The 72,089-nt window shown below is 36.2% G+C and overlaps 1 protein-coding gene across 3 annotated transcripts; it reads left to right on the top strand.

Moving 5' to 3' along the window:
• Nucleotides 1-33,208: 33,208 nt before the first annotated feature.
• LOC141677472 (protein HIGH CHLOROPHYLL FLUORESCENCE PHENOTYPE 173, chloroplastic) lies at nucleotides 33,209-42,781 on the top strand. 3 transcript variants are annotated; one of them, XM_074483418.1, is made up of 17 exons: nucleotides 33,209-33,390; nucleotides 34,422-34,676; nucleotides 34,850-35,011; nucleotides 35,244-35,294; nucleotides 38,065-38,199; nucleotides 38,366-38,389; nucleotides 38,516-38,627; nucleotides 39,023-39,148; nucleotides 39,225-39,274; nucleotides 40,521-40,676; nucleotides 40,754-40,849; nucleotides 40,929-41,044; nucleotides 41,140-41,263; nucleotides 41,443-41,556; nucleotides 41,699-41,779; nucleotides 42,160-42,351; nucleotides 42,452-42,781. In XM_074483418.1, the coding sequence occupies exons 1-16, from the start codon at nucleotides 33,334-33,336 to the stop codon at nucleotides 42,304-42,306; spliced, it is 1,806 nt and encodes a 601-aa protein (XP_074339519.1). In that variant the 5' UTR covers nucleotides 33,209-33,333; the 3' UTR covers nucleotides 42,307-42,351; nucleotides 42,452-42,781. The 3 variants fall into 3 exon arrangements, with proteins under 3 accessions (XP_074339519.1, XP_074339517.1, XP_074339520.1); XM_074483416.1 differs by having other exon boundaries at nucleotides 33,210-33,390; nucleotides 42,160-42,309; nucleotides 42,473-42,781; XM_074483419.1 differs by having other exon boundaries at nucleotides 33,210-33,390; nucleotides 34,422-34,611; nucleotides 34,866-35,011; nucleotides 42,160-42,309; nucleotides 42,473-42,781.
• Nucleotides 42,782-72,089: the final 29,308 nt, after the last annotated feature.

A 72,089-nucleotide genomic window follows, 5' to 3' on the forward strand; every position in this document is an offset into this window, starting at 1 on the left:
AGAGGGAATAAGGCCTTTTAACCACCCTACGAGTGCATGCACCAACGTATGTTGACGAAATAACGTAAAGTATACTTTTTTACAATATAACGTGACGACATACGCTAACTTTTGTAACTACGTGAAAGACCACGAATAATGACGAACTAACACAACAAGTTAGGATGGATGTCTCACCTAAAAGATTATGCATCGGAATTCCACTAGATAAACATGTACAAATGACATATGCATGCAATATTTATAACAATATTCAGTCAACATCGGATGACCTAATCATATGAGAAGATTGGAAACTTGACGAAATAAAAGCCCATAATGTTAACGATTCAAAACACGCAAATGCCACAACTAGCGTTCAACATAACAAAACAAAAATTCCCCGTCTACAAGATGAAACAGGAATCCAACGTATCAACTTAAGAAACCAAAGTACGGAGCAAAAATTTATAAAATAAAATAAGAACAACAAATTACTCTTCGTCAGGACTATCGTCCTTAGGGGACTTCATTTCAGCGTCTTCATTTGGAGTTTCAAACTCGTCCAGAGGAAAAGCATCATCGGGAAAATCTTTATTGTAAATCTTGACAATCTCCAACACGTCCCAAGTCTTCCACTCCCCCCTATGAAACTCCAACATTGTGTCAACCCTGGTCCTCATAATTTGCTGGTTCACGACCTTCTCAGCATCAGAACACATATCATGTTCAAGGGACTGGACCTTAGTCGCGAATTCATCGAACTCTTTCTGCAAACCATTCAAATTAGTCAACCTCTCCCTTACCAACCATTCAGCAGTTTCTAGCTTCTTACGACACCCCTTGTGTTCCGCCTCGAGCTCCTTGGCTGACTACATCTTGTGATTATAAATCTCACGAGCAACAAGAATGCTCTAAAGAGCCTACGATACATTCAACAAAGAAATTCAGATACAGAGAAGAAGTACTTAGAGATAACAAGAAGATGTGACAAGGATAGCTTACATGAAAAGAGTACCCAGCAGCGTTATCCAATATGTATTCCAATCCTTTTGCAGAGAGACCATCATACGATTGGGGGAGCACCATGTCACCTAACAGATGAGCAAAAGAGGCAGGATCGGAGCTAATAGCATAATGTTGGGTCAACAAGGGTGTGAGAACATCTGAGCTAATGGTCGTTGCAGAAGGGTTGACCCTGACCTTTTTAGCTATAAGGCTAACAGGAGGGGTTAGCAAAGGGCTAGACAACAAAGGGGCTTTAGAAGAACCAGTCTCAGTAGACTTCTCTTCACGACATCTCTTGTTAAATAAATCTTTTCCAGATATTAACAAAGGTTTGATAATGGGGGGCTTAAACTCTACAATCAGAAAGCAAGGCTCAATCCAAGATAAACAGTAAATCCAAATCCAAAAAGTTAGAAACAAATATGACATAAAAGAGAAGACACGACGCATACCTTTGGCGTACCTGCGTCCTGAACTCATCTCAACATTGTGGTCACTCTTGGGGCTTTCTAGGGTTTCAGAAGACAAACTTTGAATTGAGTGCGCTGGCTTAATGGCAGAGGACACAACCAACTTTCCTCTAGTCCTCTGAGCAACAGACTTGGATCCAACCTTCCTGGAAGCACCCGCCGCCTCGCTTTTTACCTGAGTCTTCTTCATGTTGGCAATAAAATCATCCACATTCACTCTACTAGCATTACGAATGGGGCGACCCAGACTAATTGGGCCAGAGTCTCTCAGAAACTGGCAAAACCCGAATTTTATCCGCAATAGCCTTTGTCGCCTCGTCACTTTCATCAAACTCGAAGTCACAATCTACATGCAAATGATACAAATGAAAAAAATGAACAAGTCGTGGTGCATACAATTATAAACAGGGGCTTCGAACAAAGTACAAGAATGACAAATACTACAGCAATATTGAAATTACTAGACTATAAGTACAAATAAATGGAGAATCAACATCAACATAAAGAATAAAAAATAAAAAAAGACAAGTACAGGAGAATTACCTGTGTTATTCCCACGTTCAAGCAGATAATCAGAATCTTCTCCTAATGACTTCTTCTCAGCAAATACATAATCCTTTTTTCCAATTTCGGTCATTGACCGTCTCGTTGTTCAATATCAAAGGGTCCTCAGTGTCCTTGTTGGTGAAACCAACCCTACAGTTGTGAAATTTCTTAAGACTATAAGAATGTTTCACCACTTCGACGCTAATGTTCAACTTGTGCTTATCTTCAATGGCGTCGAGAAAGGCTAACGTCCTCCATGCAAAGGGCATCAGCTGTCCATGAGACACATTGAGTGCCTTCAACACACCAGCAATGAACTTTGAGAAGGGAAAAGTCAAATTAACATCAAAGGGATAGAAATAAAAATAGACCCAGCCCTTTCTGTAAGAATCGGCCCGTACGGATGAATCTGGGATTATGAGATTGACGTCGGAGTGAAAGAGCAATTTCAATTCTTCAAATTCTCGGATTTGATAAGACTCGGTTGACTGTCATGAGAATCCAAAAAGTTAGTCATGACCCATTCAGGGCTCTCAAACGATGGGCGAGGAGATTCATGGTGACTCTCTAAACTACGAGCACTCTTTTTGGACATGGGGGTTTTGAGTTGGGTTTTTTCTACAAGATTTGGGGGAAAAGATGAATAGACGAAGAAGGGCCAAGCGTGTATATAGAGACGCGTAAATTAAAGAGATAAACATCGGTAAGAGTTTTATGGAGAAATGAAAGGACAGTGCATGCAAATCAATAGAAGTCTACACGAAGGTCTAGGAGATGAATGACTACACAACTACTTTAAAGGTTGGAAAGTAAAACACGGCATCAAGTGGATGGATTTTGTTAATTAAATAAATTAACAAAATCTGGGGCTATTGTTATATATGAAATTTCGCAACATGACAGGAAGGCTTCACGGGAAGACAAGACGGGACATCGGGACGGGAACCTGAAGAAGCTGTCGAGAACGACATCGGTAGAAGCAGCAGACGACTGAAGACAAGACACGGTCCAGTTAGTTCTGAATTATAAGGAGTGAGAATAGGTAAGTTTATCCTTATCAGCAGCAACCACAATTTGAACGAAAAGAGAAAAGGGAGGAGTAGTTGGAGAGAAAGAAGGAGGAAGAAAGATAAGAAGGGATCGTGGGCATCATTTGAGAAAAACACCCAAGAATCACACAGCAAATACACTCAAATGAATGGGAGTTCATGATATAAATTATGTTCGATCATTTTAAACAAAAACACTTGTATCAAAAAATATTATTCTAGTGAGATTTTTCTTTGGTTATGTACACATTCCCACCCGCGGTTTTTTCCCTTTTACGGGTTTTCCGCGTCACCAATTCCCTCTCTTATTTACGTTTATGCATCTGAGTAATTTAGAAAAGCTAGTATTAAGTCATATCACAAGGATAATCAAACTTAGCATTTAACCCAATTAATTCGGTAAAAACAAAAATAAAGTTGTTATTATAAAAATATAAATAAATAATCGAACATTTCCCAGCAAACTCAATCTCGTTTAAACAGGGACTTTAAGCTTTTGAAATTAAACGGGGACTTTAAGCTTTTCAGCTCACTTGACAAACTTACGCCACCTATTATTAGTTGCCTGCCGAAAGTGCATGTTTTCTTATTTTCATCTGCCTTGATTATGACATTTAACTTCTATCCATACCTAAAAACAATGGACATTAAATAATTTAAACTTATAAAATAAATAACTTATAAACTTCCATATGCATTTGATAATTTTGTCCGAATTCATTTATTGTAATAAAACTAGAAAGGTCAATTTGCTTGTGTTGTTGAATAATTTAAATTTATATGATAGGTACTTTCTACTTTCACACGTCTATGATAATTTTGTCCGTATTTAGTTGTCAAAATAAAATTATATATCAATTCATTTACGTCTTATACTTTCATGTCGTGTATCCAAATATTAAATACAAAAATGACATTATATTTTGATCGTGTATTTTATATTTATGTATTTTTCATGTAATGTATTCAAAATATAAATAGAAATATTAAATTTTCGTATCCTGTGAAAAATTATCGGATGTAAATAAAACATATATCTGAACAAACTGAATTTGGATTAAGGATTCATTTGTCCATATTTAACTTAATATATATTTTATCCTAAAAAATATTTTTAAAATATACTAATACGTTTGATTTAAGTCGGCTTGATTCACTAACGAAAGAAATGCAGCCAAAGCAATGATCACTCACTGACTCCTGCCGTCACTTATATTAAAAAGTGATTTTCAAATTAATAATTTTTTTCAAAGTGATTTTCAAATCAATAATTTTTTTGATTTGTATTTGATACAATTAAAAAGAATACTTACTAATCATAAATTTAAAAGAAGGCTTTTATAATTATTATTTATTGTCTAAAAATATATAAAATATATAGATATTATATTTGTATTACTTTAATATATTATATAGTCTCCACCATATACTACCCTTCCAACTGTTGTTTATTCTTTCTTTAAATACATTACATATTTATCCATGACGAACAAACTGTATCACCAAAATTCCGTTACTCTAATTATATATAATATATAATTTCTGAACTGCAAAAATAATCTTCAAATGTAATGGTCTTCAGTATTATAAAATTTTAAATCATATAACATATAACTCATACTCCCTCCGTCCCATTTTTCTTGTCTATCAATTTAAATTCACATTTTATTCGATCAAATTAGATAAAATAATAATTTCCGTAATATAAAAATGGGACAACAATTTTTACCTTTACTAATCTTTTACTTACCTTTTATTCACCATTTATCCAAATTTATCAAATTAAACAATTATTTTGGGACGAAGGAAAATGGTAATGGTGGACAACAAAACCGGGACGGAGGGAGTAATATATATATATATATATATATATATATATATAGTACTTTGCTCTGTGGAGAACTACCTTATATGGAGAACTGTGGAGAAACATTCATTTTATTATAGAATCTTATCACAAATTGAAAATTTTATTTCAAAAAATATTAAATTCGATGCCAATCTAGAATAATAATTATATTTGAATATAATAAAATAACTAACAATTAAAATTTGATAAAATTAATTATTCTAAATTTGATTCTATAGTGGAATAATTTTTAATAAGTGTGATTCTACTATAAAATCAATTTAAACTTTTTCATTAATTTCATTGATTTTTAAATAAAAAAAATTGTGTAACTTCGATTTTTAACTTGATAATTAAAATTTACAACTATATATGATGAAAAATAAAATATATTATATAATTTATATTTTTTAAATAATGGTTCTCCACGAGGGTTCTCCATGGAGTGCTATCCATATATATATATATATAGGGGCAAATGATCAAATTAAAATAGAAATTATAAATTAATCCAAAACATTAGATGAATCTAGTCTAATGATCTCGCTAAAAACACCACACTCAACTAATCTGCACCATCCAACACACAATCTCTACTTTTCCTCTCCATTTTTAATTTGATTTTTCCCATCATACGGTTAGTTTTTTTTTTAAATACGACTTCAATGTATTTTTCTCCATTTCTCAACGATCGATTTGCATATCATATGTGTTATATTTCAAAGTAATTTTAAAAAAAATTATTTGGTTTATAGTTTTCATTCTAAAATTAGTTTTTATTAGAGTAACCCACTATATATATATATATAGAGAGTAAAGTTCTATGGAGTCCACCTTTAATTGGAGTCCTCGGAGTCCATATATGTTCTGCAAGTAAAATATAGCTTAAAATATTGCAAAACATATTATTTTTCGACAAACATCACTATTCTATCAAAAATCTTGTAGATTGCATACATTTTACAAGCAAAACATTGCAAAAATATATATTCTACAAAACATGTTTAGTTTGCAGAACATAAATGTTCATGTTGCAGAACATATTGCAGAACATACATATTGTACCGTAAATATATGAGATTTGCATGATTTTGTTGAAGTTATGCTATTTGTGTAACATATTTTGCAAAATAACACGTTTTACAATATATTTTATTTGCAGAACGTAGATGGACTCTGAGGACTCCGATAAAAAGGTGGACTCCATAGAACTCATTAGTATTATATATATAATAAGTAAAGTACATTTTGTGTGGCTGAACTATCACAAAACTGCAAATTGTGTGGCTGAACTATCCCAGAACTGCAAATTATGTGGCTGGACTATGAAAATTACAGATTGTGTGGTCGAACTATCAATTTTTGTGCAATATGATGGCTTCCGTTAGTTTTTACAGTAACACCGTTAGTTTCACCCTCAATTTTCCGCCTCTCATCTTCAATATTATCTTCCAATCTTCTCAATTCCATCTTCCACTTTAATATATTACACTTGTCTACCATTCTTGTTCAACAAAAGGACCTCCTCATTTCAATCTAGAAAGTTGATATGTGGCCCACTTAGAGTAGCTTCTCCTGCAACAACAACAACAACATCATCAACATCATCATCAACTCCTATCCAACAACAAAAATATTCACAAGATCCTGATACTAAATTCTCATGGAAAGATTATTGGTACCCTATTTTTCTTATTCAAGATCTAAACCCTTTTAAAGCTACCCCTTTTCAGTTTCTCAATCGTCATCTTGTTATTTCGTTTCATATTAATTCTTCTCAATAGATGGTTTTCGATGACAAGTGCCCTCATCGCCTTGCCCCTTTATCTGTATATTCTTTTATTCATAATTTAATCTTGCATTATGGTATTTTTAAATCTGTATTATGTGTAAGTGTAAATAATATATTGGTTAAATTACATTTTAGTTACTCACCTTTGATGTATTTCACAGAAGGTGTTAACAGTGTTAAATGTTTTTAACGTCAGTCCCTTATTTGCATAATTTTTTTAGTTCGGACACACAATCAGCAATATTCGTAGTTCAACCATACAATTTGCATTTTTGCGATAACTCGGTCACACATATTATACTTTACCTATATATAATTAAATGCGTCGGTTCGGATAAACGAATCGGATCAACCTAAATTTATATCCGATTCATTTATTATTAGAATTGCCCTTTTAAAACCCCATTTCAGATATGATATTTTCAAGTTCAATCTGTATCCATTTAAATCAGTACAGATCGAATCAGGTCAAGTCTGATATCTGTGTCCAAGAACATGCCTACTACCCGTATTTTGTAGCTTCAAATTGACAATGCCCATGATTGCACGAAAAATATCGTTCATCATTTCCAGAAGATTACGTTTTGTAAGATAAATGAAAAATAATAAAACCACTTTCTAGAAATAATAATTTATACACTTCACCCTTCCGGTTAAAAAACCACACCTCTCACTCTCTCGGCCGAGAAATGTGTTTGTAATATTTACAATATGATTATGTTTAAAAAAATTAAGGAAGACCCGAATTATCTACAATTAGTTTTGTATTCTCTTATATTTTCAAATTTTTCCAAAGAAATCATTTTTCCGCAAACAGGTTTGCTAAATGCATGAACTGTAGTTTGTGTTTGTGGGTTATCAATGAAGTTATGGGATGGCCTAGAGCTATGGGTATATCATAGTAAATGACTGACTACATGCAGCAGATGGCTATAATTTACTTCTGATTTATATGAGCCCGTCCAACCGAGCCCATTGACAAAGATACCTCGTAAGTTCACTTGAAATAAAATTAAAACAAACAATCAAAATTCTAATACACTTGAAAGCAAATTCTAAAACTATTACCCTTCATAAAATGTTGTAATCTAACTAAAAATTAATTGATAATTGACATAAATAAATAAATAATATTTTAAAATTGGAAAGAGATCTTAAAACAAGTTTTAGTTATGTAAATATAATAAATTTTTTGGAATCACAATTTATAAATAACAAGTATATAAATAGACCAGAAAATATTTCGTATTGTGTACAAATATTTCATGTCAAAAATTTTAAATTCGAATCAGCCCAGATTTACATGCGGGGATCAATTTGGTGACACTGAACTGTTTAATACACGAAATTACAAGAATTATATACGATAAAAAATTCAAATATCAAATATTAGTGATATGGGCCTAAAATTAGCCTAGAAATATAATAAATGTTGAATTAATTAGACCAGATACGGTCCAATAACGAAGCTCATTTAATGAGGCCTAAAACCCTTATTATTTATTAATTTCGTAATTAATAAATAGGGGGGATTATCAGCTCATGAAATAAGTCATAACGATGATGTAATTCTATAAAAGTTAGCCTCAAAGGGCACCTATACCAACTAAGAATCTGATTCCTCTATTCTAAGACTTCAAAGTCTATCCAAAGTCTGAGAACTTGATCAACAAGTCTCCTATCCCTAGTCCAATTCAAGGACTCTCAACATCTATATAAAGGGATCTACCCCTCAGATCAGAACTACATTTTTTGGCTTGATTATCTAAATTACAGAGATATGTAGGCATCTCGTAAAGACAGAATTAAGCTACGAAACACGAGAGCGGCCATTAAAGGCCTTGAGCTCCCGAACCTTAGTAATAAATACAACAATCAATATACCTTAGCTTTTAATCCATAACATTTGGCGCCTTCTGTGGGAAGCACAACAACAACCATGGCGAGAACACGGAGAACAAGCAGCGCCCTTAAAGGAGGAACACCCGCGGGGACAACCCAAACGATTTCGTCAACCGTGGAGGTACCTCCGCATTCAACCTATGCCGCCACCCAAGGAGAAGCCCAGGCAGGGGCAACTGAACCTCAGCCACAAGGGACGATTCCCTCGGCTACTCAAGGGATGAATTCCCAACTTTAGCAGCTACATACACTTATGAATTCTCGACCCATTGGGTATGAGTATTCAACTATTGTGACTACTAACCCCCCTTATGGGATGCCCCTTTACCCCGAGGTTGGAGGAAGTGGACATGCTGGACGGAGTGAAGCACGGGGGCAAACACCCCCTACATACAAGGTTTGGCTCCTATCCCGGAGGATCAAGAATTTTATGGTCCTTATACTGAGAGAGACTCTCAATCTTCGGATGACGAAGTGGCCCCAAGAAGGAGACGTGATGGCAAAGAGCCGATGGCTGATGATAACCAACGTCCTAGGAGCACCTGAGGAGTGAATCCCCAAGAAGTGCAGGAGAGGATCAAGGCCCACGAGGCTGAGATTCAAAGTCTGAAGCGCGACTTGGAGGCGCACCAGGCTCCCAGACTCCCACTACCACCTAGGGGAGAAATCCTCCTCCAATCATAGACCTGGATGGTCCGTCACAAAGAAGGGCTGTAGTCCTAAGAGTTGATCCAAGCAATCTTCTTCCCCTTGGAGATCCTAATGATCCTACTCCTCCATTCATTGAAGAGATAATGAATGCCCATATCTCAAGAAAGTTCAAGATGCCAACTATCAAAGCTTATGATGGCACGGGAGATCCCGCTAATCATGTCAGGACATTCTCCAATTCACTGTTGTTGTAGCCCGTGAATGACGCTATTAAGTGTCGGGCTTTTCCTCAAACCCTGTCGGGTATGGCTCAAAGATGGTATAGTCGTTTGCCCCCGAACTCTATTAGGTCCTCAGAGAATTAAGTCAAGCTTTTATTAAGCAGTTCATCAGTGGGAGAGTGCATGAGAAAAGTTCAGCATCCCTCATGAGCATTGTGCAGGGAGCGAAGGAATCCTTTAGAGACTACCTGAATCGTTTCACAAAGGAAGCTTTAAAAGTCCCGGACCTTGATGACAAGGTAGCCATGATAGCACTGCAACAGGGAACTAGGGATGAGTTCTTCAAGATGTCCTTGGCCAAGCGCCCCCCTGAAAGCATGTTGTAGCTCCAAGATAGGGCCGGGAAGTACATCAAAGTGGAGGAGAGCATGAGGAAGACAGTAGTGAGTAACGAGCTCACTGGAGGCAAGAAGCGAAAAACTGATCTGGAATATATTGCTAAGGACAAGTATCGCAAAACTGAGAAAAACCCTGATTCAACCCCAAAGAAGGGAGGACCTGGACAAAAGTTCACTGAATACGCTAAGCTGAATGCTCCTAGAAGCCAGATCTTGATGGAAATCGAGAAAAATCAAGATATTCGTTGGCCTAAACCCTTGAAGGTTGATCCTGCCAAGCTAGATAAAAGCAAATATTGTAGATTTTACAAAGATGTTGGTCATAACATCGATGAGTGTAGGCAACTAAAGGATGAAATAGAATTTCTCATTCGGAAAGGAAGATTGAACAAGTACACTGGGGAAGGAAGAGATAGGAATAACAATGGGAGAAAGAACTTTGAAGATCGTAGGAGGGACCACGACGATCAGGGGCGGAATCCCCAGCATAGGGGATCGGTTATAAATGCAATCTTTGGAGGACCGCGACCCCGAGGGCCTGTGATAAACACAATTTTTGGAGGACCAACTGCTTCTGGATTATCCAAGAACTCCAAGAAAGCATATACCCGAGAAGTTATGCATATTGTTGGGGAAGCCCCGAAGAGGGCCAGGGCAGGAGTAACAATGGCTTTTGATGATTCTGACATGGAGGGTGTGAAATTTCCCCATGACGACCTGCTGGTCATAACACCGATAATAGGAAACAACCCGGTGAAGAGGGTCCTTATGGATAATGGTGCTTCAGTGGATATCTTGCTCCATGACACCTTTTTCAGGATGAGTTATAATGATTCTCAATTAACCCCGACCGATATGCCGATATATGGATTTGCGGGAGTGGAGTGCCCCGTGGAAGGGATAATCAAGTTGCCAACAACCATAGGACAGGAACCAAGACAAGCAACATAGATATTGGACTTTGTGGTGGTGAAGGCTAGTTCAACTTACAATGCTATCATGGGGAGAACAGGGATACATGCCTTCAAGGCAGTCCCTTCTTCCTACCATTCAGTTATGAAGTTTCCCACCCGGAATGGGATTGGAAAAGAGAGAGGAGATCAAAAAATGGCAAGGAGTTGTTACGTAGCCTCTCTAAGGGCAGATGAAGTTGGGGGGAAAGTTCTGCCTATTGAAGATCTGGATATCCGAGAGAATGATGAGAAAAGAGGGAAGCCAGCAGAAGATTTGGTTACGATTCCTTTGGCTTCCGAAGATCTTGAGAAAGTGACTTTCATTGGAGCAACACTAGAAGAGCCCCTTAGAGGGAAGTTGGTGAAATTTTTGCAAGAAAATAATGATGTGTTTGCATGGTCGGCAGCTGATATACCAGGTATAGACCCGGAACTGATCACTCACAAGCTGAATGTGGATCCAAGTTGGAAGACGGTGAAGCAAAAGAAAAGAAGCTTTGCCCCAGAAAGACAAGAAGCTATAAAACAAGAAGTAGAGAAGCTCTTAGAGGCCGGTTTCATTGAGGAGATAAAATTTCTTGAATGGTTAGCACACCCTGTGATGGTAAAGAAGGCCAATGGAAAATGGAGGATGTGTGTGGACTTCACTGATCTGAATGATGCATGCCCTAAGGACTATTTCTCATTACCAAGGATAGATACATTGATAGATGCTACCGCTGGACATGAGATGCTGAGCTTCATAGATGAATTCAGTGGATACAATCAGATCAAAATGCACAAGGACGACATCCCAAAGGTATCATTCATCACTGACTTTGGTGTTTATTGTTATCTTGTTATGGCATTTGGTCTCGAGAATGCAGGAGCCACCTATCAAATGTTAGTAAATAAAATTTTTAAGGATCTTATTGGCAAGACCATGGAAGTTTTTGTCGATGACATGTTAGTCAAGAGTCTAGTAAAGACTGACCATATAACCCATTTGAGGGAAGCTTTTGAAGTCATGAGATACCACAAGATGATGTTAAATCCTACAAAGTGTGCTTTCGGAGTAGGATCTAGAAAGTTGTTGGGATTAATGGTCTCTAAGAGAGGAATCGAGGCCAATCCCGATAAAATAAAGGCAATTCTGGACATGGAGCCACCAAAAACTATCAAAGATGTTCAAAAGCTCACTGGAAGGGTTGTTGCATTGGGACGATTCATTTCCAAGTCTGGGGACAAGTGCTTGCCGTTCTTCAAGTCCTTAAAGAAGGTTAAGGATTTTGTATGGAGTGAGGAAAGCCAGAAGGCATTTGAGGAATTAAAGAAATATATGGCTCAGACCCCGTTATTGACCAAGCCAGCTTTGAATGAAGTTTTATACTTGTACTTGGCCATTTCAGAGAATGTCTTGAGCGCTGTATTGGTTAAGGAGGAACTAAAAATCTAGAAACCCGTATACTATATCAGCAAAATTCTGCATGGAGCTGAGTTGAATTATTCAACTATTGAGAAGTTTGCCTTAGCCTTGGTAATGGCTTCGAGAAAGTTGCGTCCTTACTTTCAGGCTCATAAGATTGAAGTGCTAACAAATCAGCCCTTAAAAAATATTATGCATAGTCCCAAGGCTAGTGGGAGGCTGATTAAGTGGGCAGTAGAGCTGGGAGAATTTGACATCAAGTATAAGCCATGAACGATAATAAAAGCCCAGGCATTGGCGGACTTCGTGGTGAAATGTACCATACCCAACCAAGAAGTCGGGGGCAGGAAGAAACCATACCTCAAGACAATGAAGTTGATAAGGAGAAGGAATATTGGGTTCTCTATTTTGACGGAGCATCAAAAACAAATTCAAGTGTAGCAAGGTTAGTTTTACAAAGCCCCGATGGGTTCTTGATTGAATATGCTATGAAGTTAGACTTTCCAACCACAAATAATGTGGCAGAATATGAAGCTCTGATAGCTGGCCTTAGCCTAGCAGGGACACTGAGAGTCAAGAACTTAAAGGTCTATGGAGACTCAAATGTAATAACCCTAATTTTTGGAATTTTTGAAACCCTTATGAATAGTGTTTTGCTGATTATGCTGAATAAGAAAACTTTTCATGCCACACTATGTAGGGGTTCTTCTATTGTTATTCTGAGATCTTATTAGTACTTTATATGGGATATAAGTGTATGTAAAGATCGTCAGAATCCAAATTCGAACACTTTGATTTTTCCCGAAAATCCACCAGATACCGAAAGAATTGAGTATAAGGGAACAGGATAAAAAAGATTTAAATTCAAGGATTATAAGAGAGGATCATAAAAGGAATATAATGTATTGAGAAAGGTTAAGGGAACCCAAGTAATAAGATCCCGGGTATGATCCCTCAAACGATAAACGAGAACGAAAGTTAAGCGAACCGTATAACAGATCAGCAGTCATTAGCCAAGTGATTAGGACTTAATCAAAGGGTTAGTGGAGAGTGATGTCATCTCACCAACAAGAAGAGGACAAGTGTGAGAGGATGACATGGGAAGATGACCTAAGCATGACCAAAAGAGAAGTGTGTTGTTGGTTGATTGTGAACCACACAAAATTTAGCATGGTAATAATCTAATTAACAAACCAAGTGGATCAACCAAGCCAAAAACAAATCATAAACATCAAAAAACACAAAACACTTCCATTTTCAAGAAAAGCTCTCGGCTTTGTCCATTTCAAAAGAAGAAAAAAACTCAAATCCTAGTTCCAAGCTTTGTTAATTAGTGAGGTAATTATCTAAGGTTCCTTGTACATAGATATGGATATCCTATAAGTTTAAGATTCAAATTCCTTCACAATCTCTTCCAATAATTCAAGGAAGAAGATGGTGAATAGTAACTTTCAAAAAATAACTTTAGTTTTCTTGAATTTTTATGAAAGTTTAAGGTTATACAAGCAAGGATCAAGGTTCTTTAGGCATTCAAAGCTCTTGTGTTGTGTTAAGAAGCTTCAAGAAGGTATAAACTCCAAACCCTAGCTTTAGTTTTGAGTATTTAGGAATGGTTATGATTGATATAGTATATGTGAAGCATGATGCTTGTTTGTTTAAAGTTTGGTTGAGTTTGTAGAGATTTTGATGGTTGAATCTTGGTTATTAGTTAATGAACCTTAATATGGTTAGTAGCTTTTGTTGTGATTGAATGAGTTGGTTAAAACATGAAGTAATGGACTGATGTTGTGAGGTTTGGAGGGATTTTGGGTTGTAATGTTGATTGTGGGTTGATTATGGATTGATTTGGAGTTGTACAAATTTTGTAATCGCGTAAACATAGCCGTCATAATGTCCAATTATCCTAGACTGTTTTTGTTCATAACATCAGGACCCGAGAACTCACTGTTAGGTTTTGACCATTGCCATGATTAGATAGTTCATGTTACGAGCTTCGTTTTGATATGTGGTACGCTTGAATCCGATGTACGGTTTAGGAGAAACGACCGTTTTAAGTAACGGCGTTTCGCGAACGAACCATTACCCCTCGCCTTATTTTGAAACATTGGTTAAAGACCTTAAATGACTAATTGGAGTATGAAACATTTATGTAAAGTGTATTAGGCAGTTGGTAAGGCACTTGCGAAAGAATCGCCTTAAAAATCTTAATTGTTAATTTATTAAAAATGATGGAGCCGAGGGTACTCGAGCGACTTAAGAGAATGATTGAGCGCAAAGCGAGCGTTAGAGTCTAATTGGTTAAAGTATAGATTCATAAGAGACTTTGGTTTAATTCCAACTTATATGTGGTTTATAGGTTACCAGTCTCATCCAAGGACTTTTACCACCCCCAATCGCTCAGGCAAGTTTTCTACCCGTTATACTGTTGTTGTGATGTATACATATGTATATGCATTATTTTGTGATAGATGCATGGTGGTTAATTAGCAAATCTTGCGATATATTGGAGCATGTGATATAGTATATATGCATGTCTGTTTTGTAATCTTGATATATATTGTTGATTCAAATGCTTATAAGTTGCATAATACCTATGCTAGAGATAAGCAGTAGTTGCGTATACCCTTAGTATAGGGGACCCAAAGGTGAACATTTTTCTAAATCGGGAGTCGATGTTCCCGAGTATAATATATATATATATATATTGATATAGTTTTCAAAACTATTAATTGAATAAGGTTTATTCGATAACTTTATTTTATTTATTTAATGAATATTATTTTGAATATTCATTCGAGGATTTATGACTCCGTTATTTTATTTAATGAATATTATTTTTGAATATTCATTTGAGGACTTATGACTCCGCTTATTTACTAAATATTATTCTTTATTTTATTAAAGAATAATGTTTCGATAATCAAACTTATTTTCGATTATTCAAATAAAGATAGTACTTTCGTATAAGTATATCTTTGGTTATTTAATATTCATTTTAAGTATAAGTTTTAAAACTTCTACTTCGATTATATTTAAAAAGATCATCCTTACAGGAATATTATTTAATTAATAATATTCGGATATTTTCTAATATATCGGGACTGATTTATTTCATTAAATCAGCATTACTCCAAACATTCTTAAAAATGTTTTCGATTCTTCAAAATGATTTTTAAAAGTTAGGGCGGATCTCAAAACCCATTTTTATATTTAAGATCTTCCTTTCGAAGGGGATTTAAATACTCGTTCAAAACCTGAGGGATCCGGCTCTGTGGTGTGTTTTATATTCGCAACAAGGTTGCTGTGTTGACAACAGAGTTTTTGATTACTTACCCAACACTCGGGAAGTAAAATTCTTGGAACAAGTTAATCCATTAACAGGCATCGCCTGGGAAATATCGGTGAGTTTTCCTTTCCAACTAGATACGACTTCTTGGTGGAGCCGTATCAACAAGTTTCTACTTGGGGAAAGGGGGGACGAGCTTTACGTTTCAGAGTCATGGATTTCATCTGAACTAGGAGTGGCGTAAGTGGTCGAGTGGCGCTGGCCCAGCCTTATTATATTGGCCCAAACGGCCTGGAAGTTCCGCTAAGACGGTCCATTCCTTAGGAGTCCAGTGTTCGGTTGACAAGTAAATCCGACAGGTTCTCCTCTACATGTAGAAAATGGTGGGGTTGCACTACTACGACTGATCATCGTAAGTGGTCTTCCTGGCGCGGCAAACTCCCGTAATGAGTTCATCATCCAGTTGGATATTTCTGCAACACTACCCGGAGCATTTCGGTCAAAAGGCTACGAATGGGTGGTTGCCGAAGCATTGACAGGGTTAAGCAATTATAATGGTGTTTCCATCAAATGAAGTATCTCGTAACTTCATTTCATTCAATAATATTTCAAGGATTGAATCTATTCAAATCTTATCTTGTGGTCTCATCTATGTGATGAACTTTTGAAACGGATTATACCTTGAACGGTGGTAGTTCAAGTAGTATTCGGAGAAGATATAAGTATATTGGAGTATCTTGTAACTTCATCTTTTAAACTTATATCTAGTAAATGATTATCTTGTGCATGTCAAAGATTTTCAGAAAAACGTTGAGACAAGGTTAGATATATGAGATCACCTTGCAATGATATTTTTATACAGTTATAAACTGGAACTCTGTGTATATTATGCATGGAAGAGGACTTCCAGGATTTTGAAAAGTATATATACATATATACTGAATATTTTGCGACTTGGTCGCGATAAGATATCAAACTTGGTTCATTTTTTTACTTGACCAAGACTTTCATGAATACTATGAGAATGCTCATATTTTGTTAATTATTATACATACTATTTCGGTGGGCTTGTTGCTCACCCTTGCTTTCTTCTTTCATCACACAACGACAGATAGAAAAGATGAACATGACCAAGCTTCCAATTCGCAAGCGGTTAGGAAACGTTGCGCGGTTTTCTGGAAGCGTTGATGCCGCCGTATCTGAGGTAGGAACTACCAATAGGCTAGGCTTTCAACTAATGATGAACCAGACTTATGTATATTATAAATTATAATAATGGAAAAAAATATGTAAATTATTCAGAAGCACTTTTGAGGTGAAATGGTTTACAATTATGGAGTAAAATGAATTGTGTTATTTTTGGTATTCATCTCTGAGACTATAACTTGTGGTGTGTGTGTGTATATTGTGGGGTCACAGTACTCAGTAGTTGGTTGACTGTTAAGATTAAGTATTGATAAGGGAAATGGAACTCGTGACAACCCGAATCCCCGACCCCGGATTTGGGGGCGTTACAGAAATGGTATCAGAGCCAAGCGTTATAAACCTCAGAGATGATGTGACGTTAAGATAATAAGTTCACAAAGATAATAAGAACTCTTGCCAAGTTCATAGTCGGGCTACCTAACGTAGTACTGACAGTTAAAACCCTTACGGGAACCCTTATAAATATTATGATAGTAACATAGTTCGTTCTCGTATAGGGCAGCGGGGCACCGAACCCTGAGGTTCAGGAGTATCAGCACGAGGCTGTTTTATTACATATTGGAGATCAAATTGTGAATCCAATAGAGTACCCTAACGAGGGACCGCATGAGACTCATATTGAGAATGTTGCGGTTGAGGATGTTATCCCAGAAGGGATCGTTACTGAGGAGGATCTCGTGGAGGATCCTGACGAGAATGAAGAGAGGACCGCTGAGGAATTGATGACCGTAGTCAGGGCGACTACCAGAGCTAGAATGGCCACGAGGGTGGCACAAGAGGATGAAGAGTTACCAAGGGCACAAAGGATAATGAGGGCAGAAGGAGTGGGGCCTTCCATGACACCAATTATACCAGTATCAGACCCTCTTCTAGAGGATCCTGTAGACATCCATGAGGTTCCACCAATTCCTGTTCCCTCCCATGTACAGAGCCCAGCACCTACTGAGGAAATGCCACCTTTATCTCCTGCACCATTGTCACATGATACCGTGCTTGGTTATCCATTTGGATCTCCTGGGTCTGCACCACCTGCACCCCATGGACTGCTAGATGCTACCACTCAGGTTTCTCTTATCGCCAATTATCATATGACTTGGGGTGGCCTGTCTGAGGCCCGTAATATTAGGAGTGATCTGTTGGATCGACTTACTGCATCGAGGATTGAGGGCGGGGTACTTCCGACAGGACTAGCTTATAGCATGGAAAGGATTGAGGCTACCACCCGTGTTACAGCTAGAGGCCATCTTGAGGGTCAGATTGATCCAGCTCTACTTGCAACTATCTTAGACCTCATCACCGCTTTAATGGAGCAGGTTAGGGATGTCGTGCGTGCCCGCATTTCTTGATCCATAATAGTGTGCAGGGTCTGGGCAATCAGACAAGGGTTTCATGTAGCACCGCTTTTGGAGGATAAGCCTAAGTTATGAATGATTAGTTTTAATGACTAGATGATTATCTATGTAGTACTTTTGGGATAGAAGCGATCAGATCAAATGATGTAATTCTCTTTAATGTGTTCAGTTGTTGTACCCTCGAACAAATGGTTATGTATATATTCGTTAATTTCAGTTCAGATCAGTTTGGTTGTGATAAGTTCATATTATTAATTGCACTATTAACACTTAAGAGAGTGTCATGAAGTTTATAGAACTTGAGAATTCATAATTTGCAATCATGCAAGGACTGAACGAGGGAAAGACTTAAGCAAAGTAAGTAAGACAAATATCCAGAGATTCTCAAAATTTTTCCAAGAATCATGCCCCCACGAGGAATAAGATTAGGGGCAAACCTTGAATGTGATAATCAGGGAGGTCGTAATTAAGATATAAGGAACCCAGAATATAATGAAGGGGAAAATGAGGATTTTAAATTAAAAGATGACCCCAATTATGGGGAGTAGGAAGAAATATTTAGACTGAGAAAACAGAAGTCGAGCAAGATAGGAAGAACCGGGATGGTACTCCTATTGGGCAATCTATGGACCTGCCTAAAATAAAACTTATACTCTTACCCCTAACCACCACCTTGAGGAAACAATGTGGTGTGAAATTCTTTCAGGACCTTTAAGTCGCTAAGCTCTCAGAGTTCCAAGGAAATAGCTGACCCAGTCAAGGCAAGAGCCTGGCTAAAGGAAATGTAGGAATCATTTGAGATTTTAAATGATTGACGGATCACAAAAGACTGTTTTTGTCACTTACCCTCCTAAGAGAGAGACCACCCGCTGGTGAAAGCCCAAAGGAAGGCACAGAGCTAGAGGTTACAATAAACTGATTAAAGTTCAGTAAATTGTTTTCAAGAAAGTACTTCCCAAGGTTATGGAGATAGTGTAAAAGCTTTAGAGCCAGAACAAAAGCGGACGAGTATGATGAATTATGAATCTAAGTTGTAAAAGTTGTAAAGATTCGTTCGGAGGACAAGAATCCCAGAACGACGTGATGTTTGAAGTAAATAATTAGTGGGTTCATGAAATGATTGTAAGAGAAAGGAAAATAAAAAGAAACTGAAGTGGAAAGGAATATAAAGGCAATAGAGTTTGAGGAATGATAAGGGAGTTGGGTATGAGGAAACCCTAAAGAATCATAGTAATAGAAATAGAAAAGTATGTGATCGTCAGGATGAGGATGATTCACTATGAGTTAAAGTTGATGGTTGAAGGCATAAGAGATGTACATATTGTACCCCCTTTAACTTGGGAGAATTCGAGGAAACCTTGAGATAGTTCGAAGGATAAATAATGAGACGCGGATAGACTGAGGAGACCAGAAAGTAGGAAATTAGGAAAATTGGATGAAGGAAGTGACCTTCAAGAATGTGAAGTGTAAGACCGGTGACATGATACCCAGAAAGGGAGACGCCGGGTATGAAAGACATCCCAACATTGAGATGACAGTTGAGATAAACAACAAAAGAAAATGAGGATTTATTAAGAAGATGTTCACGTTGAACACGACCAATATCTTCCAGAACATCCTTGTTATCGTTACAAAATTAGGCATATACTATCGAGGTGAGAATAATTGAATAAGACACCCTTATCAGGGATATATGACTTGATTTATCCATGGAAGGATGCATGTACCTTTTTAAAGGTGGAATTAAGGATAGAACATCGGTAACTTAAAATGAATCCTAGGGGAAAAAGGTTGGCATTTCACCCTTAATAGGGATGGTATGAGTTTTGACAGTATGAATTGGAAAGGATTAAGGTAATAACAACCTTCAAAGATCAGTAGAGAAATTTTTCAGAAGTACATAGACAATGGTTCTAGTATTAGTAAATGGTATTTTGATATGCCCTGTATCTAGGGAATACAGGAGGAATGATTCAAGGATAACCTTAGAAGTTTTACAAGGAGAATGGTAATATTCAAAGTTCTCAAGAATAGAAATTTTGATAAAGGAATTGTGATGTAATTATATTAATGCCAAGTGGGGCACATGTTAAACCATGAGAAAGTATAGATTGAACCAACGGAGGTCAGAATTGTCAAAGTAAGAAGGACCCAAGATAAAAGACGTCCTAAGTATGATCGAGAGCCAGTCGTGGCAATGTTCACATCTAAAGACTAAGGCAATGACTTATGGAAAAATGGTGATTTTTTTTCTCACCAGGACTTAAGAGAAGCATTTTCACATAAGCAGTGATTGAAGTGAGGTAGAAAATTTAGTTGGAGGTGGTTAAAAAGACATTGATTGTAAGGAAATTTTACTATCAGGAAAGGCCAAAGAGGTGGCCGACACTTTAAATGTAAGAGGATAATTATAGGCGCTCGTGCCAGAGGAATACAGTGATGATGGTTGAAGCCGTGAAGGTTGTATTATGGTTTGGAAGATTGACATTCCTTCTGATGACTGTGCAATACCCAACCATAATAGTAGTTTGGTAAAGGTTTAATTCGTATAATCGCCATGAGCGGGCTATCTATGTTAGAAGGAACTATCTAGAGGATAATCCAGGACCATGTTTCAAAAAGGACTAAACGGACCTTCGAGTTAAGTCTTCTATTGAAGGTATATGATTAAGAATGGTATTAACCTACTATCGTTGCTTTGATTGAAACTCTTCTGCAATTTTATCTGCTTCATGTCATGTATGTACATCAGGATCTAGAGTGTTCTTCATGAAGCATGAATGGTAATTATGTTACCTCCTTAGGAGAATTCTATACGACATGTATGGACTCCGTATGGTTAGATATAAAGATTTCATGGAAAGTGAATTACGATAGTAGGTCAGTGGTGGACCATAGTAATGCAGCAATGATTCGGCGAGTAATGAGCTAATTACAAGCATGAGAGTTGTATTAGAATGGATGTTGAGATTGAGTACCACTAATCGGGTCGTGTGGACGTATAAGTTATCTTTGATAGAAAAACTAGGTCGATTATTTACCTATTGAATATTTATTCTTTCTTATCAATAGAGAGTCGTATTATTATACGAGGAAGGTTGCGGTGCAAGCATAGAATTCTAGTAACAATGATGTCTAGAATGAGATCCCAGATTCGATTTTCGATGTCGAGGGAGTTTCAAAGGTGATTGTGTATAAGCTCGAGGAAGAGCATGGTTCCATAGAATGATGGACGGAATAGCAAAAAAATATTTAGGCATGTGATATACGATGCTATAATAATTGATGTTGATATATATACGTATATGTTTTGTTCTCCTATGACAAACCTCTATAGTTCAGAGGTAGATTACAAGCCAAATATTTTATGGCAATATTTTTACGTATATACAATTCTCTTCAGTTCATTCTTTTCTCTTCTTTTCATTTCATGTAAGCTGAGAAGAACAACCCTTCCAGAAGGGGAGGTATTGCCGAATGACTATCTATCTGTGTGATAGGAGCCTAGTAGGATACCACATGTTGTTTAATTACTTGTCAAGTACTAAAGGCTGGCCACCTTCTGTACTAACTATGCGATATAACAAGTGTTCATGATCATAGTGATCTCTCAATAAATTCTTTTACTTCTATACGATAAATCAAGCTTTCAAAGATAGAAGCATCTAGGAAGGAGTAGTATCAGTGCGGTGGTATTCCGAATCTAACGCGTTCGTGATACTAAGGTTGACGAAATTATTAAAAGGTTATAGAATGCTAACGAGCAAAAGTGTAACCAATATAGTATTATGTACGGAAGATAGTAAGGACTACGAACTGGAAAAGAATGGGTATTGAGAAGCAAAAGCTATAATGCTAGAAGCTATGATGAGAGTCAGTTCAATAGACTTGAAAGAATTTGAAATGATCACTTAACACGGATTAAGTTTTCTCACGATAATCGATCATCTGTCAGTATCGAGATATCGCCTTATGAGATCCTTGAGGGAAGACAATGTCGATCTCCCTTATGTTAGGTTGAAGATTGCAGAGCGTAAGATGCTCGGACCAGCAGTGGTCCAAAGGACCAAGGATATAATAGATCTAATCAGAGGACGACTGGTAGTAGCCCGAGATGAACATAAGAAGTATGTTGATTCGACACAAAAGGACAAAGGATAGGAAGTAGGGGACCTAGTATTGTTATAGGTATTCCCTGGGAAAGAATGGATGAGGTTTCAAAAGAAACGAAAGCTAAACCCTCGAATTGTTGGACCCTTTGAGGTATTAAGACGTATTGGGAAGTTAGCATATGAGTTAGCCCTACCCCCGAACCTGTAGCAAGTTCATAACGTGTTTCACGTATCAATGTTAAGGAAGTATAATTCGGATGCCAGACAAATAGGGGCATATGAGCGCATAGACATGCAACCAGACGTAACCTATATGGAGCAACCGGGAAAGGTTATAGATTGAAAAGAAACAAGTGCTTGGGAGAAGGGCTATCAAACTAGTCAGAGCTTGATGGTAGAACCACAATGTGGGAAGATTGACTTGAGAGTTAGAAAGTGCAATGCTAAGAAAGCATCCTTATTCATTTTTTTTCCTGATTCCGGGACGGAATCCTTTTAAGGAGGGGAGACTGTAATAACCCCAATTTTTGGAATTTTTTGAAACCCTTATGAATAGTGTTTTGCTGATTATGCTGAATAAGAAAACTTTTCATGCCACACTATGTAGGGGTTCTTCTATTGTTATTCTGAGATCTTATTAGTACTTTATATGGGATATAAGTGTATGTAAAGATCGTCAGAATCCAAATTCGAACACTTTGATTTTTCCCGAAAATCCACCAGATACCGAAAGAATTGAGTATAAGGGAACAGGATAAAAAGGATTTAAATTCAAGGATTATAAGAGAGGATCATAAAAGGAATATAATGTATTGAGAAAGGTTAAGGGAACCCAAGTAATAAGATCCCGGGTATGATCCCTCAAACGATAAACGAGAACGAAAGTTAAGCGAACCGTATAACAGATCAGCAGTCATTAGCCAAGTGATTAGGACTTAATCAAAGGGTTAGTGGAGAGTGATGTCATCTCACCAACAAGAAGAGGACAAGTGTGAGAGGATGACATGGGAAGATGACCTAAGCATGACCAAAAGAGAAGTGTGTTGTTGGTTGATTGTGAACCACACAAAATTTAGCATGGTAATAATCTAATTAACAAACCAAGTGGATCAACCAAGCCAAAAACAAATCATAAACATCAAAAAACACAAAACACTTCCATTTTCAAGAAAAGCTCTCGGCTTTGTCCATTTCAAAAGAAGAAAAAAACTCAAATCCTAGTTCCAAGCTTTATTAATTAGTGAGGTAATTATCTAAGGTTCCTTGTACATAAATATGGATATCCTATAAGTTTAAGCTTCAAATTCCTTCACAATCTCTTCCAATAATTCAAGGAAGAAGATGGTGAATAGTAACTTTCAAAAAATAACTTTAGTTTTCTTGAATTTTTATGAAAGTTTAAGGTTATACAAGCAAGGATCAAGGTTCTTTAGGCATTCAAAGCTCTTGTGTTGTGTTAAGAAGCTTCAAGAAGGTATAAACTCCAAACCCTAGCTTTAGTTTTGAGTATTTAGGAATGGTTATGATTGATATAGTATATGTGAAGCATGATGCTTGTTTGTTTAAAGTTTGGTTGAGTTTGTAGAGATTTTGATGGTTGAATCTTGGTTATTAGTTAATGAACCTTAATATGGTTAGTAGCTTTTGTTGTGATTGAATGAGTTGGTTAAAACATGAAGTAATGGACTGATGTGGTGAGGTTTGGAGGGATTTTGGGTTGTAATGTTGATTGTGGGTTGATTGTGGATTCATTGTGGATTGATTTGGAGTTGTACAAATTTGGTAATCGCGTAAACATAGTCGTCGTAATGTCCAATTATCCTAGACTGTTTTTGTTCATAACATCAGGACTTGAGAACTCACTGTTAGGTTTTGACTATTGCCATGATTAGATAGTTCATGTTACGAGCTTCGTTTTGATATGTGGTACGCTTGAATCCGATGTACGGTTTAGGAGAAACGACCGTTTTAAGTAACGGCGTTTCGCGAACGAACCATTACCCCTCGCCTTACTTTGAAACATTGGTTAAAGACCTTAAATGACTAATTGGAGTATGAAACATTTATGTAAAGTGTATTAGGCAGTTGGTAAGACACTCGCGAAAGAATCGCCTTAAAACTCTTAATGGTTTATTTATTAAAAATGATGGAGCCGAGGGTACTCGAGCGACTTAAGAGAATCATTGAGCGCAAAGCGAGCGTTAGAGTCTAATTGGTTAAAGTATAGATTCATAAGCGACTTTGGTTTAATTCCAACTTATATGTGGTTTATAGATTACCAGACTCATCCCAGGACTTTTACCACCCCCAGTCGCTCAGGCAAGTTTTCTACCCGTTATACTGTTGTTGTGATGTATACATATGTATATGCATTATCTTGTGATAGATGCATGGTGGTTAATTAGCAAATCTTGCGATATATTGAAGCATGTGATATGGTATATATGCATGTTTGTTTCGTAATCTTGATATATATTGTTGATTCAAATGCTTATAAGTTGCATAATACCTATGCTAGAGATAAACAGTAGTTGCGTATACCCTTAGTATAGGGGACCCAAAGGTGAACATTTTTCTAAACCGGGAGTCGATGTTCCCGAGTATAATATATATATATATATATATTTATATATATATTATTATAGTTTTCAAAACTATTAATCGAATAAGGTTTATTCGATAACTTTATTTTATTTATTTAATGAATATTATTTTGAATATTCATTCGAGGATTTATGACTCCGTTATTTTATTTAATGAATATTATTTTTGAATATTCATTTGAGGACTTATGACTCCGCTTATTTACTAAATATTATTCTTTATTTTATTAAAGAATAATGTTTCGATAATCAAACTTATTTTCGATTATTCAAATAAAGATAGTACTTTCGTATAAGTATATCTTTGGTTATTTAATATTCATTTCAAGTATAAGTTTTAAAACTTCTACTTCGATTATATTTAAAAAGATCATCCTTACGGGAATATTATTTAATTAATAATATTCAGATATTTTCTAATATATCGGGACTGATTTATTTCATTAAATCAGCATTACTCCAAACATTCTTAAAAATGTTTTCGAGTCTTCAAAATGATTTTTAAAAGTTAGGGCGGATCTCAAAACCCATTTTTATATTTAAGATCTTCCTTTCGAAGGGGATTTAAATACTCATTCAAAACCTGAGGGATCCGGCTCTGTGGTGTGTTTTATATTCGCAACAAGGTTGCTGTGTTGACAACAGAGTTTTTGATTACTTACCCAACACTCGAGAAGTAAAATTCTTGGAACAAGTTAATCCATTGTCAGGCATCGCCTAGGAAATATCAGTGAGTTTTCCTTTCCAACTAGATACGACTTCTTGGTGGAGCCGTATCAACAAGTTTCTAATTGGGGAAAGGGGGGACGAGCTTTACGTTTCAGAGTCATGGATTTCATCTGAACTAGGAGTGGCGTAAATGGTCGAGCGGCGCCGGCCCAGCCTTATTATATTGGCCCAAACGGCCTGAAAGTTCCGCTAAGACGGTCCATTCCTTAGGAGTCCAGTGTTCGGTTGACAAGTAAATTCGACAGGTTCTCCTCTACATGTAGAAAATGGTGGGGTTGCACTACTACGACTGATCATCGTAAGTGGTCTTCCTGGCGCGGCAAACTTCCGTAATGAGTTCATCATCCAGTTGGATATTTCTGCAACACTACCCGGAGCATTTCGGTCGAAAGGCTACGAATGGGCGGTTGCCGAAGCATTGACAGGGTTAAGCAATTATAACGGTGTTTCCATCAAATGAAGTATCTCGTAACTTCATTTCATTCAATAATATTTCAAGGATTGAATCTATTCAAATCTTATCTTGTAGTCTCATCTATGTGATGAACTTTTGAAACGGATTATACCTTGAACGGTGGTAGTTCAAGTAGTATTTGGAGAAGATATAAGTATATTGGAGTATCTTGTAACTTCATCTTTTAAACTTATATCTAGTAAATGATTATCTTGTGCATGTCAAAGATTTTCAGAAAAACGTTGAGACAAGGTTAGATATATGAGATCACCTTGCAACGATATTTTTATACAGTTATAAACTGGAACTCTGTGTATATTATGCATGGAAGAGGACTTCCAAGATTTTGAAAAGTATATATACATATATACTGAATATTTTGCGACTTGGTCGTGATAAGATATCAAACTTGGTTCATTTTTTTACTTGACCAAGACTTTCATGATTACTATGAGAATGCTCATATATTGTTAATTATTATACATACTATTTCGGTGGGCTTGTTGCTCACCCTTGCTTTCTTCTTTCATCACACAATGACAGATAGAAAAGATGAACATGACCAAGCTTCCAATTCGCAAGCGGTTAGGAAACGTTCCGCGGTTTTCTGGAAGCGTTGATGCCGCCGTAGTTGAGGTATGAACTACCAATAGGCTAGGATTTCAACTATTGATGAACCAGACTTATGTATATTATGAATGGTAATAATGGCAAATAATATGTAAATTATTCAGAAGCCCTTTTGAGGTGAAATGCTTTACAATTATGGAGTAAAATGAATTATGTTATTTTTGGTATTCATCTCTGAGACTATAACTTGTGGTGTGTGTGTGTGTGTATTGTGGGGTCACAGTACTCAGTAGTTGGTTGACTGTTAAGATTAAGTATTGATAAGGGAAATGGAACTCGTGACAACCCGAATCCCCGACCCCGGATTTGGGGGCGTTACATCAAAGTTGGTCAAATCCCAGGTGAAGGGAGAGTTTGAGGCAAAGGATGATACGATGGCTAAGTACGTCCGCCTAGTAGGAGCTGTAATGACCCAATTCGATGAATGCCATGTTGAGCACATTCCAAGGGAGGAAAATGCTAAGGCAGATGCATTATCAAAGTTTGTTTCATCTGAGATAGAGGAAAGTTCAGGAAGTGTATACTTCCGTGTTCTGAAAATACGGAGCATTGATGTTAAGCTTGTAGCTCATATAGGTCTGGGGACATCATGGATAGATCCCATTAAGGCCCATATTCAAACCGGTTGGCTGCCAAATGATGCTACTGAAGCCCGAAGATTGGCTGTTCGAGCACTAAGATACTCCTTGATAGATGAAATTTTGTATAAAAGATCTTATGTGGTTCCTTACTTAAGATGTCTCAGGCCCGATGAGGCACGCTTGGCTCTTGAGGAAGTACATGAAGGAATCTGTGGGCAACACTTGGGGGGCAAAGCACTGGCTCATAAGATAACCTGTTTAGGCTTCATTGGCCAGAGATGTTGGCCGATGCCAAAGAGTATGTGAAAAGTGTTATCACTGTCAGAAACATGCAGCTGTCGTTTGACAACCCCCCGAGATGCTGACTTCAATCAACTTTCCCATCCCCTTTGCTATGTGGGGAATGGATATACTTGGGCTTTTCCCCATGGCCACGACACAAAGGAAGTTCCTGATTGTAGCAATTGATTATTTTACTAAGTGGATTGAAGCCAAGCCATTGGCCAAAATCACAACTAAGCAAGTTGCACAATTCCTGTGGGAAAACATCATATGCCGTTATGGAATTCCCCGTATCCTAGTTACCAATAATGGAACACAGTTCAACAATGAGGAATTCAAGAAGTATTGTGAGGAGAATGAAATTGAATTATGATTCACCTCTGTGCTCACCCGCAAGCCAATGGGCAAGCGGAAGTTATGAATCGAATAATCATGGATGGACTAAAGAAGAGGATCGAGAAGTCGAGAAATAACTGGGTGGATGAAATACTCCCAATACTATGGGCCTATAGGACTACCTGTAGAGTCACAACTGGAGCAACTCCCTTCATGTTAGCATATGGGGCATAAGCGGTTGTTCCTCTAGAGATATTACATTCCTCTCCCAGGATTCATGCTTTCAATCCTGAGGAAAATGAAGAAGGGAAAAGGTTAGCCCTGGATCTAATTGATGAAGTACGAGATGAGGCATATGCGAAAATAGTGGAATATCAGAAAAAGGCTTCGTTCTACTACAACCTAAAGGTTAAGGAAAGGTTCTTCAAGTAAGGTGACTTAGTTCTAAGGAAGGTAGAAGCCTCTGGTGTTGGGAAGAAAGGGAAGCTTTCCCCAAATTGGGAAGGACCATACAAGGTCAAAAGTGTTCAGGGAAGAGGAACCTACAAGCTGGAGATTATGGATGGTTTTGAAGTCCCGAGAACTTGGCATGCACAAAACCTGAAGGTTTACTACATGTAAAATGATCAAGTATGATTCTCACTTGTCAAGATGACAAGTAGGTTGAAAAGCACCTTGAAGCTTTGCTTGCTTAGGATTTACATGTTTTAGTTTGAGGATTATTAAGAATTGTGTCAGGGATGAATCCCAAGAGTTTCCATAAACTTGTTTTAGAACTGTTTGGTTCATCTTATCCTAGAACTGTTTGGTTCATACCATATATGGTTGAGTTTGCTTATCTATTTTAGTACAAGTACGAGGAAAAATAAGGAAAAGCTATGAAAAGGCTAACAAACTAATAGTACAAGTACTTGAAAGAAATAGTAGAAAAGCAAACAAATAACTTAAAATAACATAATAAACCCCGAAGGGCAATAAGTTCCAAACACGAATAAGTTAATACATAAAAAGCCATGATGGGCCAAACAAGAAAAGCAAAATACTCAAGATCCTTGAAAAAGTCATCATCATCGTTTCCCCCATCAACAACAGTACAAGGGGGAATGGGCTCATCTCCCATAGGATCAGCATCTCGAGGAGGAGCAACTGTGGCCTCAGCGGAAATAGTGAGAGTAGGAGAGAGAGGAATATCCTCAAGAAGAGGCCCTTGCCCAGGAATAGCAGGGACTGGATAGGCTGTGAGAGTCACCTCAGGGATCTTCTTCCCAATCTCCTCCACAATCTGCTCCCAACAGCTAGAAAAGGTTTCCGGAAATTTAGCATCATACTCAACATTTAGGACATCCTGAAAGTCCTGAGATGCCTTATACTCAGCTATCACCTCAGCCCGGGCCCTTTGAGCATCCAGCTCCAGCTTGCGAACCTTCTCATTTTCCTCTGCCAGCTCCTTCTCCACCTCACGGAAGCGATTGAAGTTAGCCTCCGAAGCCTTGAGGTACATATTCCTATCTCTCTCAGCAATGGTCAGGCTAGTCCTCACATCCTTCAGGTTATAAATGGCAGCCTGGAGATAGGTATTCATCTGCATAAACATATCCAAATACAATAAGTAAGTGTGAAAGGGTTGAAAAACAGTCAAAAAAGAGACATGGGAGAGGCTTACAAAAGCTACAGCCTGAGCACCCAGACGCTCGATCTGTAGGTCGTCAGAAGACTCAACTATCTCGGCCCTGTCACGAGGTGTAACCACGCTCTCGGACCAAAAAGCAACAACAACCTCAGAGCTCCCTAATACAGTATCCCTCCTCTGAAGGCCCCAAGTGACAGTAAAAGGAGAAGTATCCTCATCAGGGCTAAGGGGCCTCTCAGATATAAAAGTAGGGACGGCCTCCTTAACCGTGACTGAAGGGCCGTCACCAATCCTAACCCGCTTTTCGCGGTGAGTCTCAACAGCGGAGCCCTTGGCAGCACGGACCTCCCTCTTCTTGAAAATAGTGTCCAGAGCTGCCCTAGCTGCAAAAAGATTTAGGCACGTAAGAAAGAAGGACAAAAATAAGGAGTTAAATAGTGAAGTAAAAGGGGAAAGAAATACCCTCGGGACCTAGGTCACTTAGACCTAAATTTTGCAAATTGCCCTTTGAAAGGATGAGAGCGCAATGATGCAAGTTATCAGCTGTGATGGCCATGATGGCCGCATCTTCATATATTCCCAATTTTAGGTCTCTTAAAGAGCCGGCTATACTTTTTGAGAAGTTGGGCCTGAAAAAATGGTCACAACCCTCCTCGGAATTCAGAAACACATAAAACCACTCGCTCTTCCAAGTTGGATACGAGCCAGGATTGGTGCCAGAAACAAAGCAGGAGCGGGCCAAGGATCTATGAATTATTTTGACCCATCCTTGGTCCTCAGAAGCATTTACAAACTTAAATAAATAGAGAAAGACACAAATGTTGGGCTCGAAACCGTGTTTACGTGATTGGGCCATATAACAGTGAATAAAACGCCAAGAATTGGGTGTGAGTTGGGTTGGACAGACTCGGGTTTCAGCTAAAAGGCGAAAAACGAAGGGATGAGGAGGAAGACGAAAACCAGCATAAAAGGTTTCCTTATAGAACCGAATGGCCCCAGGCTTTGGGTAACATGCCCTATCATTTGGGCCTAGAGCCACGGCCCTATTAGGGTGTGAAATACCAAAAAGATGAGTTATGGAGCCTACTTTTTCCGAATCAAATCTAGAAGGATAATTATATGCATCTAAGTGTAACATATTAGGGAGGGCTTGCCCAAATTCGGTTAAAAGATCCCTAAGAGAAATAACTGAGGAATGAACGAGAGATTTTTTACCTCGGCTGGCCCTAGATGGACGGGGAATAGCTTGGGGGAACCTGGGAGTGGGATGAGTCGGAATCCGCCATGGATGAAGACTGAAACCCATAAGGCTCTTGATGATAAGCGAAGGAGATGAAGATCCAAACGGAATCTTCAAAATAAGCCCAGAAAGCGGTGGTGTAGAAAGCCAGAAATCGCTTTGTGGTGGCGATTCTTGAGAGAATAGTTGTAGAGCAGAAAAAGGTAGAGGTGAAGAAATTTTGTGGAAGTGAAGTGTGAGATATGAACTCACACTCCACTCCTTATATAGACGAGCGTGTGGAAGCTCGAATGTATCTGGGCCAAAGGAAATGGGCCTAATTAAGGCGGGAAGCCCATAAAGTTTGAATTTTGAAAAGATCTAGAACATTTTAAACCAAAAAACCAAAATTCACCGAATATATCAAGGGACAAAACCACGCCTAGAAGACATAATTCCTAGGCGTGGTACCAAACATGTCTCCTAGGTGATGGTTACCCACGCCTAGGATATATCAAGGCTTGAAAGCCCAACCACGCCTAGAGGACATGATTCCTAGGCGTGGTACCAAACATGTCTCCTAGGCGCGGGTTACCCACGCCTAGAATATATCAAGGCTTGAAAGCCCAACCACGCCTAGAGGACATGATTCCTAGGCGTGGTACCAAACATGTCTCCTAGACGGGGGTTACCCACGCCTAGGATACATCAAGGCTTGAAAGCCCAATCATGCCTAGAGGACATGATTCCTAGGCGTAGTACCAAACATGCCTTCTAGGCGGGAGTTACCCACGCCTAGGATATATCAAGGCTTGAAAGTCCAAACCACGCCTAAAGGACATGATTCCTAGGCGTGGTACCAAAAATGTCTCCTAGGCGGGGTTCAACAACGCTTAGGAAGTAGGGACCCTCCAACAACGCCTAGGAGACAATATTCCTCGGCGCTGTTGGAAGGACGTCTCCTAGGCGGGGGTCAACAACGCCTATGAAGTATACACCCTACACCAACGCCCAGGAGACAATATTCCGAGGCGCTGTTGGAAGGACGTCTCCTTGGCGGGGGTCAACAACGCCTGGGAAGTATGGACCCTACAACAATGTCCATGAGACAATATTCCTAGGCGCTGTTGGAAGGACGTCTCCTAGGCAGGGGTCAACAACGCCTAGGATGCATTATGCAATAAAAGCCTATTTTCTGATTATTTAATTAATCAGAAAATGGGCTAAAATCAAGAAAATTGCTGAAAAATTCCAAAAAATAGGGAAAAATAAAGCAAAAAATCCCAGAAAATCAGGAAAATTAAAAAATAATTTTTGTTAAAAATTCTTGAAAAATTAGGGAAAAATACTTATGAGTACCAGTAAATTAAGGAAAAATCCTAGAAATTAAGGAAAAATTTCTGTAAATTAGGGAAAAATATCAGAAATTAAGGGAAAATTCCTGAAAAATACCACAAAATTCCTAAAAAGGAATAAGGTAAGCAAAATAAGAGGGAGGTTCTAAAACGACCCTGAAGCCGTGTGCAAGGCGAATCGTTGTAAATGTGTAGGTCGCTCCACACTTTACGCAGAAACGAAACCCTGTACGTGAACGAATGAACTTAACTTCTGCGAAATCTTTTACGGTTTCCCAGAAGTTGGGGGGCAAATGATATGGGCCTAAAATTAGCATATAAATATAATAAATATTGAATTAATTAGACCGGATACGGTCTAATAAGGAAGCCCATTTAATGAGGCCCAAAACCCTGATTATTTATTAATTTTGTAATTAATAAATAGGGGGGATTATCAGCTCATTAGATAATTCCTAACGATGATGTAATTCTATAAAAGATAGCCTCAAAGGGCACCTATACCAACTACAAATCTGATTCCTCTATTCTAAGACTTCAAAGTCTATCCAAAGTCTGAGAACTTGTTCAACAAGTCTCCTATCCCTAGTCCAATTCAAGGACTCTCAACATTTATATAAATGGATTTACCCCTTAGATCAGAACTACGTTTTTTGACTTGATTCTCTAAATTACAGAGATACGTAGACATTTTGTAAATGCAGAATTAAACTACGAAACACGAGAGCAGCCATTAAAGATCTTGAGCTCCCGAACCTTAGTAATAAATATAACAATCAATATATCTTAGCTTTTAATCCATAACAATTAGAAAATATATTAGTTAATTAAATTGTCTCGGATCGTAAACAAATCAATTCCAGAGTACAAAATACATCAAACTAATGGAAATGTTCTTGCAAATATAATAAAATACAAAATCTTTAATATCAAAATAAAAATTAATAAAGTTTTAGGTAAAATTACATAATTCATATTTAGTATTAAAAAGTTATATTATAAATATTATCTATTTTAAAAATTATTTAATTATGTATTTCCTGAAACTTTTCTTTCCTCTATCTTGTACTTGGACGCTAATGATATTCATATTTTTTATATTTATGTACCAAATTTTAACATACAAACACTAATTATTGGGTAATTTGGTGACAACAGTATATATATTGTTATTAAATAAGATTTTTTGCGTGCGTGTATTTTCCGGAACTTGCTACTCGTGTGGTGGATAATTTTCCAACACAGAAGTGTTTGAATTATCGTATTTTCCAACACAGAACGAACTTGTTTGTTTTGATTGTAAAAGTAGTGTCTATAGTCTAGAAGCTCAAGAAAATGGATGGTTGCTGTTATGCTTCTATCACTTCTTCCTCCACCATTCTTAACTTTCAGGTATTTTACCCATTTCACCTTCATACCCTTCACTGCTTATACATGTTTATGAGCGTTCTACTTTTTTATGCTGTTAATTGTGCTGATTAGGTGATAAATATTAAAATTTTCTAGTAATATGTTTGGTAAGATTATCTGTGTATCAACCCAACCTCTTGGTGTATATGTATGTCCCTCGCTCCCTTTAATGGATGTCGAAGTTTCGAATCTTGTTTCTAACAAGGAGGCTCTGTGAGCCTGTGTAACTAGCAAAAATATAGAAAAAGATTTCTGTGCATCAAGTTTATAATATTAGTAGGGAACCTAGTGGTAAGAGTTAACTGAGCTGAATATTGCATTTTATTTGTATGTCTTTTGACCTATGATAAGTGCACCAATTTTATTTTAGAAATTATATGTTGCTATTGGTTGGTTGAATAAAATAGAGGTAGAAATGGAATACAATTTTTGAACTAAGTGGTAGGGCGTTATTGTTCAATGACAAGATTTGTAGTGAGCATGATTACGATTAGGACCAAGCATGTATTTGTTACTGAAAAATTTAACTTTGGTTTAGATGTGGAATGGAATGGATGAAAAATGAATTTTATTATATTTTACCTAAATGTGAACAAAAATAGTTTACTTTTTGTTCCTTTCAACCCAATTTCGTTGCTAATTGCTAGTGCATTGCGTATTGAAACTATGCTGCTCAGAAAAATTTGACAAACAACTCAATATACATTTATCATGCTTGTTTCTTGATATACTGTAACATCAAATTAAGAGGATCTACAAATACCTTAACTTTTCAGTAGAAATTTGTATTAGATGTTGAGAGGTCTTGAATTAAGTATCTATAATGTTATCCAAAAAGTTTGCATTGCACACATGTCTACCAAAAGACGGGCTCGTTCTGATCCACTTTTTAACACAAGAGAGGGGCTTTCAATCCCTGGAATCCAATCGTTGTTTTCAAAATGAGCCGTACCGTTAGAACATATAAAGAACAGTATTTTTTTCTCTTTTAATCAATCTGACTTCTATTTCAGGGGGGATCATCTTCTACCAACAGAAGATTTTATAGAAGTGCTTCAGGTCCTCAATTTCAGTGTTTTACACTAGCTAACCCATTTCTTCAGCTTAAGAACAACTTCCAATCCACAGTACACCGTCAAAGCTCTTCATGTCTCACTTTGAGATCATACAAGGGGATCATATCCGCCGAAGCTGATAAGAAAGGTTGGGATTTTGGCAGATTTGTAAAAACATTATACTTTTTTAATGGGCCTCCATCCCCTGCTAAGGTGGGTGATTGTCAATCTTGTTTTAGTGCACTTTATCTATCTATTTGCACATTTGCTTTAGTATTTTTACTTATTTTGAATCAGTTATGTTATAAATATTGGATACTTTTGGAGGGGTTGAATTTTGTTGCTTCAACTGACATGATTACATATTTTCTTGAAAAAATTTGAAGTTCTTTGATTTTCTAGTTGAGAAATTGACTGGACCAGCACCTAGTGAACCCGTTAAGTCAATGGATACTTCTGGAATCGTCCTAGTGGCAGGAGCAACTGGTGGGGTTGGCAGAAGAGTTGTAGACGTTTTAAGGAAGAAAGGATTACCAGTTAAAGTTTTGGTAAGTGCACATAACTTGTTTTCCATCTCTTCATGCATGTTTTGTCTTCGGTTACATATTTTTTGTTGTACTGGGTATTTGGTTTTCAGACTTAGCTTTTTGATGTTATGACGAAAGTCCTTGGAAGAAATATGTTGAGATATACTCAATATAACTTACAATTGTATTTTATAAGCTTCTTGTACTCATTTTTATTTTATTTTATACGATATCATATAAAGATTTTTTACAGGTCAGAAATGCAGAGAAGGCCAAGAGAATGCTTGGTCCAGATGTGGACATGGTGAGCATCGTCTTTTGCTTTTGTTCGACTGTAGTTCAATTTTCAATCTGAATTTATCTTATTCACTTTCCATGGAACATTTGAAAATCTGGTTGAATACGTGTGGGTGTAGACTGTAGTCTTATGATCTTAGGATACGTGTCCAGGTCTTGTCTTCAGAAATTATGTACAGGATGCCTGTGTGACCTTTATTTGTCCACACATCATTTTACTTAAATAGGGGATGTAAGTAGATTTGCTGCAGATGCAATGGGTTCGCGGCTCGGAAGCATGGGTACGGGTGCGGTGGTGCGCGGTGCGGGGATACGGGAATTCGGCAAATTCAAAAATATGGGGATTCGGGTGCGGTGGGATACGGCAAATATTTAAAATAATATTTATATATATATAATATAAATATTGTCAAAGAGTCACATTTTAATTAAATAAAGTAGTTAAATAAGTAAGTTCAATATCCTAAATAACTGAATACATTTTTAAATTATTTATTTGAAAAAGAATTATTTGATTATATTTAACGTATTATTATTTACTCAAATTTAACATATAGGAGTACATTATTAATAAGAGCCAATTAAAGAAAAAATCAATTAATTTTACAAAAAAAAAGTGCTAACAGTTGGTGACTGGGTCCCAGCAGAAAGAAGCAAGCAACACAATAGACAAACGCTCTAAGTAATGAGACAAGTTATACATAGGTGACTATACATACATGCTAAACATATAAAAATGAAAAAACACAGATCGAAGATGGAGGTTGATAACAGATAACAAGGAAATTCCATTCAGTAGTCTCTCCTCTCTTCCTAGTCTTTCAATTGGGTCACTAAAGTCAGTCAAAAATTACAATATATGCCACTCCCGCACCCCCAACCCGCACCTCCACGAATCTGATCTGTGAAATACGGCGACATGCCACGGTGGCGCAACCCGTACGTTTCCCGGCGCACCCCCGCGCACCGCCGCACCCGAACGTATCCGGTGCGCAATACGTCAGGGAGGTGCCGCACCCCTGCTTTCCAGGTTCGCGGTGTACAGAATCTTATGACAGATACTTCAGGAAGTTCTCTTCTCATGCAATACATATATTAAAATGTATTCACTTGTCACGTTGGTTGACATATAATAGAGACTGAAAGATGGAATCTGGAATTACAGCAGTAGACAGTATTAACATTGCTTACAGAGTTGCAATATACAAAGGAATATATTTTTAAGTGTCTCTTTGGTTTGTAAGTGTTTCTGTAGCATCCAAATTATACATACTGAAAAAATTAGTCAGACACAGAAAAAATTTAACTATAAGCACAGCTGCACAAGTGATGTTTCAAAACATTCCGCCTAACATACAGTATACACCTTTTGGGTCTGCTACTGAAGCTGATGACATTTATGCTTTAAATTTGTGACTTTGTGTAAATATATTACTTATATTATAATATTATATACATGCATCAACAATAGTGGTAGATGTATTAAATTTGTTTTACAACATCAGATTCGAGTTCTGGTATGTTTATCGCATGGGTATGATATGTGTTTATATAACTGTAATGTCTTCTTTGGACCTAATGTTTATAGTGAATAAATGTGAAGTTATTATGTCATTCTCTTACGATAGTTGTTGGACAAGGATTGAATTCCTCTTGAATAAATTTAAAGTTTGAAGTCTCCTTGATGACTAGAATATCTCTTCGTTGTTGGACAAAGATTCCGAGTCAGATCCGTAGTTGAGACTTGAGAAATTATATTTGAATTTGTGATCCTTCACATTTTTTTAGTTTCATGTGTGTGTTTTAAATAAACAATCAAATATGATAGCAGGTTTTAGATGGAGAGATAATATCAAATCTATAGATTTGTCAAATTAGAGAAATTGATATTTTTGTATTGTGCATAGATATGTATACCTATCCAATTTTCATACATGCATTTATTAGGAAGTGCAAATGAAATTGTTCCTTTGCATGTTCTGATATATATATACATATATATATATACAAATGAAATTGTTCCTTTGCATGTTCTGATATATATATACATATATATATATATATTTATTATAGTGATGATTAAATTCCAATTGATATCTTACTGAGTTACTGTACTCAAGTCTGTTTGAACTGTCTGTACCTGGATTATATGAAAGATTTTTTTTCCACAAAAATGAATGTATTCCATTTCTTCCATGCTCCTGAATCCTGATGAAGCTTGTATGCACAAAAAAATCAGGTTATGATGTGTTAGTTTTTTATATAACTCTTTGGATCTAATGTTTATAGTGGATAAATGTGAAGTTATTCTGCCAAAAAATCAGGTTATGATGTGTTATCCGTAGTTAAGAAAATTAAAAATATATTTGGTTTTGTGATCCTTCACTTTTTCTTTATTTTTTTTAAATTTTTTATGCGCGTTTTAAACAAAAAATCAAACTTGGTAGCAGGTTTTAGATGGAGTGATAATTTAAAATCTATGGATTTGTTAAATTAGAGAAATTGAAAATTTTGTATTGTACATAGCTATATACGGCTGTCCAATTTCATTCATGCAATTATTAAGAATGTGCAAATGAAATCGTTCCTTTGCATGTTCTGATGTATATTTATTGTAGTTATGATTAAATTCCAATTGATAGTTTACTCTACTTATGTCTGTTTTAAATTCCTGTATGGCCGTACCTGGATAAAGAACTTACTTTTTTCATAAATTAATTTATTCCATTTCTTCCATGCTCCTGAATACTGATAAAGCTTGTATTCCCAAAATTCAGATTGTTGGAGATATAACCAAGGCTAGCACACTACTACCCGAGTATTTCAAAGGAGTGAAGAAAGTTGTTAATGCTGTTTCGGTTATTGTTGGCCCAAAGGAAGGAGACACTCCAGAACGGGCCAAATACAGTCAAGTATGCATATAATCCAATCTGTCAGAAATATTAGTTTATTCAATTTTTTAATTATAAAGAAGTTATAATAGCTCATAAATGAGAATCTCCTACTTACATTTGGTAGTAATATATTTTTTGTATTAATTTTGCTTCATTGCTCACTGCTCAATATGGTTTTGAACAGGGAATCAAGTTCTTCGAACCAGAGGTGCTTACAGTTGACCTCATTGCAAAATTTCCATTCCATTAGGCAGCATGTCTCCAGAACTATTACTTAAACTCTTCTTCATCATGTAATCATCCTTGAAAATATTATTTGATTGATGGAAAGCAGATAAAAGGTGATTCTCCTGAAATGGTGGAGTACATTGGTATGAAAAATCTGATAAATGCTATAAAGGAAAGTGTAGCACAAAGAAATGGAAAGCTAGTGTTTGGTTTTGATGGTATGTTCTGCACAGTAAAAAGCTTCTTACTATTCACTTCATCTCATTGTCTAGTCACTAAACTATGATCATCTCTCAAGATTTAAAGTCGAACTGTATGGCAACTCGAATTTCCAGAGAAATGCATATTTTATATAGATAGACATATATTTCGGAATGAAATTTCGTAACTGCTTTTGCTTTATATTTTTCCTGACCTCTTGTCATGTCTATACAAACACTTGAATAATCAAATTAAGTTAGAGAAGATGCTGTTCAAACTGAATATTTATCTACTGCCTTCTTACAACATCTGTGCATTAATAAAGATAATATGCAAAAATGACACGTGAAAAATATTATCCAATGATTTCTTTCTATTCTCTCAATTAACGTCAGATCATACAACCGTGCAGGTGATTCATCTAGAGATCTTCCTTGGGGTGCTTTAGATGATGTTGTTATGGGAGGGGTTAGTGAAAGCACATTCTGTATAGATCCAACAGGGGGTGAAAATGGCAAACCCACCGGACTCTTCACAGGTTTGTCTCGAACACTTTTGGATTACAATAATGTTTATTTCCCCATAAATCTTGATTACTTGTCCATGCATTTCAGGTAGAGTTTCCACTTCAAACAATGGAGGCTTTACTAGTATAAGGACAAAGGTCAGTTAATTTTTCTGTTGTCATAGTAAACCAGACATTATTCATTGTGATGTAATGTCGGTAATATCCACAAGCGTTAAGTTAATGTCAAGTTTGCTGTCTTGTTGTTGCATCCCTCAGAAAGGACACTACTCGCTTTAGCAGTATATAGGTAAACTATCTATACTGTTAGGTAAGCTCTAAGTGAAGTGTCAATTAGAGAAAGTCCAATACAAAGCAATAATTGGTTCTAAGTGTATTGTCAATTAGAGAAAGTCCAATACAAAGCAATAATTGGTTCTATAGTAAAATATAGAACTAAAACTACAAAATCACTATTCCGATGAATAGCTAAAGTCAAATAGAAAAAATGCATAATCGGATAATTGGTTGTATGTCAGAACCAAAGATGGCTATAGCCATCCTCACCACATCATTAATTAATTTGAAATGGAGTGCACGTTGGTCTACTTTAAATAAGAGTGAGAGCGACAAATAAAATGGGATTTAGATTTGGAATTACTTGGTTGGATTTTTCCGGTAGCGTTGAAGTGCACGTTCCGTTTTAGCACCAAAGATCACTTTTTGGTGTCAAATTGTAGCAATGGTTACAGTTATTTAGCATTGGACTTGCTGTTATACCATAAGAGAATTAATTTTGATATTCTATGTTTTGGCAATAAGTTTGTAAGTTTTTTCTACCCAAGTGACTTGTGGCGAATTGCGATGCCTATCTATCTAGACAAAATAATATATTGAGGCTACAATATGATGTGAGTTACAAGATCACTTCTGAAAGTTAAATTTTATTTTCTAGAGTATTTAATTTTTCCCTTCCAAAAGATTATGATGCTTAAAAGGAGAAAAATAGACAGAAAGAAAAGGAAAGTTTTGAATGTAGTTAATCCATTCTTCCATAAATCCTGCAAATATGTATGACAGATTAGTCATCTCAATAGGTATAATTTGTGTGGTTTGTATGAATCTCCTAAGGGATGGTGCAATATTTCAATATAAGCAGGATATGGGCCATTTGAATCCGCAATGCAGATATAAATTAGTAATGGGTAATAAATACTATTACAATTGGTGTCGCTGATCCTACAAGTCATTTGACAAAAATCTTGTATCCATCCTACAAATCATATGACCAAAATCATATATCCTTCCTATGTTATGATGTGTTGACTAGTCTGTATATTAAAGTTTGATCAAGAGATTTAGTGTGTTAGTAGTGAATAAAGAATTCACCTGACTTTGTTTTCAGAATTTCACAATACCGGAAGATGTTTCTGCATATGATGGATTTGAATTACGCATTAAAGGTGACGGGCGACGCTATAAACTTATTGTGCGCACTAGCCGTGATTGGGATACAGTTGGTTATACTTCAGGCTTTGACACTGTAGAAGGATGGCAGTGGGTAAGTAACATGGAGAAGACATGATTAAATACTCGTATAAAATATTTTTTCCTCTATTTACTGTCAATAACTTGTAGGTACGTGTTCCATTTTCTTCTTTGAGGCCTATATTTCGAGCACGGACAGTACAAGATGCAGCCCCCTTTGACCCAAGCCAAATTATATCACTGCAGGCATGTTACTGCGTTCTTCCTTTCTACTTGTTCAATAATTTTTCTGTGCAGATTAATAAAAGATTCAAATATCTTTCAGCTCATGTTCAGTAAGTTTGAATATGATGGAAAGCTCAACCCCACATTTGTAGAAGGTCCATTTCAGCTTCCAGTATCAATTATACGAGCATATATAAAGGAACCAATCACTCCCAGGTCAATTTTTTGTTAATTGTTTACTGCATGATGATGTATAAAGATTGATAATTTGAAATTAACTTATGTGTGAAACAAATATTTGGCTAAAACAGGTTCATACACGTAGGCTCTGCTGGTGTTACCAGAGTTGAGAGACCTGGACTTGACCTTAGCAAGCAGCCTCCAGCTGTACGGATGAATAAGGAACTGGGATCTATTTTAACATTCAAATTAAAGGTTATTTGCAACCTGTGTTCTATTATGTGACTCGTCAATAATGATTATGAATACTTAATTTCACTGGTGGCAACAATTAGACTGAAACCAATCTCATATTATTTACCAATATTACTCTTTTCCGTGACTTGCAAATTATGTAACAATTCACTAGTTGGTCTAATTTGTCCTGTACACAGGGCGAGGACCTGATTCGGGAAAGCGGAATTCCATATACAATTATCAGGCCTTGTGCTTTAACTGAGGAGCCGGCAGGGGCTGACCTTGTAGTTGAACAAGGAGACAATATAACGGTCTTTACGCATAATCTTTTACCGTATTTAAGTGGTAGATGATATTGTGCAACTGCCAACTAGAAATTCATATTAAATAAAATAAGTATAAAATGTTGTAGCTATGTTATGGTTTCTGGCATATAATCTGTCTCTTTTGCAGGGAAAGATATCAAGGGAAGAAGTTGCTCTAATATGTGTTGCTGCTTTGGAAAGCTCAAATGCATGCGACAAGACATTTGAGGTTGCAATCATACTTCCATAAGTTTTATTGAGTTGAGGGTCTTTACTTGTTGCTGTTGGTGCATAAGATGGATCTTTTAACAATTGATATTAATAATGGAGTGGTTGGTTGGTATCGCAAGTTTTGGTTCAAGTCATAAGACTATAGCCCGAACCCAGAATATATTCTTGCCTACATGAATTAGCATATTTTAGATGATATTACTAAAATAAGTATAGTAATTTTACGCCATCTAATTTCCAAGATAGATTAACTTATTATCTTTATCTATTTATCTTTAGAGTCTTTAAGATAGAAGGATTTTTTAAAGAAGATAAAATAAAAGCTTTAAAGTGGGTATGGCTGCTGTACACTGTTGCTCATTCTTATTCTTATTGCAGGTCAAGAGTGTGATTCCATTTAGTGAGCCATTCACAGTAGATCCAGAAAACCCTCCGCCTAAGAAAGATTATGATATGTACTTCAGCACTTTAAAAGATGGAATCACAGGGAAGGAGGCATTGGAAAAGAGCCCTGTTCCTGTTTAATGCGTAAGATTAATCAGACCAAACTTTAACTTGAGATATGATAGGGTTAGTGGTGATCTATTGACATCCTTTTTTTAGGATGTGCAACAGTTCCACGCTTTTTAATTTCTACTTGCAGTTGAATATATTTTGAACAAGTTTACAGTTCTTTGTTGGTTGCTTGTAGTGACTCGATGTAAGCAAAGGATCAAAACCCAATCCAGATAGAAGAAATTGAGTTATTGCTTTAGCTCCAGTGAATTCAGTATTTTACTTCTGCTAGTTTATGTAATCCATAAACTGGACATGGAGAAGCCAAATGAAACCAAAACATGTGGTGCATGTGTTAGAAGACGGGGGGGGGGGCCTTTATAGACAAATTCTATGTACATCCGAGTATAATTGTATAAGGATCAGAATTACTCCTGAAGACTTGTGTAAATAAAGATATGAATACATTTTTTAAGGTAAATGTATTTAGTGCAACTACCAAGTATTTTCTGCTGTAATTTTTAAATTATTAAGGTAGTGAAAGTTCATGCAACAAATTTTAAGCTACAACTGGTATCCCGCCCCTCTGTGAGTTACTGTTATTCCTGCAAAATTTTCACATGAAATCATCAAAGAAGAAAGAAAAAGCTGAGAGATGTGAATCAAGATAAATCCTTGTACATTTTAATTGGAGGAAAATATTCGGGCTGATAAACGAGATATATTTTAGCAGATTTGCTTAACCTTTTGAGCATTAGGCTTGAAGTACAGTGGTGTCGGGTAATTTAATTCAGTTTCTTGTAATTTACTTTTTGCTTGATGAAATTATCAAATGATATTTACCTACAAAGTCAAGGTGTTGGAAGGTTTGAAGTTGTAGTGAAATTAATGCAAAATATAGGTAGGGGAAGGGCTCTTGATTTAGCAATTATTTAACCTAAATATCCATTATTGATGTACATTAATGCAAATTCTTTAGAAAGTTTTTTATAATTTTACTAAAAATGAACCATAATTTGTAAAAAACTCATAGGTTTTGAGTGAGTTGTGCAGCCAAAAAATTAATTGCAAAGGGTTGCTATATTCTACTACTAGCTTTTAGGAGAAGAATAATAAATCCTTCTTTATAATATTCAAGTTAATTATATTAATGTGTTAACCAATCATATATTTTTCAATTAATTTTAATTGATAAAAAACCAATCTTTATAATATCCGAGTTAATTATACTGGGTTAACCAATCATATATTTTTCATTCAATTTTAATCGATACGAAATCAATCCCAGAAACTAGACCAATCAAATCATAAAAGTCACACTTCCCATATATATTCAGAATTCCTATTTTGTACATTATTCGCTTCTTATTATTTTAATCATGATTAAATTAAAAAAAACAACAACATCCGATCCATATTCAAAGATAACCTCGCAGAAAACAAAAATGTGAAAAAGTAATAGTTACCGATAAGGGTGTTTAATTCGCCAAATTTTATAATCAGGGTTTCATGATTCAAACGCATACCTACTGTTTGGCTCAGAAAAAAAGGTTTTTAGTAATATGTCCCGCTCATTTATAGATATATCCTATTCATAATTATATTTATAAATATATCCCATTTTTAAATTTCTTTACAATTTTGAAATAATGATAATTAACTTAACTATTTCAAATCTTAAAATGATATGTATAACCTTTTAAATCTAGGTTTTATTTAGCAAAAAAAATAATATATTTTGATATTTATATCTAGTTTAAAGTCTTGACCTCTATTTGAATAGCATTTTATTTAGGCCGCAATGTTAATTTGTTAAAAATGCTTTATAAAATTATAACCTAATCATTTTATTTTACTTTTTGTTAGGAATATATTGTAGACTTGATGATATTTTTCAAAACACTTTAGTAGATTTAATTCAGTGTAATTATAGTTTTCAACGGATAATATTACTCTGTCATCTGTTGAAAGAGTAACTTATATTTAAATAAGTTTTTTTAGCACATTCCTGTGTAATTTCTTGAAGGATTAGAAGTTGTAGGATATTCTAAGTCATGTTGGCTATTAGAATGATATGCAAAATATGTTGTCTAATTGTGAATATTAGATGCCTTGTAATTTTGCATAAATGAAATTGAGTCAACTGCTATGAAAATACTTTTAACGGATGTTTCTACAAGGTTTCGACGGATGACCCAAGTTCCAAATCAACGGATGATCCAAAAGAATCTCGACAGATAATCAAAAAAGTCTCAACGGATAATCAACAGAGTCTCGACGAATAACTAATTCAAATATGAGTTGATAGTAACTTGACAGTCACATGGGTTGATTGTATACAAAAGGAATGTGACAGCCTGTAATCAGGTTTATGAATATCAAGAACCATTTCCATGCAAAACAGGGACGTTCAAAGATGGCATATCTATCTGGATTACATTGGACAACGAAATGAAAAAATATGTGATTAGACCTAGATAATAGACTTATGTTTTGTATTACTACACATGTAAATTGGTGATATATAAACCAAGCATAGCAAAGAGTTAATTATCAATTGACAAAGTCAAAACAAGCAAGAATAAGAGAACATTTGTAAGCTGTATCTTTACGAACTCTCAAGTTTAAGTTTGTAAAAATTCTTGTAAGCAGTTGTGTGCTTTTACATCACATAAATCTTCTACATTTATATATATCTCTGATGGAAATAGCAATCCACGAGAAAGTTTTAAACATCCTTGTTTATTTACTTTGTGTTTGAATACTTGAATATTTCTTATCCGCAATTAGCCTATTCAAACATTGTTATATTTATATTTGTAAGAAGTCCTAAAATCTAAAAGGAATCGAAATTCCATTCAACCCCCTCTTGTAATTGTGTAGTTAGATTGTCTGGGAATAACAATTGATATCTGAGTAAGCTCTTGACACACTAAGAGTTTAAAGATCAAAACAATTAACAACATGAGCAGGAATGATGTTGGAGTGAAGATCCCTTTTCTGGATAAAGACAATTATCACCACTGAAAGGTAAAAATGCACCTGCATCTGCTCTCTCAAGATGAAAGGTATGTTGATTGCATTGAGAAAGGCCCTCATGTTCCTCAAAGAGCCGCTACAGATGCTGATGGAGCTATAGGCAATGGGCAAAGTATTCCAAAGCCACAATCAGAATGGACAGATGAAGACATTGAGCAAGTGCACAAAGATAAAAAGTGTAACGACCGAGGAATTACGCTTGTATTATGTTATAATAATAATAAATTATGTGTATTATTATGTGATTAAATGTGTTAAGTCGTTGAACCCTAACTGCTATGTGTTATGTGTTGGTTGTTTTGATCCAGACGTGTTTTGGATATTTATTGAGCGTTTTATCGTCAATTATATATATTATATCAAAACCCGTACAGCTCAAACAGTATTTTAAAATCCCATATTTCAAACAAAATCATTGGCTCTGTTTTATTAAAAATGCCCTGTACCGTATTGCTAATTTGAACCCCTAGACGTTTTACCAATTGACCTTTTTCGCGAAAAACGAATTTTTCCGGACCCCTTCGGGTACCAAAAGCCCCACAAAAATCACATTTTTATTTTTATATGATCATGAAATTATTATATATCATTTTTCTTTGTATTTTTGTATTTTTCACAATTTTTGGGAATTTTTAGTATTTATTTTGTAATTATTGGATATTTAAAAATTCAATATTAATACCCAAAAATTATAAAAATTGGGGCCAAATATTTTTATTAGGAGTGTAATTAGCCCCTTAAATTTTATTTAGGGGTATTATTTTCAGTACTATAAATAGCTGTTTTATTATTAATTAATTAGTTATTTATTATTAAAAATCAGAAAATAAAAAAAAAAAAAAAAAGAAGAAGAAAATCAGAAAAGGGGGAATTAGGGTTAGGGTTTGTGAAGAACAGCAGGAGGAATCAAAGCCAAGTTTGATCGTGATTCTGTTAACCAAATCAGTCGTGTAAGTATCCGTTGTGAAGCTCTTTCGATTCTCTATCTGATTATGTAACCGTTTTTGTTGTTTGATTTCTGGATTTTTGATTTGTATTTTCGGATTTAATTCTCAAATTCGGGTTTTGATTTCTGGTAATTGTTTGATGATTTCGTTGTCATGAGGATGTAGATCGTCGAATAGGGAGTCGTTTGGCACCGGTTTCACTCGATTTGGTGTCCGTTTTAGCATCGCCGGAGCTTAGCCGCCGCCGCCGCGTTTCTTCGTTTTCCGGCTGCTGTGTCGATGAACGACGAAGGAGGATTAGAAGGGAACGACGTGTGATTGCTGTGGAACAAGAACGGGGAAGAACGCGCCTGGAATCGAACGTTTTGGCCATGTTTTTCGTCTCGCCGGAATCAGTCCGCCGGCGTCGGATTCTGGGGAAGGGGCCGGTGTTCTTCGTGACCCGATTGGGTCGAAGACGACCCGGTTTCCAACCCGGTTTCGATCCAAAAATCCCCAATTTGATTTCCTGATTTCTGTTTCTGAATTCTTATTATTTAATTATATTTTATAAATCAGAAAATCATTTTAAAAATTCTAATAATTAATTAAAAATTAGTTTTATATTCTGAAAAATAGTATTATTAATTTCTAAATTATTTTATTGATTTATAAATTCGAATTTAATTATTTAATTAATTAATAAATAAAGATTAGAAATAATTAAATAATATGGTTAATAATTCGATAATTAGTTATTATTACGAGTAATGATTCGATAATTGAATTATTATTCGAGCGTTAGTTATTTGAATAATATTGTAATAATTATTCGTATCGTAGTTATCGGTAATTATCTGTTTAACGAATCGTACGAGTGATTAATCGTTAAATGATCTATAATTCGAATAATTCGTATCTATCCGATAAATAGCGTATCAGTTAATTAAGTTGATTGATTATTTGTAAATAATCGATCTAATCGAATAAATACCGATAAGTTATAAATATTTGTAATAAATTGTGATTAATCCTAATAATTAGGGATTAATTATTTTAAATTAGCAAATAATTATCTATTAATTATTTATTAGTTATTTATTTATTAAGTGATTAATTATTTCAATAATTAATCACATAATCTTCAATAAATCGTAACTTCTTCGTTTTAACTCCAAAAATTATAAAAAAATTATTTTTGACTTTGATTTTTCTTAAATAATTATTTAAAAATTATTTTAGGATTTAAAAGGTTGTAATAATTATCTATATTGAATAATAAATTGAATTATCAGTGTTTAATTCATAACAATTTAACCGTTAGTCCGATTTGAGTGAAACGAAGACCCCTAGACTCAGAAAAATGAGACGAATCTAATAAAAATAATTGTAGGTTATAATTTCTTCTGAAAAAGAGTGGTTGGTGATAATTGATAGTTCGAAGGTCCTAGTAGGGATATAATTGAGCCGAATAAATCCCGAAAAATTATAATAAAATCAGATACAACTAATAATGCAGATATAAGCCTAGAATTGATTCTAAAAATAATTATAAATCTAGAAATTAATTGTGTGCTTTACGTGTTACGTGTTATATGTGATTATGTGTATAAATGTGTTGTGTAAATATATGTAAATATATATGCGAGTCAGATAGAAACGCATGGGTAGACTGATAAGGTTGCGTGATATCAATTCAAGATACACGTATGTAGTAAATTACCTAAACACCTATCTTTCTATAATTTGTTCAGTGTTAGCAAGGCAGAGCAAGCTAGGGTCAGAAGGCAGTAAGTTAAACCAGGTTAAGTACGCGCAAGGCAAGTTTTTCCTCTATTCTAAATTCAGAATAGTGATTTATATTTCCTTTCTATCGTATCAATTCTCTTTGATATTCATTGTTCATATACACTGTTACCCATTTATATCACTTGTTCCATTTCATTTAAATTCCTGATTTACCCAATTTATGGAATTCTTGTTCATATTTCAATTCCTTTACCCTTGTTACATATAGTCTGGTATATCCTGGTGTTAGGATATATCAATAGCATTCCGATTATTCCGGATGCTAAGCCTTGGACTGGATGGTTACTTTACGAGCTGGGTTTTACCCAGGTCATTAATTAATAGGCCATAGTTGCCTGAGTACTCCTAATGTTGGTTGGGTCTATGCAGTTGGGTATAGATCCGCACCATATTCTGACTGATCAGCAGATTATAGTGCATATGTTGGTTCTTGTTTCCAGTCTTATTCATTTGGTACTCGCCAGTGTTGGCAAATTATTATCATATACAGATACAGATGGTTGTTCAAACCAACAGCTTATTGGTTCATTTATTTCTCTCTTTATATATATATATATTGTTGCAGGCTTGTTGAGCAATTTTGGCTCATCCCTTTTTATTGTTACTCCTATTGTTTTACAGTTAAGGTAGAGAATGAAACCCATCAGGACCCGCGTAGTCAAGAAGCGAGTCAAGCAGCGGGACCCTCTTATACCAAGAGTGTTCCTTCCTATTCCCGAAGAGAGTTTTGAAGTGCCAAATCAGGTGTAGCAGGATAAGTAGTAATGTTGGGTTGAATAAAAGTTTTGTGTAGTTTGAATAAAAGATTGTGTAGGGAAACTGTAGATAGAATAAAGTTTTGTAATAAAGAGAGTTCTTGAGACAGGTTTTATTTAGTTGGGTTTGTAATAAAGTGTAGTGCATGATTCTTGTTTTTCAAACTCAAACCTTAAAAGATCCTGAGTAGTGATAGTTCGGGGTAATTATTATATTTATATTCCGCTTGTGCAGGTATAGTTGGTAATTGTTGTTAATAATGCCCCAAATCTATACCCCGGATTTGGAGGGTGTTATAGTTGGTATCCGAGCTTAGGATTGACCTTGGAAAACAAGAATGTTAGGGTTAAGATAAGATAGGAAAATAAGATAGGATGAGAGTGAGAGTGTTAGGACTGTTTGTCTATGTGATTAGAAGTATGAGTTATAGGATTGTGATTTGATTGTTTTTGTGTTATTATTTTTATGTATATTAGATGGCTTCTTTATCATCATCTACGGAGAGGACCGAGACAGATCCAGTGGATGCACAGGTAGTAGCCCCAGTGTCAGAGCAGATCTTACCTCCATTGCCACCTGAGCCAGCACCAGAGATACCACTTTTCCCGGAGGTACCAGGTTTTGCAGATTATTTTCCATACGTTGAGCCAGAAATACCAGATATTCCACCATTAGAGTTTCCGATGTTCGATATTCCTGATATGGTTGATCTTCCGCAGTGGGAGAATGTAGAGCCTCAGATTCCTATGCCACCAGTCGAGATTCCAGAGCTGCCACATATGGAGCTAGAGGCAGAGCCGCCAGGGTATGTGCCTATGGAGCAGCCTGTCTTATTTCCTGCCCCATTAGCCATTTATGCACCTGTTCCAGGAGTGTATCAGTTTCCTCAGCCGGAGTTTATGGATGAGATCGTGGTAGATGGACCATTACCTTCTCGAGGTTCCAGCACTGATCTTCAGGAGCATCATACCGTGACTTACCAGCGCTTTCAGGCAGAGAGGGAGGAGAGGATTAGATGGCAGAACCAGTGTAGAGAGATTCTTGGATTGTATGAGACACAGACGGATGGTCCTGTCAGAGCATTACGACCGGATTATATACTGAGAGAGAGACTACATCATATTCACCGGGTTAGTTCGCAGCAGCTTACTGAGTTGAGACAGCAGGATCTTAGTGCGGAGACCGCATATCGCAGAGCATTGGGACTTACCGAGGCAGTGCTAGAGGCAGTGCAGGAGGAGTTGAGCCACGTACCACCAGGATTTTGAGACCAGCAGATCGATGAGAGTTGTATTATGTATATTTTGTAGATAGAGGCAGCATAGTATTGTATATTAGTTTGTATGAGTGTAGCTACTGACTCTGACTGATAGTAGTAGCGGTACGACTGTTATATCATAGGGTTTTGTATCAAGCACTGACACCTGTAGCTGGTGTTCTACCTATATATATATATATATGAGATAATCTTTTGCACGTTTTCTTTATTTTATTTCCAGTCATTTAAGCATTTACATTTATTTCAGTACCATTGCATATTTACAAATGTAATTTTATTCATGATCATGTTGTAAAAAAAAAAAAAAAAAAAAAAAAAATTTTAAACATATCATACTGTTTTATCTATTCAGTTATTTAATAAGTTATTTTATTTTCTCGAATTAACTGTTTTAATATATGTTTAATATACTGTTATTAAATAAGATCCATTATTTATTTATCAGAAAAATGGCACCTAAGAGAAAAGCGCAGCCCGACTCATCGAATGAAAACACCGATGGCCAAAACAATAATAGACAGATGGATCAGATGTTTAATCTCATGCAACAGCAGATGTTGATGATGCAACAACAAATGCAGCAGCAGCAACAGCAATTCCAGCAACAGATGTTACAGCAAGCCGCTCATCCAGGACATCAAATACCACCAGCAGCACCTACGACTACTTTCAAGCAATTTCAGTCGGTGAAGCCACCGGAATTTATGGGTTCCACAGATCCTATAAAAGCGAGAGCTTGGCTGAAAGAGATGGAAAAGGCTTTTTCGTTGGCAAAGGTCGAGGAAGAACAGAAGACAGATTTCGCTAGCTATTTCCTAAAAGGCGAAGCTAATTATTGGTGGGAATCAAAGAAAGCTTTGGAAGAAGGTGTGGTGAACTGGAACAGATTCACTGATCTTTTCTTGGAGAAATATTTTCCTCGTTTTATGAAAAACCAGATGGAGATCAAGTTCCTGGAGCTGAAACAAGACAACTTATCGGTTACGGATTATGAAACCAAGTTTACTGAATTGGCAAGGTTTGTTCCAGAGCAGGTGGATACGGACGAGAAGCGGGCCAAGAGATTTCAGCAAGGACTGAAACCATGGATTCGTAGCAGGGTAGCTGTGTTTGAATTGACAACTTATACGGCTGTTGTTCAGAAGGCTATGATTATTGAAGGAGAAAGCGAAGCAGCTCAGAGAGAGAAAGGACCAGGGAATTTTCAGAATCGTTTCAACAAAAGGCCGGGATTTCAAGCTCGGGGAAAAGTAAATTTCAAAAGGCCAGAGCAGAACAATCAGAGGATGGGAAATCGACTACCTGCCCCAACTCAGCAAAGACTTATTCGACTGCCTATACCTGATTGCAGAACGTGTGGTAGAAAGCATACAGGAGTTTGCAACAAGCTAAATGTTACGTGTTTCAAGTGCAAGCAAAGGGGACACTATTCTGGAGAATGTCCAATGGGAAAGGCAGAAGTTACTTGTTTTCAATGTGGGAGAAAAGGGCATATCGCCAAAGACTGCAGAGGAGTTGCAATGGCTGCCAGTATTCCAAGAATTTTAGCATTACCTCCACCTCCACTACCACAGCAAAATCAGCCCAGAGCAAGGACTTTCAACATGTCAATGAAGGAAGCGGTACAGAGTCCGAATGTGGTTGCAGGTACACTTCCTGTAAATTCCATAAATGCTTTGGTATTGATTGATTCAGGAGCTACTAGATCTTTTATTTCTGAAGCCTTTATCTCTAAAATAGATTGTGAGATTCAGTGGTTGGATGAAGTGTTAGTTATAAAATTAGCAAATAATGATCAGGTTGCAGTAGATCGAGTATGTCCAAGCTGTGATATTGAGATAGGGAGATGTCATTTTTCAGTTGATTTGATACCTTTTAGGTTAGGGGAGTTTGATATTATTTTAGGAATGGATTGGCTGTCTAGTAATAATGCTCAAATTGACTGTGCGAATAAGAGAGTGAAATTGCAAACTGAAGAAAATGAAACGGTAATATTTAAAGGTGAGAAGCAAAAACAGAAATTCCTATCAATAATGCAGACGAGAAGATTGCTACGTCAAGGATGTCAAGCTTATTTAGCCTATGTACGAGATGTTGATAAGGGAAATTTGAAGATTGAAGATATTCCTGTAGTTTGTGAATTTCTTGATGTTTTTCCGGACGAATTACCAGGACTTCCACCAGATCGAGAAATTGAGTTTACTATTGACTTGACGCCAGGGACTGAACCAATTTCGAAAACTCCATATCGAATGGCACCTGTTGAAATGAGGGAATTAGCAAAACAGTTGCAAGAACTTCTTGACAAAGGAATTATAAGGCCAAGTGTATCCCCATGGGGTGCGCCAGTATTGTTCGTGAAAAAGAAGGATGGTAGTATGCGACTGTGTATCGATTATCGTGAGTTGAACAAGTTAACTATCAAGAATAAATATCCTTTACCTCGCATTGATGATTTATTTGATCAACTAAAAGGAGCAGCATGGTTTTCGAAAATCGACTTACGATCAGGCTATCATCAGTTAAAGATCAAGGCCGAAGATATTCCAAAGACAGCGTTTAGAACAAGGTACGGACACTATGAATTTCTTGTAATGGCTTTTGGATTGACGAATGCACCTGCAGCATTTATGGATTTGATGAATCGAATATTCAAGAAGTATTTGGATAAGTTTATCATTATATTTATTGATGACATCTTGATCTATTCAAAGACGGAAGAAGAGCATGCAGAGCATTTAATAACGACATTGGAGATATTACGGAAGGAGCAGCTTTATGCAAAATTTTCCAAATGCGAATTTTGGTTGAAAGAAGTGCAGTTTTTAGGGCACATCATCAGCAGAGAAGGCATTCAAGTTGATCCAACAAAGATTGAAGCTGTGTTGAATTGGGAAAGACCAAAGACGCCGACAGAGGTTCGAAGTTTCTTAGGTTTGGCAGGATATTATCGAAGATTTGTCAAAGATTTTGCGAAGATAGCTACACCGCTGACCAAGTTAACTCGACAAAGTGAAAAGTTCGAATGGAATAGTAAGTGTGAAGAAAGTTTTCAAGAGTTGAAGAATCGGTTGGTGACGGCACCAGTATTAGTATTGCCAGACGAGCAAGGAAATTTTGTTATCTACAGTGACGCTTCATATCGTGGTTTAGGATGTGTATTGATGCAACATGGTAATGTCATTGCATATGCGTCGAGACAACTTAAACCCCATGAACAGAAATATCCTACGCATGATCTGGAACTAGCAGCAATTGTTTTTGCATTGAAGCTTTGGAGACATTATCTGTACGGTGAAAAATGTGAAATCTACACGGATCATAAAAGTCTGAAGTATATTTTCACGCAAAAGGAACTGAACATGCGACAACGTCGATGGCTGGAATTGATTAAAGATTACGATGTTACAATCAGTTATCATCCAGGAAAAGCAAATGTTGTAGCGGATGCGTTAAGTAGAAAAGAAAAATTGAATCGGTTAACTTCATGCGAAGAATTGGCCAGGGAATTCGATAAATTGGAAATCGAAATTCGTATTTCCGATGAATCTGCAGAAACTATCTACGTTATGACTTTCCAACCAGAATTGCTGGAAAAGATTCGCCGTTGTCAAGAAGAAGTGATGAGTCAAGACGACAGCTTAACAGGAGAAGAGATTACAACTCAGAAAGATAATGAAGGAATTTTACGTTTTGCGTCAAGAATCTGGATCCCTAACATGGCAGAATTAAAAGAAGAAATTATGCGAGATGCGCACAATTCGAAGTATTCCATTCATCCAGGAAGCACGAAAATGTATCGCGATTTGAAGAAAAACTTTTGGTGGCCGAATATGAAAAAGGAGATAGCAGAATGGGTGAGTAAATGCTACACATGCCAGCGAGTTAAAGCAGAACACCAACGTCCGAGTGGGTTATTGCAACCATTAGACATTCCAGAATGGAAATGGGAACATCTAGCGATGGATTTTGTGGTAGGTCTACCGAAGACTAGGGCAAATCATGATGCGATATGGGTAATCATTGACAGACTTACGAAGTCGGCACATTTTCTACCAATTAATGAAAGATTTTCGCTCGACAAATTAGTGCACATGTATCTCAAGGAAATTGTGATGCGTCATGGAGTACCAGTATCAATTGTATCGGATCGAGATCCTCGTTTCAATTCAAGATTTTGGAGACAATTTCAAGAATGTCTAGGAACGAAGTTGAATATGAGTACAGCTTATCATCCGCAAACTGACGGCCAAAGTGAAAGGACAATTCAAACGATTGAAGACATGCTACGAGTTTGTGCGATCGATTTTGAAGGCAGTTGGGATGAACATTTACCCCTAGTGGAATTTTCTTATAATAATAGCTATCACGCCAGTATTGGAATGCCACCGTATGAAGCATTATATGGGAGGAAATGCAGATCACCCGTGCACTGGGATGAAGTTGGAGAACGCAAGATTTTGGGTCCAGAATTAATTCAGCAGACAAAAGAAAAGATTGATCTTATTCGAAAACGAATCGAGGCAGCACAAAACAGACAAAGCAGATATGCAAACCAAGCCAGGAAGGATATGGATTATCAGGAAGGAGAACACGTATTGCTCAAAATATCGCCATGGAAAGGATTGACCAGATTTGGCAATAAAGGGAAATTGAAGCCACGATACGTTGGACCATTTGAGATTTTGAAGAAAGTTGGGAAGGTTGCGTACGAGTTAGCTCTACCACCCCATATGCAGCACATTCACAACGTATTTCATGTATCTATGCTTAAGAGGTATAATCCTGATACAAGGCATGTAATAGAGTATGAACCAGTAGAACTTCAGGCAGATTTGTCATATGTAGAACAGCCAATAAGAATTCTAGATAGGCAAGAGAGAGTATTAAGAAATAAGTCTGTGTCATTAGTGAGAGTTTTATGGAGAAACCCAGTGGTTGAAGAATCAACCTGGGAGCTTGAGAGTGAAATGTTAGAAAAGTATCCTCAGTTATTTGTATAATTAGATTCTGAGGACAGAATCTTGTTAAGGGGGGGAGAATGTAACGACCGAGGAATTACGCTTGTATTATGTTATAATAATAATAAATTATGTGTATTATTATGTGATTAAATGTGTTAAGTCGTTGAACCCTAACTGCTATGTGTTATGTGTTGGTTGTTTTGATCCAGACGTGTTTTGGATATTTATTGAGCGTTTTATCGTCAATTATATATATTATATCAAAACCCGTACAGCTCAAACAGTATTTTAAAATCCCATATTTCAAACAAAATCATTGGCTCTGTTTTATTAAAAATGCCCTGTACCGTATTGCTAATTTGAACCCCTAGACGTTTTACCAATTGACCTTTTTCGCGAAAAACGAATTTTTCCGGACCCCTTCGGGTACCAAAAGCCCCACAAAAATCACATTTTTATTTTTATATGATCATGAAATTATTATATATCATTTTTCTTTGTATTTTTGTATTTTTCACAATTTTTGGGAATTTTTAGTATTTATTTTGTAATTATTGGATATTTAAAAATTCAATATTAATACCCAAAAATTATAAAAATTGGGGCCAAATATTTTTATTAGGAGTGTAATTAGCCCCTTAAATTTTATTTAGGGGTATTATTTTCAGTACTATAAATAGCTGTTTTATTATTAATTAATTAGTTATTTATTATTAAAAATCAGAAAATAAAAAAAAAAAAAAAAAAGAAGAAGAAAATCAGAAAAGGGGGAATTAGGGTTAGGGTTTGTGAAGAACAGCAGGAGGAATCAAAGCCAAGTTTGATCGTGATTCTGTTAACCAAATCAGTCGTGTAAGTATCCGTTGTGAAGCTCTTTCGATTCTCTATCTGATTATGTAACCGTTTTTGTTGTTTGATTTCTGGATTTTTGATTTGTATTTTCGGGTTTAATTCTCAAATTCGGGTTTTGATTTCTGGTAATTGTTTGATGATTTCGTTGTCATGAGGATGTAGATCGTCGAATAGGGAGTCGTTTGGCACCGGTTTCACTCGATTTGGTGTCCGTTTTAGCATCGCCGGAGCTTAGCCGCCGCCGCCGCGTTTCTTCGTTTTCCGGCTGCTGTGTCGATGAACGACGAAGGAGGATTAGAAGGGAACGACGTGTGATTGCTGTGGAACAAGAACGGGGAAGAACGCGCCTGGAATCGAACGTTTTGGCCATGTTTTTCGTCTCGCCGGAATCAGTCCGCCGGCGTCGGATTCTGGGGAAGGGGCCGGTGTTCTTCGTGACCCGATTGGGTCGAAGACGACCCGGTTTCCAACCCGGTTTCGATCCAAAAATCCCCAATTTGATTTCCTGATTTCTGTTTCTGAATTCTTATTATTTAATTATATTTTATAAATCAGAAAATCATTTTAAAAATTCTAATAATTAATTAAAAATTAGTTTTATATTCTGAAAAATAGTATTATTAATTTCTAAATTATTTTATTGATTTATAAATTCGAATTTAATTATTTAATTAATTAATAAATAAAGATTAGAAATAATTAAATAATATGGTTAATAATTCGATAATTAGTTATTATTACGAGTAATGATTCGATAATTGAATTATTATTCGAGCGTTAGTTATTTGAATAATATTGTAATAATTATTCGTATCGTAGTTATCGGTAATTATCTGTTTAACGAATCGTACGAGTGATTAATCGTTAAATGATCTATAATTCGAATAATTCGTATCTATCCGATAAATAGCGTATCAGTTAATTAAGTTGATTGATTATTTGTAAATAATCGATCTAATCGAATAAATACCGATAAGTTATAAATATTTGTAATAAATTGTGATTAATCCTAATAATTAGGGATTAATTATTTTAAATTAGCAAATAATTATCTATTAATTATTTATTAGTTATTTATTTATTAAGTGATTAATTATTTCAATAATTAATCACATAATCTTCAATAAATCGTAACTTCTTCGTTTTAACTCCAAAAATTATAAAAAAATTATTTTTGACTTTGATTTTTCTTAAATAATTATTTAAAAATTATTTTAGGATTTAAAAGGTTGTAATAATTATCTATATTGAATAATAAATTGAATTATCAGTGTTTAATTCATAACAATTTAACCGTTAGTCCGATTTGAGTGAAACGAAGACCCCTAGACTCAGAAAAATGAGACGAATCTAATAAAAATAATTGTAGGTTATAATTTCTTCTGAAAAAGAGTGGTTGGTGATAATTGATAGTTCGAAGGTCCTAGTAGGGATATAATTGAGCCGAATAAATCCCGAAAAATTATAATAAAATCAGATACAACTAATAATGCAGATATAAGCCTAGAATTGATTCTAAAAATAATTATAAATCTAGAAATTAATTGTGTGCTTTACGTGTTACGTGTTATATGTGATTATGTGTATAAATGTGTTGTGTAAATATATGTAAATATATATGCGAGTCAGATAGAAACGCATGGGTAGACTGATAAGGTTGCGTGATATCAATTCAAGATACACGTATGTAGTAAATTACCTAAACACCTATCTTTCTATAATTTGTTCAGTGTTAGCAAGGCAGAGCAAGCTAGGGTCAGAAGGCAGTAAGTTAAACCAGGTTAAGTACGCGCAAGGCAAGTTTTTCCTCTATTCTAAATTCAGAATAGTGATTTATATTTCCTTTCTATCGTATCAATTCTCTTTGATATTCATTGTTCATATACACTGTTACCCATTTATATCACTTGTTCCATTTCATTTAAATTCCTGATTTACCCAATTTATGGAATTCTTGTTCATATTTCAATTCCTTTACCCTTGTTACATATAGTCTGGTATATCCTGGTGTTAGGATATATCAATAGCATTCCGATTATTCCGGATGCTAAGCCTTGGACTGGATGGTTACTTTACGAGCTGGGTTTTACCCAGGTCATTAATTAATAGGCCATAGTTGCCTGAGTACTCCTAATGTTGGTTGGGTCTATGCAGTTGGGTATAGATCCGCACCATATTCTGACTGATCAGCAGATTATAGTGCATATGTTGGTTCTTGTTTCCAGTCTTATTCATTTGGTACTCGCCAGTGTTGGCAAATTATTATCATATACAGATACAGATGGTTGTTCAAACCAACAGCTTATTGGTTCATTTATTTCTCTCTTTATATATATATATATATTGTTGCAGGCTTGTTGAGCAATTTTGGCTCATCCCTTTTTATTGTTACTCCTATTGTTTTACAGTTAAGGTAGAGAATGAAACCCATCAGGACCCGCGTAGTCAAGAAGCGAGTCAAGCAGCGGGACCCTCTTATACCAAGAGTGTTCCTTCCTATTCCCGAAGAGAGTTTTGAAGTGCCAAATCAGGTGTAGCAGGATAAGTAGTAATGTTGGGTTGAATAAAAGTTTTGTGTAGTTTGAATAAAAGATTGTGTAGGGAAACTGTAGATAGAATAAAGTTTTGTAATAAAGAGAGTTCTTGAGACAGGTTTTATTTAGTTGGGTTTGTAATAAAGTGTAGTGCATGATTCTTGTTTTTCAAACTCAAACCTTAAAAGATCCTGAGTAGTGATAGTTCGGGGTAATTATTATATTTATATTCCGCTTGTGCAGGTATAGTTGGTAATTGTTGTTAATAATGCCCCAAATCTATACCCCGGATTTGGAGGGTGTTATAAAAAGGCTATGAACATTCTGTTCCATGGTCTTGATGTAGATATGTTTGACAATGTCATCAACTATAAAACTGCTAAAGATATTTAGGATACAATTAAAATCATATGTGATGAAACTGAGCAAGTAAGGGAAAACAAGATACAACTTCTAATCCAACAGCATGAGCACTTTCATTGTGAAGACAGTGAATCTTTGAGTGATATTTTTAGTAGATTTCAAAAACTACTAAATGCACTGAAACTGCATGGAAGAGTCTATCAAACAAAAGATTCAAACCTAGAATTTCTTAGATCTCTACCAAAGGAATGGAAGCCTATGACCGTCTCTCTAAGAAATTCTCAAGATTACAAGGAGTTTATTTTGGAGAGACTGTATGGAATTCTAAAAACTTATGAACCTGAGTTGGAACAAGATGAGGAAATAGAGAAAGGAAGGAAAAAGGGATGATCTATAGCACTGGTAGATGAACAAGAGAGAGTGAAAGAAATGAAGGTTGAAGCTGTGGAATCTGCACCAAACTCTAGGGTTTGTGAAGGCAAAGGAAAAGGGCTAGTAGCTGAGCATGAAGATCATCTCAGTCAGGATGAAATGAAGGACATAGATGAACATCTAGCTTTCCTATCAAAAAGGTTTGCCAAGCTCAAATTAAAAAAATTTTTTTGAGCAGCCAAGCCAAATAAAAACATGGTGGATAAATCCAAATTCAAGTGTTTCAAATGTGGCTTGAGTGGTCATTTTGCAAGTGAATGTAGAAAGCCCGATTTTGAGAAAAAGAAGTTTGAGCCTGTGTATTACAAAAGCAAGTACTTTGAATTGCTCAAACAAAAGGAAAGGGCTTTCCCGACTCAAGAAAATGACTGGGTAGCTGATGGGGTAGATGAAGATGAAGAAACAAGCTATGTCAATCTAGCTCTAATGGCCAAATCAGATGAAGCAGAAGTTAGTTCTTCAAGTAATCAGGTAATCACTTCTAATCTAGCACACCTTTCTAAAGATGAGTGTAATGATGCTATAAATGACATGTCAACAGAATTATATCACTTGCGTGTTACACTTAAATCACTCACTAAAGAAAATACAAAAACTAAGGAAAATAATATGTTTTTATGTGAGAGGAATACGGTGTTAGAAACTCAATTTGTCGAGTTTGAGAAACTGAAGATAGAGTGTTGAATTGCTAAAGAGGAACTGACTGAATCCCTAAAGAAGGAGGAGATTTTAAGAAAGCAGCTTGAACGAGAGCAAGAGGTAATCAAGGCTTGGAAGTCATCAAGAGATGTACATACCCAAATTACTAAAGTTCAAGGTATAGAATCATCTGAAGAAGCCTGGAAAAGAGCAAGGAGATACTGGATTCTGATTTGGTAGAAGGACTTTCAACCGATGTGGATTCAACGGATAATGAAGATTATCCGTCGAAAGATAAAAGGAAATATCCGTCGAAAGACAAGGAACCACATCCGTCGACTAAAAAAAACCAATTAGAATAGCCAAGCTAGCTAAACTCAATGAGAAATATGGACCAGTCTCCAAGAATTTTGTTATAGGAGAATCAAGTCAAGAAGAACAAAAGAGTAAATGTAGGGCATCTATCAATGAAGAAAATGAATGACAGATTGAAGAATATTGAGGTCAAGGCAGAATTCAAAATAAAAAAATAATAGCAATGTGAAAGTAGGAATTAACAAACATAACAACTACACACCTGATAAATATGCACCTATAAAAATCCGTGTTAAGTGTGGTAGTGTTAATCATTTGTCTGTTAATTGCAAATCTGTTATGTCTGCACCCATGCCTGCACCTCACTCATTTTTCAACATGCCCACAATGCCTATGAATGTTATGCCTGCCCAAAATTTGAATGCACAATTTGCTAATATGCCATTTGCACAAAATCCTTACTATGCTGCATTCAGTTTGCCTCAAATGCCATTTAGCATGCCATACTGGAATAACATATTTGCACATAATATGCCATTTCATGTAACCAACATGTGCATGAAAATTCTACAATTATGAATGGTTTTCAAAGCCCTACTCTACTGACCAAGGTTGAATCTCAATCACCTAAGACAAAAGAGGACAAACCTAAGAAACCTAAAAAGAAGGCTAACAAGGCAGGACCCAAGGAAACTTGGGTACCAAAATCAACTCGATTTGATTTTGATGTGTGCAGGAAAATAGAAAGAATCTTTGGTATTTGGATAGTGGTTGCTTAATGCACATAACTGGAGATTCTACCCTGCTCACCGAGTTTAAGGAGAGAGCTTGCCTAAGTATCACTTGTGATGATGACAACAAAGGGTATACTGAGGGATATGGCTTGATTTCTAAGGATAATGTAATTATTGAAGAAGTTGCTCTAGTGGATGGACTCAAACACAATCTTTTGAGTATCAGCCAACTATGTGACAAGGGCAACTCTGTAACATTCAATTCAGAAGCCTGTGTTGTTACAAATAAAAAGAACAACAAAGTGGTTCTCACTTGAGTGAGTAAAGGAAATATGTATCTAGCCGACTTCAACTCATCAAGTGCAAATTCTATTACTTGTCTTTTCAGCAAAGCAAGTCAAGATAAAAGTTGGCTGTGGTACAAGAAATTGTCCGATATGAATTTCAAGACTATGAATGAATTAGTCAGGAAAGATCTTGTAAGAGGCATTCCTCAAGTTGCGTTCTCAAAAGATGGACTGTGTGATGCTTTTCAGAAGGGAAAATAGATCAATGCATCATTCAAAAAGAAGCTTGAATCTACAATTGAAGAACCACTGCAACTACTACACATGGATTTGTTTGGACCAGTCAATGTGTTGTCAATCTCAAAGAAAAGATATTGCCTAGTGATTGTGGATGATTTCTCAAAGTTCACTTGGACATATTTCCTAAAATCTAAAATTGAAGCTAGTGAAATCATTATCAATCATATAAGGAAAGTCAACAATCATCCAGACCTCAAAGTAAGAAGAATCAGGAGTGACAATGGAACTGAGTTCGAGAATTCTGTAATGAGGGTGTTTTGTGAAGATAATGGGATCATGCATGAGTTTTCAGCAACAAGGACTCCACAAAAAAATGGAGTGGTGGAAAGAAAAATGATCTCGTATTGAAGCTGCATGGACAATGCTAGAAGAATCAAAGTTACCAACTCACTTTAGGGTAGAAGCTATAAACACTGCATGCTACACTCAGAATATTTCTTTGGTTAATCAAGCAAAATGCATGACCCCTTACAATTGTTCAAGAGTAGGAAACCAACACTAAAAGTTCTTCATGTCTTTGGCTGCAAATGCTATATTTTGATGAATCAAACTGAGCAACATGGAAAGTTTGATGCCAAAGCCGATGAAGGTATATTTGTTGGATATGCTGTAGGAAAAGCATATAGAGTCTACAATCTTAGAACCAACATTATTATGGAATCTGTGCATGTTGTGTTTGATGATAAGAAGATTGAAGGACTGCAAGGTGAAGGCTTCCATAAAAGCCTCAAATTTGACAATGTTAAGATGAGCTGTGATGATAGTGATGATGAAAGTGATCAAGATATAATCTCTAAGAATAATACAGATAAGTCAGCAACAAATGAAGCACATAATTCTTCATCCATCGAAAGACAAAGTGCAGCATCCGTTGAAAGAAACGGAACATCATCCGTTGACAGACAGACTGCATCATCCGTCGAAAGGAAAAATTCAACATCTGTTGAGCCATCAATATAAGTTGAAAGTCATTTTAGATTACGCAGAGAAAAAACCCCAACTTCAAATCAAAGATCCATGAACTCAGGGGGAGTTTCTTTTAAACAAAACTCATCTAGTCATCAAGACAACAATGAGGCCTCTTTATCTAGAGCTAATCTAACACAATAAAGGAAATGGACTAGAGATCACCCATTTAAACTAATTATTGGTGATACATCTTCAAGAGTGAAAATAAGAAAAACAACTAAAGAAGAATGTCTATACAGCAGCATCCTGTCACAGGAAGAGCCAAATAAGGTAGAAGAAGCTTTGATGGATCATGATTAGGTTTTAGCTATACAGGAAGAGATAAACCAATTTGAGATGAATAAAGCATGGAAGCTGGTACCTGAACCCAAAGGCAAGAATCCTATTGACACCAAATATGGAAGGTGGTACCCGAACCTAAAGGCAAGAATCCTATTGACACCAAATGGGTTTTCAGAAACAAGATAGATGAAAATGGCATAATAGTCAGGAACAAATCTAGATTGGTTGTTAAGGGATATTTTCAACAAGAAAGAATAGATTTTGATGAGAAATTTGCTCCTGTTGCAAGAATTGAAGCCATCAGAATTTTTCTAGTCTATGCAGCCCATGCCAATTTCAAGGTTTATCAAATGGATGTTAAGAGTGCCTTTCTGAATGGAGATTTGGAGGAGGAAGTCTATGTCAGTCAGCCTCCTGGTTTTGAAGATCCCAACTTTCCATATTATGTCTACTATCTTTTAAAAGCCATTTTATGGATTGAAGCAAGCACCTAGAGCCTGGTATTACACTTTGTAAAAGTTGCTTATATTTGGCTCTACAGATGAGAAACTTTGCAAAAAGTTTGCCAAATTGATGCAAAGTAAATATGAAATTAGCATGATGGGTGAACTAACTTACTTTCTTGGTTTATAAGTTAAGCAAGTTAGTGATGGAATATTCATTAGTCAAACCACATATATTTATGATCTTTTAAAGAAGTTTGACTAAATGGATTGCACATCTGCAAAAACTCCCATGACCACTGTCACTAAACTTGAACTGAACACTACTGAAAAGTCTGTGGACATTGCAAGTTATAAAGGCATGGTAGACTCACTTTTATATTTAACAGCCAGTAGGCCAGATATAATTTATGCTACTTGTCTTTGTACTAGATTTCAAGCTGAGCCTAGAGAATCTCATTTAGTAGCTATTAAGAGAATTATCAGATATCTCAAAGGAACACCAAAACTTGGCATTTGGTATCCTAGATATTATGGTTTTGTTCTAACTTGTTATTCAGATGCAGATTATGTAGGTTGTAAAATAGAGAGAAAAAGTACAACATGAACCTGTCAATTTCTAGGAAATAAGCTAGTTTCTTGGTTTAATAAGAAACAAAATTCAATCTCTACTTCTATAGCTGAGGCTGAATACATTGCTCCTAGTCGTTATTGTGCACAGATTCTATGGATGAAAAATTAGTTATTGGATTATGGTCTACATGTGTACAAGATTCCAATTTTCTGTGACAACACAGGTGCCATTGCCATTACTGAAAATCCTGTGCAACATTCAAGGAAAAAGCACATTGACATCAAGTACCACTTCATTCGAGAACATGTCATAAATGGTACTGTGGAACTTTATTTTGTTCCAAGTGAGCAGCAACTTGCAGACATCTTTACCAAACCACTTAATGAGTCAACTTTCACTAGGTTGGTAAGTGAGTTAGGTATGCTTAATTATTTCTAAGATATTTTTATGTCTAAGTAATTTGTAATGCAGCCAGAATTAAATTTGATTTTTCCTAAAAAAGGTGAAATTTTGGCTAAGTCAAAATTTGCATCTCAACGGATGTTCATTATTCGTTGAAAGTGAATATCAGTTGAATTTCATTATCTGTTGAAAATCAAATATTTTTCTGGGTACTTTATATCTCGACGAATATCTATTTAATCTATTGTTAGTTGCTAAATACACGCTAATAATACACGTAAGTATACGCGTTCGTAAGTAATATGGAATTATTTCTTGTTCGTTCCCACAGAGACTGACTTTGGTTAACTAATTAATTTATGCACTTATGCACCAATGATATGGCTATTATTCAATGCTAAGACTATAACAATTTGGGGTTTTGATTATAACTAATAATTAAACTAACAATTAAAACTAAGAGAATAAGAATGGTTGAATTAATATATGACAAACATGAGATTCTAACTTCATTAAATACTTCATTCAATAGCTTTATTGTTCTTAACCTTAGCATGTAATGGTGATGACACTAATCAGATAACACGAAACTGATAAACGCCAACTTTCGTTGCACGAATACCATACTACCAGAAATCCACAAAATAGATAGAAGCTGAATAAACACCAATTATATTGAGACCATATATGTCTACAGAATTTGACAACATAAAGGTTTTAAGCACAAGTTATCTATCGTGATTACATAGGGCAAGTAAGATGGTTAAAATTACCTACGAATCATGCATAATAATAACGCATGAACCTATGCTAGCATGGCAAGTTTTAAATCCTTAAATTCACTATCGCTTCATTAAAGATTAACACGCTATCTTATAAGTTCACGACGCTCATAAGACGAATAAGCACAACCAATATTAGGTTATCATACAATCACCACACACTAAGGTATCGAAACAAATTAACTAAAGAAATCCATAAATAAATCCGCTAGAACCCCATGATAACGATTAGCCCATAATCAGACTCATCATCAACGTGGGTTCCGATGAAAGCATGGTATAATAAATGTAGTCTTTATACTGAATAAATAATAAAACCAAGTACGAAACAAGAGTAAGGTTCACGAGTAAGAAAACTAGCATCCAAGTTACAAATTAAATTAAAGATTCACAAGTAAAAACAAGATCTTCTTCGTCTTCGTTGAATCGTGCTAACACGGTCTTCTTACGGTTCTCCTTATGCACTGGTATATCCGTCTCTCTAGAAAACGTCCTTTATTTAAGTATATATAGCATCCCATGAAAGATAGAAGTCCTCTAATTGTAAATCAATTAGAATCAGGATTCTGGAATCCCGACCCGGCGCGGGCACGCGCTTAATCAGCGCGGGCGCGCTGGCTCTCTGACAAATGGGCGCGGCCGCGCTAGACCAGCGCGCTGTGCTTTTGGAAAAACTTCTGAATTTCTTTAATTCCTGCTACAATCGAGTTGGCTTCTGGAGCTTTATTCTTTGGACATCATCCTAACACCATATTAGCACCAAAACAATGCTAATTCACCTGATTCTTAGAATAATGTCTGAAATGCAAAAACAATAGAGAACATATTAAAATACTAACAACTTAAGTATATTTACACCAATTCAAAGCTTTACGGAGCGTAATAAAGTGTCATAAATGCCACTCAACATACCCCCAAACTTGAATCGATGCTTGTCCTCAAGCATAAACAGACTCAAAGAACAAGAAATAAAAATGCATGAATGCAACTAAATGAATGCAACCGATCCCAATAAAATAACTAAACCAATCAACAAGCAACATCTCAACAAATGCAGTTATTCGCATAAGATCAATCAAACCTCACAAATCAATCTACAAACCAGAGACGTGCGTGTGTGCAACTGCTTACAGATATACTATCGCCACTAGATCAATAATCATGACTCACTATTTATCAAAGCAATAACAAGGTTATAAACAGAATAAAAGCTAGACTCAAAATAACTTATAACACTTTAATTCTTATATTGGAGTTTTATATAGATTCATGCTTTTATTCAAACAAAACAACACACTTATGCTTATTTGATTGTGCAATGAGTGAGGTTCCCAAAAGACTTATACAACATTACCCATGTAGGGAGCGTTAGATTAGCGGATCCCAGACTATAAAAGCCTTAGGTCACTAGGCACAAAGTCCCCTAAGAACTTAATAACTCGAGTACTTAGCCCACTCGTGATCAATTATACAAACCACTTACTTTTTTTTTCTTTTTTTTTCTTCACAATTTCTGAACGAGTGCGTTTCGCTCCATCTCGCTCAACCCTAGACTACTCATATAAATATGAGTCGGCTACTAGTCATTTGACACCTAGCCAACACAACTAGCAATGAAATCTAATTTTTCTCCAATTTCTAAAAATCCATGCTAATTTATTATTAAGAGAATATCCTAAATTCAAAATATAAACAAGTGATTAAACCTCGACAAACAAACAAACAAACCATGACCATGATCTAGTACTTTAGCAACCTATAAGACTTAGTGAAATACAGTTGTGTCTAACATGCAAATCAACTTGATAAGACTTAACATCACTACACTAGCATTAATATCACAAGTCAATTAGAAAAATTATCTACGGGATCATGTTATTATGCAAATGCATGAACTATATGAACAAACTACTATAAAAACTACCAAAAATAAAAAAAACTACATGGCAAAATATGCAACTATATGAACTAAACTATCATGAATATGCAACTACATGCGACTCACACAAATATATTCCTTCAACTACTACCCCGTAACTTAAAATATTCACTGTCATCAGTGAAGGTAATAGTAAGTAATCAGGCATACCTAATCCAAATCAGGATCATCACCCTCAACGAGTGGAGTGTCAGACGTTTCTGGCGGTGGAGACACAGCGTTCTCACCAAATACTGGCCACTGGATGTCAACACCGGTGGCTCTAAATGCAGTCCCAAGTGCCTGGGTGAGATCACGTGTAAACCGACTATGGATGTCGTGCATCGCATCCATCCTTCTCGCTAGATGCCTATACTACGTCGTACTCAAACCAGCTCCAACATGTGCTTCAGCCTCCTGCTGCTGTTGCTGCTGCGATGGACCAGCCTCCTCTCCCAATTGAGCTCTCCAAGCTGCCTTACTTGCCTGTTGCGTTCCAACCGCATACATCTACTCGCGAGGCTTTCTGCCTGGTTAGATGGTCAAAATAGTAACCAAACCCCTTCAAATCAGGCTTTCCTCCTCCCCACTCAGTTATGTTCAACAGCGTAGAACTGTCGATAGGAGCACTGGGAAGCTGAAGCTGCTCATGCGCGGGCCAACGAACACCAACTGCCACACACAGCTTCGTCACAACGGACATATATGGTATGGAACCCGTAGTACCTCCTCTCAAGAACCTCAAAATCCCCTGATAAATAACCATCCCCTAATCAATATAATCACCCTGAAGAATACCCCACAGCAGACGAGCACACTCCACAGTAATCTCATGCACATGAGACGATGGCATGATGTTAGCACAAATAAACGAATTCCAAGCCCGTGCAAACCTGTTCATGCACGACGCAGGGAACATGGATTAATCAGTTGTGCCCCTCTTGAACTTCCAGTGAGTCTCAGATACACACAGAGTAACAACGATCAGATCCAAGTTGAAGTCCTCTGGAGTCTTATCATTTCAAGTATCCTGACCGGGCTTCCTTGCGGGCTGCTCAATCACCCTCCTTATCGCATCAACACTGTACTCCATAGTCATCCCTCGCACCACCGTGAAACAATTCTTCCCCGCCTTCGTATTAGCATAGAACTCGCGAACAACACTCATGGGCACAACAGCTGGTGCCTCGCTAAAAGGAACCCAGATCAACTCCAGAATCATCTACAACAGCTTACCATCCTTTCCCGATGGCAGAAAACCTCTCTCCTTGATGATAGGATTCGAGAGAAGCCTCGTATACTCCGCTTCAGCCTCGGGAGTAGAAAACCTCGGCCTCACACCACCCGCACTCGAAGAATCGGTGGTGCTGTTGCTTACTTATGTTCTTTGTCTCTTGGGTGCCATTGGAATTGAGTAGAGAGAATAAGAGTTTGTGTTTGAGAGATATTTGTGTTTGAGAAATTTATGAAGTGGTGAAGAAGTTTGTGTATAAGTGTATGAATTTATAGGAGGTAAACAGAGAATTATATATGGAATAGAAGTGGGATTTGATTATGGGATTAGTGGGAATAATGGGTTTGATTTGGAGAGGGAAATTTGGGATGTGGGAGAGTAAAATTCAGGTAGAAATTGATTTTGTAGCAAAAATCCCGTTTTTCCTCTTCAAAATTGCTATTTTTATTTTTCTGAGTCGGGACCTCGGGGCGGCCGCACGCTAAGACAGCGCGGGCGCGCTCTTCTTCTGCCAAATCGGCGCGGGCGCGCGCTAGATCAGTGCGGGCGCGCGCTAGATCAGCGCGGGCGCGCCATGTCTCTGTAATTTTAGCGCGGCCGCGTGCTAGATCAGTGTGGGCGTGCCTGGCTTCTGAAGTTGGCCCTGAATTTTTCTGTTTTTCTGATTTTTTTTCTGATTTTCTCTTTTCTTCTTGATTCCTCTACTTACTAATGTACAACAAATTTGGGTTGCCTTCCAAGAAGCGCTTGCTTTACGTCATTAGCATGACGTAGAAACTCGAGATCAAACAGATAACAAAACGGCACTAACCACCTCGCGGTTTGCCGTGTCACCATATTAATGCTTCAACCTATGACCATTTACCTTGAATGCTTGGTCCGGTTCACTCTCAAAAATCTCCACCGCTCCATGTGGAAACACAGTTTTGACAACGAACGACCCTGACCATCTTGACTTCAACTTTCCAGGAAAAAGATGGAGATGCGAGTTGAACAAAAGAACTTGTTGCCCCGACACAAATTGTAACATCCGGGATATCGCGTGTAATTATTTTTATCAATAAATAATTTTTATATGATTATTACGTGATTCTTGGTGAATTATCTGATGATTGGTGTGGATATGTGAATGCTTATATGTGATACAATATAAGTATGGTAATTTTATTATGACCAGAATAAAATATAGATAATTACAGTATTTTTCTGGTAATTTTTGGGTTGTTATATGATTTTATATTGATTTATGAATTTATTAATTATTTTCTGAATAATTATAAAATTATTTTATAAAGCCGGGAATCGTCCGACTTCAACCGTTTTTACGTTTTTATAACCCAAAACTCTTCCGAAAACTCCTTCCTAACCTAATCTGGTAATTCCGGACATTTTCCGTATTTTGACTTTTTCGATCCAGATTACGGTTTGACCCGTGCGCGTCCCGGCGCAAGATTTTCGATACGATAATCATTTCGATGAATCAAAAAACCCGTATTCTTAAAAGACGGGATAATATTATATTATTTTCGCATAAGGTGTTTTATAAAAAGTCCGGTTTGGATAATTATCCAATACGGATATTAAATTGGATCGTCTTTGCTGTTACTTAGCGGCTAAGTAACTAATTTCAAGGTGAAAGCCAACATTCATCGCAAATCATTAAAGGATCAGAACAGATCTTTCATAAAAAGGAAAGCAACAATATTTCACTATATAGAATCAATTATATGATCAACAGATAAAAAAAATCAGGGTTCTCGAGCTTTAAGCTTCACATTATCACAATAAACTCTTTTAACAACAATATAAACCATTTTTCATTTTCAAGAATCAATTATTGAACAGGAAGTTTCAGTTCCATTTTAAGTAATCAACATAGAACCCTTGATTTGATCACTTTATCTTTCATTTCATTATAATATGGGTGATCAGCCCGTACCGACCTCCATCCGGTCTTTAAGGTATTAATCGACATAATTTCAGCCTTAAGTTGGACTAGCCCCGCTAGCCTCTTACGTCCCAATCCAATCCATCAGGAATTCGTTTGGAAAACCTTGAGTTGGAAAAAGTAGATTTTCTAAATTCATTTTATCATTACCAAGAATATGAAATCATTCGGACTCTTTCAAGTCAAAACTCATTCTTAAGTCAAATTTCAAGGAATCAAAGTTAAGGAAGTGATTCAAAGACAAGCAAGGAACAACTCCAAGGATTCTGAATCAAGGATAACAAGGTACTTAAATTAGAAGGATCAATATATGTTTCAAGGATCAATAGGGTGATCAAGAAATAAGGTATCATTACAAAGGGTTCGTACATGTAATTATAGGGTTTATAACAGTTCATGGCTTAACAAATATCTTGAACAGAAAAGACAGGTTACCAAAGGGTCGAATCAGTAAGCTTATCATTAATAGTTTAACAAGATCAAAGATAGGGTATCTCAAGTCATTAACAGGGGTTCATTAATTAAACAGTTCCATACTCTACATGGTATGAACAATAACCTCTCTATAACCATTTTCAAAAGTAATGAGAGTTACTTGCCTGAATTTGCTTTCCTTAAGGTTGAACTACTGCCACCTAGTATACCCTTTCCTTTCCTAGTCTGAATGCCCTCACGCTCCGAATCTACAATAAAAACCAAAATCTTAATCAGTTTCTCAACTCTCGTTCCTGGAACGATCACTCAATACGATAGCTCGATTGTACTCTTGACTCAATATACGAGTATAGCTTATACACATAAGCACATAGCACATCACACATCATATACTTTATTCTTAACCTTTACACCTTTATATATACTCGACAATCGACTTAAATCATACTGGTATAGCTCTTACGAGTACATTATTTATTCAAGACTAAATCTTTTGCGACCATAACTGTCACTTAGAGCTCTTTGATAATAAACCACTTTATTTCCTTTTCTTTTATTCTTTAATTCGAACCACAACAACCACAAATAAGTCACCTATCTCCTAGAATTTCACATGCAATTACTTAGCAAGGTATTGGAACCAATTCATTCGCTTTTCTACTTTTATTCCATTCGGCTATACACATAAAACACAACCACATATACTCAAATTCAATCTCATATAATCAAACACAATAAACCTCTTTGGTAAGCATATTACAAGGGTCTTTTCGCAATTACGCTGCATTCTTTTAATCCAAAAACCGAATCAAAATTCAACACCCTCTTTAATTATCAAATTCGAACATAACATAATCCAATCAAAGTCATGCAACCAAGTTCTTATTAGTAACTAAGATAATTAGAATATATTCTTACAAAAATCCACTTAATTACCTTTTAACCATATGACCCATTCGCGTTTTTTAATAAATCACACATGCAAGGATCAATTTTGACATGCAAAGTTTTATATCACATTTCCAACTTGTTTTAAACCTTAACTTAGTCATTCAAGTCATTTTCATCAAAATTTTCGAAGCACAAAACCAAACATCACCTAATGACTCAAACCTTATTCAATCAACATGCATGCATTCACTTAATCATCAAATCAATCTCTTCTAAACCCATTTTTCATTCGGTTAAATCATGATTTACAATCTTAAAGATCGAACAATGACATGCATTACTTGTTCTTCTTTTAAACTAACATGCAATCATATTCTACACTAATTAAGCTTAGTTTACACTAAGATCAAGCCATCAAATCTAATTCCCCTTTTTATTAGTATAATGCCGAACTAAAAACCCACATGCAACCTTCAAATTTGATTTCCTAAGCATCAAATAACTTACACATACATCAAACAATCAAAATAATCCATTTTCAATCACATACTTAAATTTCGAAGGAAATACCAAAAACCCTTTTTGAACTTTCAAGAACCAAAACATGCAAGGCTCAAAATCACATTAACACATCATTAAAATTCCACCGGCTCTCCTTGGATCATGGCCGGTGGTGGTCGAACTTAAGAGTGCCCGTAAAGGGTCT

The sequence above is a fragment of the Apium graveolens genome, chromosome 8, assembly GCF_009905375.1.
Source record: "Apium graveolens cultivar Ventura chromosome 8, ASM990537v1, whole genome shotgun sequence".
Taxonomy (NCBI): Eukaryota; Viridiplantae; Streptophyta; class Magnoliopsida; order Apiales; family Apiaceae; genus Apium; species Apium graveolens.

Coding starts and splice junctions, on each gene's coding strand:
- LOC141677472 (XM_074483418.1), top strand. CDS start 33,334: ATGGATGGTTGCTGTTATGCTTCTATCACTTCTTCCTCCACCATTCTT. Junction 35,012..35,243: donor GATTACCAGTTAAAGTTTTG/GTAAGTGCACAT, acceptor GATTTTTTACAG/GTCAGAAATGCAGAGAAGGC. Junction 41,780..42,159: donor CATGCGACAAGACATTTGAG/GTTGCAATCATA, acceptor TTCTTATTGCAG/GTCAAGAGTGTGATTCCATT.